The 68,878-nt window shown below is 34.8% G+C and overlaps 6 protein-coding genes, 1 non-coding gene and 1 pseudogene across 7 annotated transcripts; 3 read left to right on the top strand and 5 right to left on the bottom strand.

The window, feature by feature from the left end:
- The first annotated feature begins 17,030 nt into the window (after nt 1–17,030).
- On the top strand, nt 17,031–17,643 carry LOC108966151 (histidine-rich glycoprotein-like). Its single transcript, XM_018928911.1, has one exon. The coding sequence runs from the start codon at nt 17,133–17,135 to the stop codon at nt 17,442–17,444; it is 312 nt and encodes a 103-aa protein (XP_018784456.1). The 5' UTR covers nt 17,031–17,132; the 3' UTR covers nt 17,445–17,643.
- An 11,568-nt stretch (nt 17,644–29,211) lies between these two features.
- Nucleotides 29,212–29,676, bottom strand: LOC108966173 (annotated as a pseudogene).
- Nucleotides 29,677–31,519: 1,843 nt separating this feature from the next.
- LOC108966159 (general odorant-binding protein 56d-like) lies at nt 31,520–32,212 on the bottom strand. Its single transcript, XM_018928921.1, has 2 exons — nt 32,081–32,212; nt 31,520–32,005 (listed from the first exon to the last, which is right to left on the bottom strand). Exons 1-2 carry the CDS (start codon nt 32,138–32,140, stop codon nt 31,649–31,651), a joined length of 417 nt encoding a protein of 138 aa, XP_018784466.1. The 5' UTR covers nt 32,141–32,212; the 3' UTR covers nt 31,520–31,648.
- A 1,523-nt stretch (nt 32,213–33,735) lies between these two features.
- On the bottom strand, nt 33,736–34,449 carry LOC108966157 (general odorant-binding protein 56d-like). Its single transcript, XM_018928919.1, has 2 exons — nt 34,287–34,449; nt 33,736–34,208 (listed from the first exon to the last, which is right to left on the bottom strand). The coding sequence occupies exons 1-2, from the start codon at nt 34,344–34,346 to the stop codon at nt 33,852–33,854; spliced, it is 417 nt and encodes a 138-aa protein (XP_018784464.1). The 5' UTR covers nt 34,347–34,449; the 3' UTR covers nt 33,736–33,851.
- Nucleotides 34,450–41,321: 6,872 nt separating this feature from the next.
- LOC108966163 (general odorant-binding protein 56d-like) lies at nt 41,322–41,825 on the top strand. The gene is made up of 2 exons (XM_018928925.1): nt 41,322–41,401; nt 41,484–41,825. Exons 1-2 carry the CDS (start codon nt 41,342–41,344, stop codon nt 41,823–41,825), a joined length of 402 nt encoding a protein of 133 aa, XP_018784470.1. The 5' UTR covers nt 41,322–41,341.
- Nucleotides 41,826–42,017: 192 nt separating this feature from the next.
- On the bottom strand, nt 42,018–42,514 carry LOC108966165 (general odorant-binding protein 56a). The gene is made up of 2 exons (XM_018928926.1): nt 42,452–42,514; nt 42,018–42,371 (listed from the first exon to the last, which is right to left on the bottom strand). The coding sequence occupies exons 1-2, from the start codon at nt 42,512–42,514 to the stop codon at nt 42,018–42,020; spliced, it is 417 nt and encodes a 138-aa protein (XP_018784471.1).
- Nucleotides 42,515–44,589: 2,075 nt separating this feature from the next.
- LOC108966162 lies at nt 44,590–45,701 on the bottom strand. Its single transcript, XM_018928924.1, has 2 exons — nt 45,596–45,701; nt 44,590–45,529 (listed from the first exon to the last, which is right to left on the bottom strand). The coding sequence occupies exons 1-2, from the start codon at nt 45,653–45,655 to the stop codon at nt 44,642–44,644; spliced, it is 948 nt and encodes a 315-aa protein (XP_018784469.1). The 5' UTR covers nt 45,656–45,701; the 3' UTR covers nt 44,590–44,641.
- Nucleotides 45,702–68,274: 22,573 nt separating this feature from the next.
- On the top strand, nt 68,275–68,346 carry Trnae-uuc. Its single transcript has one exon. It is a non-coding gene; the product is annotated as a tRNA-Glu (tRNA).
- The last annotated feature ends 532 nt before the right edge of the window (nt 68,347–68,878 follow it).

The raw sequence follows: 68,878 nt of genomic DNA, 5'->3' as shown, positions 1-68,878 counted from the left end.
CATAGTGTAATTTTACTGTTGTATATAATATTATTGCCAATAATGAGTACTTATTCGTCACAATTCATAATTTTCCATGAACATCGTTAATGAGTCTATTGCCACATAATTGCATTTCATAGAGCAAAGCACTCTATCTCCAAGCAGCCGTGTCAGTATGTATGCGCTGAGTTATATTTGAGTGGGATACATAAAAATAAAATTACAAATTTTATTTACAAAACACTTTACTCTTAATAGGCACACGTAGGCGACGTAAATAGCAATAAACTCGTACGTACTGCGCGTGTATTACGCAGGCATAAAATGGCTTTCGAGACTACAAAATGCCATAAGCCAAGAAACAGTGAATGCAAACCTATGCGGAGCATTAGTTGAAAGCCGGCGGCGCGGCAAATCCATGTATTTATGCGAGTTTATTTAAATAAGCCAGAGTGGCGCTGATTGCACGCAGTAAGCGCAATAAAGTAAGCGGCGAACAACAAAAAAGCGCTACCAAAGCGCATAAAAACAATTTTATTAATTTAAATTTAGTAAAGTAATAAACATAAAAGGCAGGGACACTTAAATATAGAACTGCATATATACCTGTATAAAGTGGTAGATAGCGGCACGTGAAATGCAGCAGCACCTAGAAGAAGGTTCATTATCAGACGGAAACGGAAATGGCAACAAACAGTCAGCGAAGCGCGGCGACCGCAAATGGAAAACGGCGCCTAAAGCGGTCGCGTTGACGGTAAAATSGCACTCTGCGGTCGCCATTTACGCCGAGTGCCAACGTGCGTGCCAACTGATGGTAAAGTCGCGCGACAGAGCGCAAATAAAAAGCAACAARGTAAATTAAAAAAATGCATAAACGCGATAAACTAAGTGAAAACCCGAGTACTAGCTAAATTTGATAGCGAAGTAAAGTGTGCAAGAGCTGGCAGTGTGTTAGCAATTGCCGTCGACTACTCAGGTTTTTGTTGGCGACCGCAAGCAGGCGAGCGCGAACCGCAGGCGTCATAAAGCTTATCTGCACATTAGCAGTTGCGCTTCATTTCACTCGACAGCGCAGCTCAACCCATCACAACACGTCACTTCACATCAAACTCGCGCACACACGCACATCCAAACACCTACACAATTGTGCGCCTTGGCGTATGCCACATTTTAGGCCATTTCACTTGCTGCGGCTGAAAGATGAAACCTGGGTTTGCACAGTATATGCGCCACTCAGCTTGATTTTATATTCAGAAGCGACGTGTTCTTCAACTGGTAAACCACAAATGTATGCGTACTCATGCACTTAAGTGCTTATGTGTGTGTTTCCTCTTTTATTTGGGTTGCCTGATTGTGACCACATTCGTTTGTCTGCCGAACATTGTTTTACCTGAGTGCTTGCTGTACTSGAAGGTATATAGGATTGCAGTCGCTTTAAGCATAGCTCCTCATTTAATAAAAAATGGACGTGCTCAGCACTATCAGCACCTTTTTCAGGCGCCATAAAATTTTTTAGCTTCATAGCAGACTATTTTGGTTTACTCTGCTTACGCTTTGCGTAATTTGGCGCYCAGAAAGGCTGCGGGCTAATTGGCTTTTATAATTACGATTTTTAAGTGAGTCTTCGTAAATACCTCAATAAAGGGGGCGAAGGTGTTATTCATTAGTGATATAATATACTGTTAGGCTGACATTTTTTTCTTAAGAAGAGACCCAGTGTGCGTGCTAAATCCTTCGTGCTTTCAAATGTATAGAAAGTTAGTCTTTGGAATATATAGTCTATTTGTATAGGCACTAACGGTCTGATACAATAGCAGATTTGAATTTTATGGAATTGGAAGAGGTTATATTACGATGAGAAGTCGTTAAGTATGAATAGTAACGGATTTTTCAATATGGACGCTACAAAATTAAACCGATAAAGAGAGCTAAAAACGACATATTTTTCCCGCACTTTTGAAATTTCTCTTCARTAAAGTYTGCCATTTTAGCATGGAAAGATGTGCAATCTAACAACGAGTCAAAATTATAAAAATTTACTATCGAAAGTCAGTGGCCTCAACTTTAAAAGCGCTACATCCAATTTATGGTCGTCATAATCGTCTCGTCAGATTAACAGTTGAGCGAATAGTGGAAAAATTGGAATTCACAGATATAGTACAAAATGATCTCTGTGATCTGTGTGACGTCTCTGTGAAACAAAGAAATTCTGTATTTCCGAAAATATTGCTGCCGCTAGCCCATTAATTGAGGAAAGACCCAAATCAGTCTCCCACACTCTCTCACTCTCAAGCGTTGGGCATCTCTGTGACGTCGTTGTGGCGAATTTTGCGAAAAGATCTTGGCCGACATCCTTACAAGATCAAATTGACGCAAGAACTGAAGCCACTCGTATGTTTGAGAATTGAAAATTATCCGGATTTTCATCTAAAAATCTTCATCAGCGCTGAGGTCCATTTCTGGCTGAATGACAAGCGAAATATATGTTATTGGTCAGGCAGCAATCCACACGTACTCMATAAATTTGGTGCGGCTTATGCGCCGGCGGCCTCATTAAGCTTTACTTCTTCTACGAAGATCAAGACGATACTGTAAACGGGAATCGCTACCGCTCAATCATAATCGAATCTTTTTGGCCCGAATTGGAYGATATGGACTTGGACAATATGTGCTTCCAACAGGACGGCACTGCAAGCCGCACAGCGAATGTCGCAATTGAACACCAAGTATGGCGAAGGCGTTATCTAACGAAATGGCTCACTCAATTRGCCACCTCGGTCGAACGACTTGACGCCGTTAGGCTATTTCCTGTGAGGCTACGACAAGTCTGTAGTGTATGCTAACAAGATAGCGACGATTGATGAGCTTCGTACGAATATCGAACGTGAAATTRCAGCAGTATGGTCCGATTTATGAAACCCGAAGAAAATTACTATTATTATTATCAGAAAAAGATCGAAATTCGCTTGTGTCGATAGCTACGCTACTCGACCATTTAAATAGCAAACATTTCTCATCAAAGAAATTCATTATTTTCCAATAACCACATCTTCAACAACTACCACCGAYATTCGAATGTAAGAAATATGCACTTCTCCGCTGTCGAGCAAAATTGAGACACGCCAAGCAATTTAAGTGAAAAGTTTGCGCCATTAWAATTGAAGTTTAAGTTGACAGCACTCCTGGCGCGGCACAAAATGGGTGTRTGCCTGAAAGTATACTTCATTTGTTACTTAACAAATATTTCTTATTCAGCAATGCTTGTATTACACGCTTGTTTATCAAAACAGGAAGCGCGTTGGCATTTGTGCCTTTCTGGGTGTGTGTATGTATGTGTGTCGGCAAAGTTTTAGTGGGCGAAAAATGTCCGTTTTTCAGCATTGTTGAGCGTCGCATAAAGGTCGCCGATAGGTACTAAGTGGGTAGGCATGTAAAATGTGGGCTATAAATAATTTGAGCTCTCGGCTTTCTTATGTATGGCGTGTTGATTTTGGGGGGATGTGAAATCAAATGGCAGAAATTGCATTACAAAGAAATACAAATGTTAAACTTTTAAAGGGGAGTCTTTGCAGCGCCACCATAACCACGTAGTCGTCGTTTGCGCTGCCTGTTGATGCCGCTTTTTGYTGCTTTGCTTGTTTGTATGTGTGYTGTTAGGTGTAGTTGGGTATTTTTTGTGCAACTTTTTATGGACAAGCACTCTCTCCGTCTGGCTGCTTTGACATATTCCGTTAATTTTTGTGGCGCATTTAATGAGTATTTAGTACCTCATAAATTTATATTTACTTAAGAGAAATATGACTTATTAGCAAATGCCACTCAAGGTAAGTGACAGCAGGTTTATTGGTGTTTATGTTTTTGTTGAAGAATATATAAATAGTTGGGGACATGAAAGCAAATAAAAATTTTTTTAATATACCTTTGGAAGATTTTAAAAAGATATCTTTTCTTTTGAAGGGAAAAAACACAGTTGAAGTAAAAACTTGGCTTGCTGACGAGTTACCAGACACTGTCCCAGGAAATTTAACCATCAAGGACTGCAACTTCACTACTTCAAAATTCACCGTGTTTTCCAGATCTGAATCCCAACGACTATTTATGTTCTCAGATCTTAAAAGAAGAATGATATTCAAAAGTTGGAGGGGCGCTATAATCATGTTATCACCCTTGAAGGGAGTATTTACAAAAAAAAAAAAAGAAAAATATAAAAATGTTGTTATTAAAATAGTTATCTAGTCGTCGGGATCGGACCATGGGAAGACGATTGCCAGACGCGTAGTGTTAGATGGGTTAGTGTCATGCGGGAACTCGCTGCATGCTGAACATACATATATTTGACATGTCAGGATCGATTTTGAATAGGTAAGAGTTTAATTTGCTACAGTATCCAGAGCTAAACTGGGCTTATTTTATTGATATTCTGGAATTAAGCGGGCCTCACTGTGCAGATGTTCGACGGGAGACTTAATTAAGCGTTCCGTTATAGTCCGGAGTGCAGTGTTATGAGATGTCTATAGCCTCTTCGTGTGGGTTTCACTGCTTCCAGGCGACCAATTGGTACTACATAATTAAAGACCGGCCGGCCGATTGCCTTGTATGTTGCAAACAACGTTTTTCCCCATATGCTGCCGGCTAGCGACTTGTGAATTTTGTAGCGGCTTTGTACTTTGGCGATAATCACGGTCGTGTGATGCGTGAAGGAGAACAGGCTGTCGAATGTAAAAAAAAAAAATCTAAAATCTTAGGGTTGTTGACAGTTAGCATTTTAATGCCATCGACTGCACTTAGTGAATATGGTTGCTGGGAATTTAGTGCAAAAGAGTATTAGATTCTGTGCAGCGAGAAGGGTCGGAGAGATAGCCGTTTACTTTTGAGTAGTTGCCATAGATTCCATTGCCCGACTTMATTATTGTGCAATTATTAGCGTACAAGGTCCTAGAAATTCTCCGAAACAGTGCGGATGATTGTCGACCGTTTAGGTAGTTCACAGTCCACCTCTTCAACTCTAGAAGGARCGTATATTTTTCAATGTCCTCAAGAAGCGTTGTGTGGTTTGATGAACCACAATCCAACAAATCCATGAAAGTGAGAATGAAAATGTCTTATGTAAATCCCGCCTCAATCATAACACAACATACAGCACGATGCCATAAGTGACGCCATCAGTGAGTTGCCATACATGCCTCTTCCTCATCACAGTAAATCAAATCATACATATGTGATTATGAGTATGTGCGTGAGGCATATGAAAGACGAGCTAGCGTTGCGCCTTTGCGTGAAAGACGAAACATTTTGGCTGCCTATTCAATGACACACACAAAAATATATCAATGTATCTATACCTATAACTATATAGAAGTATATGACACATGATGAAAGCGTGTTTACTCTACGAGCATAATTTTGCAGGAATATTGAGGAATATTGCATATCATGTTTGGCTTGGCAGCACGAATATTAGCACGAAACAACTTAATCCGTCTGACACGTGCTTCAATCAGCAGCCACGGCGGCGGCTACGCCGACTGTGTCGAAAGTCAATGCATATATGGAGTACTCTTTTCGGGTATATGGCATATGCGCATCTTTCACGTGACAACAGGCGTACACGCTGCGGCAACATGCCCCAAAATAAATCGAATATGCCAACCTCTGTTTTATGTGACTCCCACCAGTAGTCGACAATGAATACCTCCAACAWCACACTTATGTAAATATGTGTGGGAAGAAAGCAGCGCACTGCACTATGCCCCCCTTTTTCCATTGTCATAGTTATTTACAGCTGATTTTCCAATTATAGCTTCAGCTTTTCCAGCTTTTCAGCCATCCATCCACCGCCGCGTGTCATGGCGAGCAGCTTTACKGTTTTTTGCTGCTATGWATTAGCGTGTGTGTGTATCTGTGGGTATATATATGCTTGGCTCGCATGTCAATCCACTGCTTGTCCTCGGTATTTCGTTTTGATGCGTTGCTTTGGTTGCAGTCCATTGCCCGTTCGTGTCGCTTGATCTTCGCTATAAGTCCTCGACGACGTGACAATTGCGCTTGCCGAGTTGTTGTATTTGTAGTGAATGGTTGAAAAGTACAACAACAATAAGAAACATTGATGTATGGCGGTATGATTTTGATGACTATTTGCAGGTTTCGGTTTAAAATTTAAAAATTGTATTAKATGCCCACGTTGTGTTTTGCGCTGGCTGAGCAAAGTTCCATATCTATAATTCACGAAAMTTTTTTTTAATTTTGAAGAAATTATTTAAAAATTATTTCAAATATTCTTTATTAATCAGTTGATCTTACAGAAAAGCATAAGCATCTCCAAATGCAGATACAAGTATTAAAATTATCCACGTAAGATCTCTAAGTAATTATATTGGGTAGTYGAAAAAGCMTTTTCGTATTTCTAATCAAATTGCAACTTATTTTTTACATAAATTTTTAAAATGAACTTTATTAAACCAAATATRTACCATTCTGGTCGACCACTTTTTGCCATTTTTCCCSARRAAMMWTWWTYCMWYMRSYTWAMAMYTTTYYKGGTTYYYSGSMAAAAAMYKSSGSMARKWAWYYTMMCMARSMMYTWAMCWWAMCYTTKRRRRMYKTTTYTAAATATTTTAAAACCGTTTGATGATGAATGKTAAGTTCCCTASYGATGTCATGGCTGCTTATGTGACGGTCCTGGTCAATGTTTTCCATAATTTCATCGACTTTTTCAATGATAAGTCGTCCAGAGCGAGGTATATTTTTCATATCGAAATTTCTAGAACCTGGCATGACGCATTCCTGGAAGTTATTGCCAATGCCACTCCTTACCCATTGCTTCATACTTGCTGAGTATATCCTTTATGTCATAGAAACCAATCGTAATGAAAAGTTTCGATCCATGTTTAACATCATTTAAAGTTACTAAATGAATGTCTTAATGATTTTTAAACTGCCTTTTTGGATTAAYTCGATTAGTAAGGGATCTGGAAAATCCGAAGGGAGTCCTATACTAAGGTACATAGGTAGGCCTGCCTTTGCTTAGAAATGTTTTTGAAACATCTCTTGCCTAGAGGCCTCAATGTGGTTTGACTAAATTGACATTTAAAAGTGGTAGATTTGCTAAAATTTTAGGAAATTGATTGGCCTGAGAAGATTAGAAAAATCTTTGGTTTAAAACACAAAGCTCTCTGGGATATCGGGCTTAGTATATTTACAAAATCTTGACCGATTATAAAAACGCTGTATCCACCATTTTTAGGAAGCTATTAAATAACTCAAGTATATCGTGCACACTATCATAATCCACAGAGYTCACCGGTTAAGTCATAAATAACAAAGTTTTCAAAACAAAATGCAATGCAATGGAAACATAACGATAATATTGGTAAGAATATACAATATTACAAAAGTAGCAAAAGTGTAGGCTCATAAATATTAGCACACCATTAAAKAACCAACAGGTATATGGCCCTAAATGTCCCAAATAAAACTTAACAACCGTTAATTTTATTACATTAATAAAGCAATTGTGTAATGGAACACTTTGTGGCAAATAAAATTACAAACGATGATAGAATTGTTGTGGTATATATGTAAACATAAAGGAATGGATAAGTAAGTATGTGTGTAAAATGTCAAGGTAGAGCTAGCAAAAGAGTAGATSTTGAACTTGCAGTTGGACAGCTATTATAGAAAATTTAAATGATATAAATTTTTTTTAAGCGAAAGAATTTATTAAAAAAAATATTTACACATGGATAACATAATAAATATATAATACTAAAACTTGAACTACAGAAATTATTAAAATAAATTAAAGAATTTATCAAATTAAAGGAACAGCCGAACCTCTCTCCAAGCATTTATAAATCCACAAAACCATTATTTCCCTACACTAATATACAAAACTTGTTATCATTGCATTATTGTAATGGATTTTCCCCTTTCCGCGCCTACTTCTATCTCAATAATGCTACCAGCCTTCTACCCCCTTATGGAGTTACAACCAATAAAGCTGTAATGGCGTGCTGCCGGCCTGTCCTATTATTGTAATAATTTTTATAGCCTTCCACCTCTGTCTCATTCCTACCAGCATGCCTTAATGAAGACTTATGTGTRTGTACGTGGTGCAAGACCCTACGTAACGAAAAATAAATAAACTTTATTTTATAGACTTATCAAGTTGATTTATGTTTATGGACCAAAAGGTATGCCGACGAATGAAATGTAGAAAATATGCCAGCAAATCGTTTATTGATTTGTGGCATGTAAGCCGCACTTCTGTGTGTGTAGGCTGTAAGCAGACAGAGAGTTAGACAACTGCTAAATTTGATACAAATGGTTGTAATTAATGTGCATTTGTAAAGCAAGTAATTACAAATGATAATTTATATGCAATGGCTGTTGGTGAGGCGTAAAAATAACAAATTTTTGTGAAAATTTTATAATGTTTGTTTTTGTAATATTTTCTATTTATTTACTATGAAAAAGTGTGGAATTCGTTATTAGTTGTTATACAAATGTTACGTATACGTCATGGTGAGCATGAATTTAAAATGAAAAGAAAAGCGAAATTGAGTAGGAATGCGTAAAAGATGGCAAACATGAATAAAGGTATGAGTATGGCTATGACTATGAATATGAGTATGGGTATGAATATGGATATAAATATAGATATAGGTATGAAGAAATATATGAATATGAATTTGAGTATGAGAATATTTATGAGTATGAGTATAAATATGTAAGTGCCTATAAAAAAAAAATATATATTTTAGACTACCAAATCACCAAAGTTCAACTCCAACAATTACACTTATTTAAGCCAAACTGAGTATACTCATAAGACACCAACAATATGGAGGCAATGTAAAATCTATTTAAGCAGTTGCTGGCCACTTTTAGCACAAACATGCMCTCATATGGAAAAGTAGACGCGCATATACACCAACCACCGCCAGCCATAATTGCATTCCATCGAAAGGAAGTGCAACACAATAGCGCTCATTGCRCGGCGCTTACCTTCTTGCGCTTGTTGATCGCATTCGGGCGCTAAATTGAAGGCGCGAAACGCTGCAACGTAGCAATAAAACCGCAAAATGAAACAAAAAGAAATTGCGCATAGCCTGTCAACGCGTCAGTACGTCAAATGCACTGTGAGTGTTGCCATCATTTCAATTTGCCAGCGGCATATTGCCACTTTCCGTTGGCGCTACCGCCACCGTCGCTGCTGCCATTGCCAYACAGCTGCTTGTGCTTGTGCTACTGTTGTCGRAGCGGAACTCTCATTTCCCGTTATGGCAAGGAAGCACCGAAAGCGCTCATCGTCATAACYGCATACTCTTACTCTTGCCTASTTATTGTTCTTCAGCGGCTCGGTTGCCGTTAGCTTGATTGACGCCATTGCTGATACGCGACGACAGTGAGTTGAGCACCAGCGGACGCTTAGAAGGCTCTTCCGTTCGGCGCATTTTTCATGGCTGCGAGTTTTTTTCCTTCGTAATTTACTTAATTGGTATAAAGTGTGAAAACGTGTGGTGGGCTTAAGGTTATTACGTAAAGGGTTTGAAACCGCTTTAAGTGGCATCCGATCAAATGATGTGGAGGGTTATTCTTAAATCAGTTGTTAGTGASATTTTTCAGTAAATAGTACGGTTGTCTGATTTTCTCAGTGATGCTTGGATATAATGGGAATTTCTAAAATGTGGGATATTTTGTTTCTCAATAATCTCAACTTTCATATTCTAGTCTAAATATTTAGCTTAATTTTACTGCTTTTATAACTAGTTTTTGAGTTTCGTCCTATTATATTATATTACTCAATATTAAATATTATTTTCTATTCTTAAAACTAAATTTTGGGATGTTAAGTACTAATATGCAGCTATTTATGTTGTTTTAAATAACGATAAAATATTTTTCAATAATTTTTCTATCTAAATTCCTTCTGCTAACATTAATGCGCCTAAAAAATTATAATTTAGTCATAAAGTACCCAAACATATGGCTTATAAATTGCAAATTTTAATAAAAGCGGTCTGCGCAAAAAGGTGCTTGAATTTATTACCAGCCTGCGCCTAACATTCCGAACTGTCACGCAAGCCAGTATTCTGCACAGATTTTTTCGCAAGTATCCATTTAACATAATAATATATTATGACCAAAAAAAAAAAAAACTACAATAACAAAAACATAAATTATATGTAAATTTGGARAAGGCACTCCGCAACACTTACGCTGCTACCCTAATAAACGCACGCAAGATTGTGAAAACTCAAAAAATAATATGAACTGCCCCTATTGCCAAGCTACCATAACCAATTATGTTTTGTCACCGCAGCAAAAAAGGCGAAAAAATTCCACATTATGGCATCTCAAATATGCCGCAAATAATATGCCTAAAATTATTATGACACCACACCCTAACGCTGGCAAACGCTCAAGCACTCAAATACTGCTAAAAAGCTATTATTTTTATATGATTTTCTATGCATATGAGAGTATGTGAATAAACTTATTTAAATAGGAGCCAAATCCCGACACTCATCCTCAGCATCACAACATTTTCTSTGTGTGTTTGCGTATTCCGGTCAACGCGTGGCGAAGTGTAAACACCGTGGAGGAGAATCTATAGAAATTGTATCATAAAAATGCAAATTATCTTTTTGGCAAAAGCTGCAAAGATTGCTTCTAATAAAGGAGCGAAGTTATTTTTATGGATTAGTGTTGAGCCAAATCTTTKTCCGCCGTATGTGAGGGTATATCATATGCTCGTATGTGTTTGGCACATCCTTCCACGCACATGTGTGCGGACTGAGTGTAGGAGTGTGTGTCGGCCTGTCAATTTAGTTGAGCTTTTATTTTATTTTCTTTCCGTTCAGTTTGATTGTTATCACACATTATTAAATCTATTATTATAAATATTTGTCATAAATTTCAGGATAATCGCATAAAGGAGAGCTCATTTTTTGCAATGAAGAATAGGATGAGGCGTATAGTGGTTTATAAATATCTGCGTACATTTATGGTTATGATTTAATGTAAGATATATATAGCTATGGGCAACCTCATTATAAAACAGTGTATAGTGCCATAATTAAACGGCATTAAATTAAAAGAATATATTATTTGACCTCATCAAGTTGGAAATTTACTTTCTTAAGCGCTTCCATCTCCTTCTTCACAAAAAAACTTTGACCAGATGATTTTTTTGTGTCATTTTTATATCGACAGCCATTARCGTGCAACTTCCCATGTATGTGTAGGCTTTTTTGATTAAGTAAGTCATTCTAAATCAAATAATTAATGATAAATATGATATACATATTTCAACTACCTTGGGCATTTAGAACCTCTCAGAAAAACCACTCGAACCAACTTATAATGGCTTCCTATGATAAATCATGCGAAAAATTACCGAGATGAATATTATARAGACATGCTAAATTGAATTCAAAACAAAAACAAAGGTTAACTTCGACTGCTCCAAAGCTATTATACCTTTCACAGCAACATTTTTTATAGCACAAGGCAATGCCTTGGATATTAATGTCTGTCAAATTTTTTCCAGATACCTCGAAAAGGTTTTCCATACATGCACTTCAGCTCAAACCTTTAGTTTGTATGGCAGCTAAATCAAATAAGCGGCTTTTTGATGAGCACAGGAAATCTGAGAGACTTGTTCGCATATAAAAGATGGACGGACGGACAGATGGACAGACATAGAAGACGGCTAAATCATTATATATATWTTTTYTTAAGGTCWCCGACGTTTCCTTTTAGGTGTTACAAACATCGTGGCAAACTTAATATAGGATTCGGGGTAAAAATATATACAATATATACATTAGGCCGTTTTTTCTGTGTGAACATAAAATTTTTTCTTAGGATATTTCCAAGGAAATTTCAGGATGGGACTGAAACAAATGAATAGCTCAAAAAAAAAAAATCCTAATATATTATGTATACATATTGGGTGGTCGAAAAAGTCTTTTCGTATTTTGACAATAGATGTCGTTGCAGTCGTATATCTACCAACTACATTGTGTCATATGATATAGTGTTGGAAAGGTGAGATTTTAAATTGGAGGAAGTTGAAAACAATTTACATTTATTCAAAAATGAGTGAAAAGAAGAAGAAATTCGCTATATTTTGAAATTTTTGTACAGAAAATGGAAGAATGCCACGCAAGCCATCAATAAAATGTGTTAAGTTTACGGAAACGATGCTGTATCAGTTCTTGTATCACAATAATAGTTCGCTCGCTTCCGTTCTGGAATTTTCGAAATTTCGATTTACACTGATGAAAGTTTTACACTGATGGAATAATTTCAAAAAAGGTCGATCAAAATGGTAACTTTTTGTTTATTTATTTATTATTATAAACATTAAAAAAATTAGTTTAATTAGAAATACGAAAAGACTTTTCGACTACCCAATATGTACTTAAATCTCAAATATGGCCATAAGTGTAGTGGCTATTATTTTGAATTTGAGTAAAGAAGACAAAAAGTGTTGTTTGTTCCAGGCTGCAAATACTTGTATGTAACATCTCGTATAAATTTTCTATTGAAATCGAAAGCATGCACATAATTTTTAATTACGCAAAAATGCCTTCTTACACAAAACAGGGTTGCTTATAGGCGTCTCCCTAATTTTCGGAGTATCGGTAACTCATACGCATTTCCTAATTAACGCAGATGTGCGTATATTCGAAAAATTTCAAGCCTATTCCGCAAATAATACAACGCATTTGATTGGCAGCAGCCTTTCAAGTGGCGCTGACAACACCCTCAGTCAATCCCATATAAGGACACACATACTAAAAGATTTCATGATTTCATTGCATACCCACATGCTCCAACACAAGTGTACACTTCCGCGCACAGCACTGTCAGGGAATACTTGTACATACGTGTTGCACTTCAGATATACCTGTGTCTTTTCAAAAAATATGAACCCTTTTGCAAATCAGTTTGGGGAGCAAATGTTGCAGAGTAGCAGTTGGCTTACATCAAAAAAAAAATTATAAAAAAAATTATAAAAAAAATATATTTTGTTTTTTCATGAGCACTGCTTTATAATAATTTAAATGTATGTATACACTTTTGCAAGTAAGTGTTTGCAGACTCCTCATGAAAAATAAACCGTACGCAGCATCCCTTGTGGCATGTACTATATATGCACTTCAGCTCACCATGCATTGTTATGCAAGCTCTTGCTTAAAAAAGTGCGTAGCATTGTGTTAGTATAGAAAATAAAAACAACAACGACAACCGCTRTGTTGACAAGTGCAAAGACTGCAACAGCGACGACACAGTAGCCCAATTCATTTGGGGTAGCAATGCAGCAGAATAATAGCAGTCACCAAGGCAACAACACACACATTTATGAAAGAATACATCTGTATTTGTATTTTAATATTGGTAAGCCGATTCTTTTGCTGTTCGCTGCATCTACGCCAAGTCTGAGTACAATTTATATAAAAATCCAAATTCCTCCTTCTTTTGTAGAACAATATTTATTTGCCTTCATCTTGATAATTTTTCCAGTTAAGTATGGATATTATGACTTATAGTATAATGCTCATAACGGGCATATCATAATTGATGGATTGGAAATCGCACCCGGCATCTTCTATCATGAAAATTAACCTCTTCTTGTCTTCACAAAACAAATTCAACAAGGAAATCTTAAAACAAAAAAGKCAAAAAATAGCTTCCTTCCTTAAGCAGATACCGATTCCCGATWGCCGAAATGAAGCTAAATATTTTTCTACTTGACACTTTCGTTTTTCCGGATCRCCCTTCAATCTTAAATCGAATCTTAATTCCTTAAATCTAGTTTTAGGGATTCAAAGCTATCTCAGAACCATTAATAAGAATTTCTTTTGTTCCTGGTTATGAGTTCCAAATAATTTTTGAACTAATCTTCATATTATATTTAACTTTACTACTGAGTTCCAGACCACAAATGCATAGCGAGCAATAAAATAGTGGAGGAGATAGACTGCAGAGCACCAACGAAACAATGTCACTTGTCCTGCTTTGCAAGATTACGCTGTAAGTACCTGGGAACTCCACACTGGAGGAGGTATCGAATGTAAGGCCGTAGAGTCTGTTAATATTCGCAACAAGCGTAGGCATTCTAACGATGACTACTTCTCTTGGACCATGTAACTGAACTCCATCTGATATCACAAAGTACTAAGCCTGTCTCTTATACACATCTAGATGTGTATAAGAGACAGGTAAGTACCTGGGAACTCAACACTGGAGGAGGTATCGAATGTAAGGCCGTAGAGTCTGTTAATATTCGCAACAAGCGTAGGCATTCTAACGATGACTACTTCTCTTGGACCATGTAACTGAACTCCATCTGATATCACAAAGTACTAAGCTGGTCTATGCGTAGCATATTGGCMTACCTGATTAACCTAACAGCATTATTTACAGTAAATAAGCCAAATACAATTCTGAGGCTGTTGAAATCTCTGACAAATGCTGGCTGATGTGATAARGGTCTGTAAGCTCAATGATTCTCGAAATACGTAGACAATCAAAACGAATATGAATTTATGAATCCTATGAGTTTCTTAAGTGATTTCATAGTCCAAGTTCTCATTTGATTGCAGTTGTTGTGTGATTGTTGGTACAATTGGACCATAAATATCTTAAAATCTTTAATTTTTATTTAAGAAATGACAAAATTTTATATAGAGGCAGTTAAAATGAAAATATTTAAAGCATAGAATGAATTACCGGCTAAAAATGTTCCATCATATAAATTTTAAAGAAAATATGACTTGTAAATATTTTACTTCAAGCCTAACTTAAGCAAAATACTACTTTCTCTACAATCACGATGGAAGCCAATGTGGCCTCTTTCAGTTCAGCTTCTTGCTCAAACAACTTGAGACACTAAATGTATACTTTTTTCATTGTTTTACTAGAAGTTTGCATTAATAGAATCACCGTCCATCATATAAATTTCCAAGTATTCGGAATGATGCACATTAGTTACTTTACCAAGGCAAAACTTTGCGCGCTTTAAAACTGAYATAGTGACTTCAATTTCGCTATTTAGCAGTGGTACTGCCACCCTCGACACATTTCGAATTTTATCTAAAGTAATTGTGGTCATAAAAACTTGTGAAAAGTGCACTAAAACCATTTGCCATTTCACTTAAATGCTTTTTTGTTCCGAGGCATCATAAAAACTTAGAAAAATTCACTAATACAGAGGAAGAAACGGGCACGAAAATCAATTTTCATTTCATTTCCTACTTTGTCGCCACAACGCCATGCCAAGCAACACATACATACACGARAACACATTGACATAAAAAAATGCATGTGTGTGTATGTGTGCGTGCGTTGGCGCTTGTTGTTGGCGTCGCAAAATTATTATCACCTTAGTTGGTCGGACTATTCATTGCATGATTCCATGCATACTCGTCTACTATATTAAAATGATTGGACATTAGGACAAGTGGATTTTCATGTTTTTCCACTGCCACAGGTATGCACACACACACACACACACACACTCGAGTATAAGACCACGTAACTTGACCGGGGCATTCGCCGGCCAACCGCTCATTCACATGACCATATTTCATTAGTTTTTATGAGTTTTTGGTACGATGGCGAACGCTTGGAAATTGCTTCATTCACGAAAGTGTAAAATATAACTTTTAGATTTGCTCCACTTGCGCAAAATTTCGGTGTATGCGTGTTAGTGTTACAGGTGCGACAGTTAGCGCCATTGGCCTATCTAAATTTCTAGGCCACCGACAAGCAMGACGAMAATTGCGTTAGGCGYGCAGGTCACYGCTTGGYTGGTTGGCTGGTTTGCGGCAAAGTCGCTAAGTTGAGGCGAAGGCACGTAGCAAAGTTCTTTAATTTTATGTCCCCAAGAAATTGTGCCAGGCACTTTAACCGACTGTTATGACTAAATATTTAAAGAGACTTATTGCCTTTGAAGACATAGCTTAAATAATAAAAAAAAAAAACACCGGTTTTAGTTGAAGGAGGTTTCAGAGCCGATGATAGGAGAAGGAGTTTTAAGTTGGATACAAGAATAATAARCAGGGAAAAGCATGAATAATGGGTGCATGATATCGATCAGGAAATGTTAACATCGTTGTCAGTAGGAAGAGGTAACAAAGCGCAGGAACACGCTTTGTAGATTTTCAGAGAACCCACACTTCGAACTYCTCATTAGTTGACCATTTGACTATTCGATTCATGCTGAATTTTAGAAATTTTAAGTAAAATTTATCGATAAATATCGAATTTTTTTTAAGATTTTTTGATAAAACTGAAGTAAAAAAWATGAATTATATGTATAGATTGACCTTTATATTTAATTAGAAATTCGAGGTATTTATGTAGTACTTCTATTAAAATCTTAATACAGTATATTAATACTATTCAAAATATTATAAACCTGTTAAGAACTTCMGTTCATCATATCGATTAAATGAAAWGACGAAAATTTTGTTTCGATTCTTCAAATAAATGTCGATAGTAAAGTGTTAACAATCATTTAAGTGCACTAACCTCAKAAAACTAAGATTACCTTGATTACCAGATACCTACAAGCTGAAGTAGACCCTGCATTACTAATATACAAACAATGTACCAATAGTTACTAAGTCGCGTACAAAGAATTTYCGTTTCAACAGTTTCGTGCTAGTTCGTAAAAATTACCGCAATTTCGCACTTTAATCGACGTTGATTACTCACTTCCACAACGAGATTAGTCACAGAACAAATGGTAAACCAACATTTATTAGATTATTCATACTTTTAGTTATGTCAGCGTCAATTAACCTYTCCAAATCGAACTAATGAAATTGTATTCCACCCTTTCTAAAGCACGTTACTCACTTTAASTAGATTAGATAATGTTGATAAAAGTAAATAAACAATAAATGATTGATAATAAACTACAGCAATATCAACAAGAAATGTGCGAAAAATGTGTTTAAGCTCTCATAAACATAACATTGATAACATTTGTTTGAAGGAGACTCTCATAATGCAGTCAAACTTGTCGAGAGCGCGTATTACGAATTAGTTCAATAGCTGGCGTGAAGAGCTAAGCATCTGTTTCTAGTTTTAACAAGTATAGAAATCTTTACTTTTTATTTTCTACAAAAATGCCACCACATGATCATCATGGACCACATCATCACTGCGGACCACCGCACCACCATGGACCACCGCACCACCATGGACCACCTCACCACCACGGACCACCGCACCACCATGGACCACCGCACCACCAYGGACCACCTCACCACCACGGACCMCCGCACCACCATGGACCACCGCACCACCATGGACCACCTCACCACCACGGACCGCCGCACCACCATGGACCACCTCACCACCACGGACCGCCGCATCACGGTGGACCACCACCGCCACCTTGCTGCTGTCCGCGAGTCATTTGCTGTAATATACTGTAGTTGACATCGGATTTATTAGATTGTCAAAGAAGTCTTGCGGTATTTTCGCTAGTTGGCGCTGAGAGCGCGYAGTTCTAGTTTTATTCGTCGCATCGGGTCATGCGACTACACGTTTCACACGCAAACACGTGTTTGATTGATTGTCGTTTCTTTTAAGTCGTTCGTGAGTTATAGCGTCGCAAACATTCAGCAAAATAAAGAGAAAATTCGGCATATATTACAGTACTACTACGATAAAGGCAAAAATTCATCTCAAGCCGCCAATAAAATTTGTGCAGTTTATGGACCCGATACAGTTTCCATTTCCACCGCACAACTATGGTTTGAACGTTTTCATTCTGGTGTAGAGGTGTTCGAAGATGCGCTAAACTCCGGAAGGCCTGTCGTCGAAAATTGCGATAAAATCGCTGAATTGGTCGAAGGAGACCGGCATAGTAGCAGCCGTAGCATCGGTGAAGAGCTAGGCATGAGTCATCAAAAAAAATTTTATGAACAATTGAAAATTCAATAAAAATACCGCAAGACTTTTTTGACAACCTAATATTTGATAAATGTGTTAATTAGTTAAACTATATAAAAAATACTTTTTATAATACAAGATACATAAATAAAATATTTTTTACTATTACTAAAGTGCGTTTTACTATACCTAAAGTGTATAAAACTATGTGAGTTTAAACAAAAAAGATTTCCTTTTGAAAAGAAAAATAGTTTTTCCAACTATTTTGTACCAGTTYTCCGAATAAATATGGATTTTTATAAAATTTGTTTACTCATTATTATTAGTTAATAGAAATAAAATAAAAAAATAAAAAAAGTGTGTTTCAATAATTTGTAGAATCATACTACCAAAATAAATACCAGAATGTGTCTAGTTAAGTTTTTCATTTGTATGAGATAAAAATGATCAGATAACACGAGTTAGAGTTGAAGAGCATACATTTTGGCGCATTGCATTTCAAAGAAGTTTTCAATGAAAACTGATATATTTCTTATGTTTTAATTTTTATCAATTTTTTTTAATTTAAATTCGATATTTATCGATAAATTTTATCGATTTTTCAGTAAGCAAATCAATATTTTTCGCTAAATTTTTTTGATAATTTTTATTAATCGACACTATTTAAATCGATCACCTGAATTATTTTTTTTACTTATGAATGAGTTGAAAATCATTGCAAACAAACTASTGATGATAATCGATATTTGATATATTATCGAATTTATAATTACATTYCAAGACCAATTCATACGAAAAATAAGAATTTAGAAATAATAAATTTCTTTTGATACAATTTTATATTTATCGATAACTTTTATGAATTATTGATAAAGTTAATTAGCCGAAAATTTTCAATTCGATTGCCTGAACTATTTTTGCTTACTTTTGAATGAGTACAACATTATTGCAACTACTGATGGTTATCGATATTTACAATAATATCGAAAACTAGTTCAAGTCCAATTTATGTATGTATACGGAAAATAAGATTTTCTAAATTCATTGAATACGGTACATAGCGTGAACTTTAGTCTTATCTAAATTTCTTTTCATAAAATTGTATGTCTATCGATAAATTTTATTAATTTTTAATTAGATGTCGTGAGTTTTTTTTTGTAGTTATTAATAAGTGCGTAATAGTTGCAACTATAATTACTGATAATTATTGAATCTCTAGTTCTATTTCAAGATCAATGTACACATACTTGTATAAAACATATTTCTTACTTGAGGAATATCAAAATTTTTCTTAACAAAATTCGATACTTATCGATAAATTTAATTAACGGAGAATTTTCMGTTGCCTACTTACTAAAGAGTAATTTAAAAAAATATATTATAATAAAAATCGATAATTATCGATAAATTTTATTAATCGGAAATATATAGCTATAATTATTGATCGTCATTATTCTAAAAACTAATGATAGTTATCGATAATGATAGTAATTCGTGTATACAATTACATTTAAAAATTATATTATGTTGTCTACTTATCCATGAGTATACAACAATTGTATCTATACTTATTGTTAGTTATCGATATTTACAATATTATCGAACTTAAAAATGCAATTCAATAATATCGTACAGCAAAAGTACAAAAATTCAGTTTTATATATATTTTAATTCATATTTTATTATTTTTCTAAATTTCTTTCATGCCACAAATCACGCGGTATTTCTCTGAATAAACATACAGCACTCCCATTGTAATAGCGCCCTGAAATATGTGACAGCACACGAACAGCGTGTTAAGTGTTGGCAGGTTGGCATTATTTCTTGCAACAATCGTAACAGCTTAATTGCGCCAACAAAAGCAACATACACAGTAAACCGAAATATATGCTTTTGTTTGTATGTAATGCGCAGTAAAAAAGCAAACGCCAAACACTTGAGGCACTCTAGCAAATCACATGAAAATCACTTGACTATTAAATGCGGATAATCCAACAAAAGTAAAGTTCCACACGACAGTGAAAAATTCGCATAAATTTTGGGCGCAAAATTATATATGTAAGTATGCGCCGACATACGAATGTAAATAATGCAAGCACGCCTCTAAAAAGTAGTCACGGCATCTCAGGTAAATGCTGAAAGCAAATAAATTCCATTATGTGCACTTGTTTGTGTGTGTTGGCGGTGGCTTGTATTCACTTTTGTTTGTAGTGTGTGAATTTAAGTGAGGTTTTTGGTCTTGAATTTCACTGTTTAGAGTGTTTGTTGTTTTTTTTCAACCAGAGTGTTTGTGTGGGCGTGTGCACATATATTATAGATATTTGRCTTGGCACGCAAACATGTCAACTGGTCCTCGACGACTCAACGCGGCCATAAATCTAAGCAATAATAATATAAAAATTATACCTGCGTTGCTAACAAAGGTGAAGGAGAAATATTTTGTGACGACTCTTGCTTATTTTAGTAAAAGAAATACCTAATTTTATTTACTACTAGAAAAAATTACAAAAAATTATTCAGATAATTCACGGATTGCAAGTTTTTCGGCCAGACATGCTGATTCTATATGTCAAATAAGAGTTGCTTATCAGCGGCGAAGGCCACTCATAACCAAACTTAACCGACTTTTATTTTATTTATTTCCTTTCAATATTRTTGACAATTATTATATATACTTACTCGCTTTTAAGATAACGGTTTTTACTATTTGTCTACACATTTTTAAGAGTATTAATCAGTTTACAACACATTATTATCTATCACTTCAAATATTGCAGTATCAGAAAAACAAAAAAATKTTAGGAAAAACCCGTACGCTCGAGTCATAATATGTGTGTTGATAAGAAATTCATATAAGTCTASGTATATGGAATTTTAGCTACAGTTTACTTGTACCGTTTAGTGAAGACAATTGTTTCCGCAATAATCCATTCTATTATTGGCACATATTTAAACGTTTGTGTAAAGTTCGGTAAATAACTTTAAAATGCCACCACCACCACCACCACATCATCACCATGGCTCACCACACCATGTGCCACCACAACACTGTCCACCACACCTCGGCCCACCACACCATGTTCCGCCACACTTCGGACCTCCACATCATGGCCCACCACACCATGGACCTCCATATCACGGACCTCCTCATCACGGACCTCCACATCACGGACCCCCGCATCACGGACCTTCACATCATGGACCACCACATCGTGTACCGCCACATCACTATTAATGCGGATAATATTTTATAAAATAATTATGAACTAAACGTTTTTTATTTAAATTAAGTGGTGTAAATTATGTAGAAAAAAAAACAAAAAAGTATATATTAAACGAATTTTTTAGAAAATAAAAAAATACTAAAAGTACAAAAAAATGTTCTATAATTATCAAAAAACTCAGATTTCAGTGGCGAAGATTTTTTGAAGACATTTTAGTTCGATATGCCTACTACTCGTCAGACCTGTGCTTAGTTTATTCAAAAACTTTACGAGTTTTGTTTATAGGAAAGAACCAGCAAAAAAAAAAAAAGGAAATGGCGAAAATAAAGTATACCTGAACTCAGAAAAAATATAAAAAATGAACATTTGGTGTATACACATTGAGAGGAGTGGATTGGATTMAAATTTAGGGGAGAATTTATGTTTAAAGTGAAAATGTTTTCAAAATATTTCTTAAATTGGATACAATGAAGAAAGATATACAAAAGAGGTCAGTAGATGAGATAATAAATTCAGGATTTTTTTAAAGAAAAATTCTCGCTAAACTAATCAAATATTTTTCATAAAGAAGTTCTCAACTTTGTTTTTGTCTTAGCCATATTTTTTCATGACACTAGCACATATTTTTCCAGAAGACCATTTTTACTCCAAAAAATATTGGAATTTATTATATAATACTTAAAATTTTTTTTTTGTTATATCCACTCTTAAATGTAAATCCATTTATTAAATTAAATTTAAATACGCAATCCATCGTCAACATCCTTTTAATCGWATTAAAATGATAAATGATATTGTCAACAAAAATATTAACTAGAGTATGTGTATTTTCCACCAATACCACTCACTAATGTTCCCCGCATTTTGAGTGAAACCGAACTCTACAAACTGCTGAGCGTATGCTTACCATTAACTGAGCAGTCGACGGTGAATAGCAGCGCCATTTCAGACACAAGCGGCAGAAGTTTGCAACTAGCAATATTATGCTTGCGTAGGAGAGAGCAGAGAATGCACATTTAATGTAGTGGTGAGCGAGTAAAAGAGAGAGCGTAGCTACAAACAGTTAACTATTATATTTGCTCAAAGAGTCTACACAGTTTTGAGTGTTGAGTTTGAAGACACTATCATTTACACTCATCAAAAATGTTGTTAGCAAGTTTTTTAAATTTTGGTTGACTTATAGTAATACTGACAGAAACAGAAGGTATGTAATGTGGGAAAGTGATACCCGAAGTATCGAAATTGCTTATGATATGTACGGGTATTTCAAAGACCATATAAAAATTTTTAAAAATTATTCTTAAATAATAATTCTTTTAATAATTAATTTTTAATGATTTTTAATGATAATAATTACGAGCAATACTATTATAAATATGAAATAGCGAACACAACGGCGTATACAGTAGAACTTTTATTGATCAAAATTTACAAAATATTTTCSGAAATTTTTAATAAAGAAAAAACGTATCCCACGGGGCTGTGCTAACCAGGAACGAAGGGTTCATTTAATAAAAAAATCAAATTTCATTGGTTAGTAGAAGAATATTAGTTGTGGTTAATCAAAGCATTTGGAAAACAATGATTTTTTGGCAAAGTTGCAAGCATACATATATCATAATGTTCAGATCTAACTTTTATCGCAAATTACCTTGAAAAATTAGTAGTAAACGAAAAAAAAAATCATTTGATCTATCACGATGTCATCCTATTTGGAAGAACTGTGAAAATTTTAATAAGACCGCAGCACTAATTTCTAAAAAATCGTGACCAGCGACTTTGAAAACGATGTTTCGAAAAAACATGACCAAAAGTTGAGGTAGCCAACCGGACTAGCCTGCTGAACTGCTTCCACAAAGGTTCTATATCCTACACTTTTATTGCGATTGTTTTATAACTTTAAGAAAATATTCTAGACATATTGTAATATTAAAAAAAAAAATTATTTTTGAAAATTCAAAACTCACGTAATGCCTCAAAGTAAAGCAATGGAAAACTGCTTTCACATTTAGACAAGAAATTCGTTTCTTTTTTAATATACTGAAATCAAAAATTTTCCGAATGTTCTATTATATTCGGTAGTCGAAAAAGACTTTTCGTATTTTGTCAAGAGAAGTTATTGCAGTCGTATATCTCCAGTACTACCAATTACATTGTGTCATACCAAATAGCGTTGGAAAGGTGTGATTTTAAGCTTCATTCAACCAAAAAAAAAAAAAAAATCATATTCGGGGAAGTTCAAAAAACGGTTACAACTGTGCAAAAATTAGTGAAAATAATACGGAATTCGCAATATTTTAAAATTTTTGTATCAAAAAGGGAAGAATACCAATGAAGATCCTAAACAGCCAAGYAGAACAATGTCTAAGAAAACTTATATTGTTATTTTTAAAACGAAAATATTATGGGATGTTTCTGTAGCATTTAGTTAAGCCAATTTTGTTGGAAAGTGGACCACCATTTAAAAGATAAGTTAAGATGCTCATTTATTTTTATCACATTATACGATATTTTTTCGTTTTAGTTATATGTTCAAAACCTCGAGATAACTATGAGTGTAAATGCTGCTGAAGCTTATTTCCAAATGTGTAGTTGTAAGTTCGAAACGCACTGAGCAAAGTGTTTTACATACAGGTGGAGAAATCTTATGTCAGGGAGTATATACATATGTATTTATAAATACACATAAACCAACATTTTTCAGTGGTATGAAGAGCTAAGCCTTAGCTGTTGTTGCTTTTGTTTTGGCTTGGCTTCGTACTTACTTTGGGATATGGATTTTGCGTTACAGTAAATTTGAAAATTCAATAAACATAAATTTATGTAAAATATACGCAAATTTCATATGAAATCAAAATATTTCTTTGGGTGTGAGTATATATATATATGTACATATGTATGTGTACCTTCTTAACCATCAATACTGCCAAAGCGCAGAGCAAAATATTCATACGAATGCATAAATATTTTGGCAAACTATGCGCAAAATATAAAGATAATAGTGTGTGTTCTATACCAAAAACAAAAACAATGAGTAACGGAAGAATGCTGGGCRGCTGGGCAGTCCCGCGACTAGGCGGCGCTGCTTTCACGGCTATCCGCTATTTATCACAAATAAATGCAATTGAATTGATTTTTTATTATTTGCATTTTCTAGACAACCAACACACACGCACACACACTAAAACGCATGTGTTTGTGCGTGCATGCTTGCCGCYTTACAACGCTGAGATTCGCTTTGCTGCCAAATATGAAAATAACAATCCTTTAATATCCTTTTTATTTATTCTTATTCCGCTTTTGTGTGTGTTTAYCTCGCTTTCAGGAGATTTGCAGGTGCAAATCTGTTTGTACGCTAGAGGCGAAAACATWATTTAATAGCTGCTGCCCTAAAATGCAAATCGGAAGCATGTGAGTCGAACATGTTGTTGTTATTGTTGTACAATATAATAGTATTTTTTCAAGCGAAGAACGCTTTTTTACGTTGCTTGCGGTGAGTGTCTGCCGATTTGCATATTTTATGCTGTTGGTGTATTTATGAATATAGGAATACCTAAAATAACTTGGTAATGTAAGTGAATAAGACAATAGGAAGACAGCTAGAAGAAAAGTGGCGTGATAAGGCTGGGATGTCAGTATGTAAAAACATATTTAGGTCTGGTTGTGGTCATATGCATGAATAATATGGGTGTATCAACAGAAATGGATATTATTGACTATAGATTTTTTAAATAAAATAAATAGAAAAAAATGTAAATACCAGTATGTGTATTACCAGCAAACGTTGTCCTAAAATTCATACATGTAACGAAAAACATTGCCCTAAATTAGAATTTGAATCCAATGAACTTATCTAAGACACATACCTGACCCTCCGCACAGGCATAGTTGTTACAGAGATTAAATCTTTTAACCAAAGCAATACTCTTCGGAAAGCTATTTTGCATGTTTCTAAACATCTTAAAGTCGTTGTCTTTGCCTTGAAAGGAAAACATTGCCTACAATTAAGTTGGTAAATTTATCTAAGACAAACACCACATACTACGCATAGCCTTAGTTGTTCGTGAGACCTTGATTTTTCTTTAAACAGAAATTCTTATGAAATCAATTTTTTCATGTTTCGAAGTATCTTGAAGTTATTGATATTTCCTCCAAAATAGTGGGCTTGTTTCCCGTTAGTTAAATAATACAGAATTATTGTTTATCTAGTTTAGTAGTTTCAACAGCCGTAAGTTTAATAATATTAAATATATTACTGTGTAATAGTATTTAGAAGCTTGATTTTGTTAACTGTTCCGGCTTTTCGAATTTAATTATTTGGATTATAGATATAACTATATGGGAGTTTTTTAATGATGCGCAGGTATACCTTTAGTGAACCAAGGGGTGAACTCCATCTTAAGGATCAGTCTTAATATGCTATCAAAGACAAATTTCAACTGAAATATTGGGTAGTCTAAAAGGTCTTTTCGTATTTCTAACCAACTTATTCAACTTATTTTTTATATTTATAATGAGCTTTAATTATGTGTACCATTTTGGTCGACCACTTTTTGCTATTTTTCCGCTAGAGACATTTTTCCATCAGTTTCGCGGCGAAAAACTGCGACAAGTAATTTTCACAGGCTTCTATTGAAGCCAATTTTACTCCATTAAGGGAGTTTTGCATTGATCGAAATACATGGTAATCCGACAGTGCAAGGTCAGGGCTATATGGTGGATGCATCAAGACTTCCCAGCCAAGCTCTGCAAGGTTTTTCCGAGTCATCAAAGATCTGTGTGGTCTAGCGTTGTCYTGATGGARGACGATCAGTTCTGGCTGCTTTTTTCGATTGCTCGCTTTTATCTTATAAGTTATTGATAGTAAAATGYAGAGTCAATCGTTCAACCAGGATGGAACAGCTCATAGTGTATCAATGTGTGTAAGTTACTCATTCCAAAATATTAAGCTCACCACAGAACAATTGTGGCGCTGTAAACCTTAAAAGGTGTCAGCATTGGAAAGAAACAATGTCATTAGTGAAAAGAAGACTTGTCGCCTTTTAAACGACGCCTATAGATTTATTTGCAAATATWTGTACATGGGTGTTTATAGAAAATAGATAGGCTTCAACTGGGACTTCCTTTCGATATTTGYCAATGTATTTCGCGTTCTTGCAAGTACTTTGTAATCAAATTCTTGGCAATAACTAACTTAACAAATATAGTAATATATACCATACATCTTTTATTGCCACATACGTCTTCTCACATGTAAGGCCCACCAAATAAGTGACATTTCTATATTTATATCCATGCACTTCAGTTTATAAAAATCCGCCCCCAGCACCGCCTTTTTAAAGGCATTGTGGTCATGTGTCAATGGCGTCAATACGACTGACTGCCATGCAGTCTTGTGTGCTCTATGCTGACTCCTACACACCACACAATCACCAACATTTTGCGCTTGGCGTCAGTCGTTTTCTTTATTCAATTGTGCACACCCTACGCTGWCAGCTGATTAGAATTTCTGCAATTGAAAACTCGTTTGAATGCTTTCGAGAAAGTCTCCGCCGCGTCTTGCAGGAAGTTCGCTTTGTTCGTACCGCTAACTCGCCTGTATTTGTCATGCAGTTACTGCTTTCGGCTTTCACACAAAGTTTTCGTAGAATATACGTAAGTCAGTAAGTTCCTTAAGGAGTTGAGCCCGCATGGYCGCCAACACCTTGACCACATGCATGCAATCGCAGCGTGCAAGTGCGCAACGTGTGCCCGCAAGGTTTGCCAACGAAATTGAATTTCAAAGTTTTTGATTTAGGGGTGGCTATGAAAACTACATAAGTTTGTTTTGCTGGCTTTTTATTTCTCGCTCGTTCTTCATGCTCCTGCTTTTGCTTGTCAACGAGTSAGACGAAAGTTTTGTTTGTTGTAAGAACTTTGGTGTAGTTGCTCATAGCTTTGAGCCGTTCAGGTAGAGCTGGAGGTACTAAAGTTCACTAATAAAAATTTTGTGTTTKGTAGGGTTCTGTGGTTATGTTTTGTCAGTAGTCCTTCAGCATTCGCAATCGTTATTATCTACAAATATCTACAAATATAATATTTGTTATCTAACTAATCAGGGTCTATATAAAGTGTTGAAATTCTAAATACCATCACACACGAAAGTTTTGCCAGCCTCAAGAACTAGTTCCACCGGGTCTTATAATAACCGGTGAATCAAGTAGAGGTACATTTTTCAGTAGCTTTCGCGCTTCGCTCAACTTATGGTCAACTTAATCGGCGTACTGAGCGTCCTATTTGCAAAACCATCACCATCTTGAGACCCAAAATTCATTATTGGGCAATATTCGACCGAAGGGACTATATCCAAGCAAAAATGCCGCATTTGGGACGAAAAGCAATCCGAAGAGATTCAAGAGTTGGCATGCGGATTTGTAAAGTCAGAATGTGGACAATCCCGCTTTGATTCAGGTTACCAGTCGAAATGCTCGWACGAGTCATCGAAAATTTGACTCATTGGATTGATGGACCATCGAGACGTAGCCTCGGCCAGCGAAAGAGATATTCATGATAAAATAAACGCCAAAGAATGGTCTTTAGAATGATTATAAACATTCTCCATTAAATTTGAAATTTCTATATTTTTTGAAGTAGGAAACCTAGAAATGGTCACCTTTTGCATATATAAGAGTGATTTCTAAGCTAAGTAAGTCCACAAGATGGTGCTGAGATCAAGTTTTGGAAAGACTTAGTGAGTTACGATCAATTCGATCGCATAAATAACAATAAATATGAAAATGATTTTTTACACTTTTATTAATTTTGTTAAAAAATTCAATTACAACAATSGCAAACTATTACAATTGAAGCCCAATTGCGCACTCTAATGCATGAATWAACAATTAACTGAACTAGAAAGCCAAATCGTAAACAAATTTTCTCATTTTTCTATATATAAAAAGCTTAATGATGTCATAATGTCAAATTAATGAACAAATAGCAAGTCATTACTCAACAGACAACCAGCATTGCGAATGCGAATTAGATAAAACGGTGGCTTGTCAGTTCAACAAAAAAAAAAAAAAAAAAAAAAAACAAAAAAAAAAAATCTTAAGTATGAAATAATTTTTTTATAGTTTTAGAAATTTTATTGTATTTCAATTTGTTTCAGCAAAACTGTTATATCATTACCWATTCATATTCCCCGACAAAGTGTGTGAATTTCATTTCATGCTCAATTATATATACTAAAGGTAGTTATGCAAACACATCTATGTATACATGTAAATCAGTGGCGAAAATTGTCAACATCATTAATCAACCTGAAAAATATTCACCGAAAAGGTGGCAGTTCTAACAAAATGCTACATTTCAAGCGCAATTTATTTCCTTTAAGATGTTTAATGATATACTTTTCAAAATGTGTGTTGGTTTACTGAAAAGGAGTTGAGAGAAATTGAATACACTCACAGCTCTGCCGTATTGTGGCCTAAAAATAATGTTCCTTAGCTTAAAAAGTGACAGATGTGCGGTAATGTGGATATTAATGCATTTACAGAGGAATGTTTTAGGTATAAAATTTACTGATTGCTAGCAAAATTTAGATATTTTTTTAATGMAAATATATTTCAAGCAATATGTTTTTCGTAAATTTTCAAAAGCTTTATCAAAATTCGATTTTTAATTGATTTGAAAATCGTAATTTTGTCAAAAAACTGTATTTGGCTTATTCTTACGATTTTACTATACTATATTTACTATAATTAACCTTACTTTAACGAAATCTGTTTGGATTTTTAATATCAGAGGATCCAGTTCTGTAATAGTGGTTACCACATACCATAATATGCATACAAAAATGGATCGATGAATGGAATTTAAGAGTTTCCTTGGGAAAAAATTCTGAAAATTCGTTTTTTTCAGCCTTCTAACTATATATAGCCCCTTAAGCCGATTCATTAACCTATTTTGACTTAGAAAATRAACTCAAAGTTTACTTTTAAAACACATGAACAGTAAGTGAATTTTATTTGCAATATAAAGAGGTGCCTTAAGAATATCAATTTTAATATTTTCATCTTATAGCTACTCTTCTTGACCGTGTTTAAAAATCGAAGCCAGTGTGTCCAGCTATATAACATTGGCGCAATTGGAAGGCGGTGTCACAATCGTTGGTACCCTTCAAACCATTGTACTTAGCTTGAATAGTCTTAGCTTTCTCCTCACCGATCAATTTGGCCAAAATGTTCTGTACGTTCTCCTCATTGATCTTACCATTCTAGCGTAGCATTTGACTTTGCCATCGACTTGGCTGTCGTCGCCTCTGARGAGAGCGCAAATCGCCACTTCGGAAGCACCGGTTTCCTTTAAGCAYTCAGTGCCTAAAGCATGTACCTTATGTTTCTGCTCCTCAGCCGACTTGCCAAAGCCCTGAATAATTGAAGTATTTATGATATGGCGTCAGAAGGGATGCAAAGCAATTTTTATAAATTCAGCAGTAATCGCTTACCTCTTGCGCAGCAGCGACGGCAACGAAGACCAGTAAAACAGCAACAGCGTAGAATTTCATGTTTGTTGATTTCGTATTCTTTTAAGTAGTTGGTGTGAAAAACGAGTTCTAGTTCTCACCAATATCGGATGTGTAATTTTATTTACTATTTTCTATAATTTCTGTTATGTTTTGTTTGTTATCTTCGTTTTGTTAAGTGAATATTACGCGAAGCTTTAATTGTAAGTATTTTTTGTTTTTACTTTATTTACTTRATTTTGAKTTATTTATTTTTGTTTGAAGYTTTTCGCAATTAAAAAGCCGCCKAATTCAAAATTGAAGAAGAAAAAACGTTAACTTCGGTTGCAACGAAGCTATAATACTTGTCACATACAGGGTTTGTTCGGAAGGTAAAGGGACAGATTTTCTTCCGCCGCGACTGTATGAAACYCGATAAATTKGCGACAGAAACGTTTGATATGATCAAGCAAGYTCACTCAGATGCTGCTTTAACAAGAAGKTGTGTGTTTCGGTGGCACCARGCATTTTTGGRGGGCCGGAAARAGGTTTCTGAAGCTGACRAAATTAWGAAGGTATAATTTCCTGTTCCCAAGAAAATCCTTGCCGTCGAATAACCAATATGTATAATGGTAAAAAAGTGATCGTGGCCCATTCGTGGCCGTCACCTAACAATTTAAAGCTCCCCAACAGACTCTGTAAAAATGGATGAACTCGGATTATAACGGTTCGGTTAAAAACTACAGAGACTTTTCATTTTAGAGATGATACAAAAGGACTTTATGAGAGCCTGTCTCTTATACACATCTTCGGTTAAAAACTACAGAGACTTTTCATTTTAGAGATGATACAAAAGGACTTTATGAGAGCCGAGTTCAAAAATGGACAATGGAGCTGACACCGCCTACGTTTCGTGGAAAGCGATATCTCAGGACCGACATTTTTAATATAAAGTTACCCGAACATTCCTATGTTCCAGTACGAATACAAACGAAATCGGACTACAACCACGCCTACTTTCCATTTAAACCAATTTTAAAYTCCAACTCATGCTTTCGCTTTCTAGTAAGCTAATCAAGTACCATTGAATGTGTCGATATAAAACTTTGCCCGTATAGTGCGCTTAAAACAGGCAATTTTATTTACCCAAATTGCCCAAATCAAACCAAAATGATTTAAGTCCAGATACCGAATATGTGGATCTAAGTTGGAATTGTGAACTTTTCATCGAAAATATCGGTCAATCTGTGAGATATAGTAATGTAATTCGGAAATAATCATTTTCTTGTAACAAGATAGCCGTSTGACAAAAATGGGTAGAATTGGATCAAAATTTCTTCAGGCATCAKTATACCTTATAGAAAGATTTCGAACTTCCATTTGACTTTATACCACTTATAACGTCGAAAATCGGCTAAAAACTTACCCTCGATCTCATATAACTTACAAATCTTTGCACCGCAGGCCCTTTGTTTTGATTCTGTCAAAATGCAAGAATATGCAATGTTCGGTTTCGGCAAATAAACTTAGTTTGTAATTTCGATATGTTTCGAGCTCGCATGTGTATCAGGTTTTTTTTATTAAGGGTAAGTGATCACTTAACCCGTTTTGTAGGAGATTGAGACATGGAGGGGTGAAAGCCTAAAGATATAACATTCGAACAAAAACTATTTATTGCGATACCTTACAGACATAGCGCATACATATGAATGTATACTTTTTTTTAAGTAGCATTACATATACGCAACAAATCAAATAGGTTGAGCATTTAGTGGTTTCTTTAGCTATCATATATAAAAAAATTCACTTAAGAGCTTTAAAGTATTATGGAGATTCATAAAGCGTATACTTAAAAAAGCACAATCATAAACCTATTTTGATTTCGTAAAAAAATTCAAATTCAATATTTAACTTTTAAAAAACAAGAAAAGTGTGCAGATTTTATTTGCAACTTATAACAGTTTGTTAAGAGTATTAATCTTAGTATGTTTTTTAAGCTTGGTACATTTTTTTTTTTAATAATAATCTAGGGTATTTAAAAGGCGAAACCGCTGTATCCAGATGAATAACATTGGCGAATTTGGTAGGCRAAGTCACATTCGTCGGTACCCTTTAAGCCATTGCACTTATCTTGAGTGGCCTTAGCTTTCTCCTCGCCGATCAATTTGCCCAAGAAGTTTTGTACCTTTTCCTCATTGACCTTACTATTCTCTATAAAGCCCAATTTCTCTAGCATGCACWTGGTGAAGCATTTGACTTTGCTATCAACTTGACTGTCATCGCCTTTRATGAGAGCATGAATCGCCTCTTCGGAAGCACCGGTTTCCTTCAAGCAATCAGTGCCCACAGCATGTGCCTTTTGTTTCTGTTCCTCGGTCAACTTGCCGACACCCTGAAGGATTTATATTTAAGACGGTGTCAGAACGGGATCTAAACAGTATTCGTAAATTCATGAGTAATCGCTTACCTCTTGCGCAGCAGAGATGGCAACGACGGCCAGTAAAATAGCAACAGCGAAGAATTTCATGTTTGTTGATTTTGTATTATTTTAGGTAGTTGGTGTGAAAATCGGGTTCTAGTTCTCACTTTGAGCGTTGGCTRTGAACTGATTGCCGGTYGCTGCGCGAGCTGTCTTTTTATATACGCTTCTAAGCCGACAGCTCACCAATATCGCCTGAGGATGAGAGATTTTGTTTACTAATTTCTAAAATTTTATTTATGTTTTGTTAGTTATTTTCGTTTTGTTATAAACACATTAAGCGAGTATTAAGCAGGGCTTTAATTGTAAGTATTTTTTGTTTTTACTTTATTCACTTGCTTTTGATTTATTTGTTTTTTCTCAATTAAACAGCCGGCGAATTCAAACYAAAACAAGAWAAAACGTTAACTTCAGTTGTATCGAAGCTATAATGTACATCACATATAGTATATAAAAAAACGGATGACAATAMATTTATTCCGATTATTTAGTTGTATGGTAGTTGCATACATCCATAAGTAATCAGATCAGAACAATTTCTTTGAAGATTGCATTATTGCTTTAACAATAAGTCTTGCCAAATTTCAAAAAGATTTCTTATCAACTGAACATTTTTTCGTACAAGCACTTGATTCCAAACGTTCAGTTTGTATCATAGCTATGTATATGCAATAGTGGTCCGATATCGGCGGTTACCACAAATGAGCCGCTGTACAACTTAAACAGGGACTAGTTCGCCCTCATAGACCGGCAGACAGACATCAGAGGAATTGAATCAGCGCGTCACGTTGGTAATTAAGATATATATTTTATATTTATATATAAATGTAAATATGTCAAACTATTTATATATGTGTAGTTTAGAGAGTGCATACCTGTTTATGTATTTGTATGATTTGAAAGTCATTTTAGGCTTATCAGTAATCWAAATCGAAGCTATTTGAAATTATATATACGAATTTTATATGCCGTAAGTGTTGGTAAGATATCTCAATGAAATTAAGTAGTAGGCGAGGAGAGAGGTATGGAGATCCTGATCCCARCCAATATTCTAGTCGTCGTGTAAGCAATATGTATAAAGAGTTTCGTTATTAAGATATGTATAGGGTGATCAATTTTAGCCCACTCACACCGCTCACAAGAGAGTAACCTGCAAGCCACTGCCAAATTGCTATAGTATGAAATGTTCGGTTACACCTGAACTTACTGCTTTCTTACTTGTTATATTTCTTTTTAGTTTATAATTGCGATATGTTTCGAACTCAAAAGTATCAGGTTTTTTTTTTTTTCATTAAGGGTAAGTGATCCACATATTAAATCGTTTAATATGTAGCTGTTTGAGATGAAGAGGGGTGAAAACCTAAGGATACCTGTATAACTTCCGAACACAAAAGAAAGTATTGTAATACCTCACACACTCGGTGCATACGAGTATTATTTATTGAAAGGAGCGTTGTGTATACGCAACGGAAGAAGCAAATAGGTTAAGTGATTTGTTGATTCTTTTTTCTGCAAGTTTTACTGTTGATATCAGACATAAACGACTTTATGGAAGAGCTTTAAAGTTTTAAGGCGATTCATAAAGCGCATACTTGAAAGAGCATACTTATAAACCATATTTTAAGAAAAAATAAAGACTCAAATTTAACTTTTAAACAAACAAGAAAAGTGCGTAGATTTTATTCGCAACTTATGAAAGTGTCTTAAGGGTATTAATCCTAGTACATTTTGTTTTATAAATAATAATTATCTATGCTATTTAAAAAACGAAACCGTTGTAYCCAGCTGAATAACATTTGCGAATTTGGTAGGCGGTGTCACATTCGTCGGCGCCCTTTAAGCCATTGCACTTAGCTTGAGTGGCCTTAGCTTTCTCCATGCCGATCAATTTGCCCAAAATGTTCTGTACCTTTTCCTCATTAACCTTACCATTCTCCACATAGCCTAATTTATCTAGCATGCACTTGGTGAAGCATTTGACTTTGCCATCAACTTGACTGTCATCGCCTTTGATGAGAGCACGAATCGCCTCTTCGGAAGCCCCGGTTTCCTTTAAGCACTCAGTGCTCAAAGTATGTACCTTTTGTATCTGTTCCTGGGTCAACATGCCGGCGCCCTAAAGGAGTGATGTATGTGTGATGCGGTGTTAGAAAGGATGCAAAATATATTTAAAACTGTATCATTAATCGCTTACCTCCTGCGCTGCAGCGACGGCGACGAATGCAAGTAAAACAGCAACAGCGAAGAATTTCATGTTTGTAGGTTTTGTATTGTTTGTTGTTGTTGGGGTGAAAAATGTGTTCTAGTTCTCACTTTGAGCTTTTGCTGTGAACTGATTGCCGGTTGCTGGGCCAATTGTCTTTTTATATTCACTTCCAAGTCGGGAGCTCACCGATATCGGATGTCTGATTTTGTTTACAATGTTCTAAAATKTCTATTGTTTTTTTGTGTTATTTTCCTTATATTATAAACACATTAGCGAATATTTAACGAGGCTCTGAATTCTAAGTACTTTTCTAAATATATTGTTTAAATGTTTTTGTATGAAATTGCAAGGTTTCGCAATTAAACAGCCGGTAAGTTCTAAATAAAAAAAATATAAATGTGTCTAACCTTATTTATGTAGCGTATAGAGTCTAACTATGTATATGCCTGTGTGTGGTTTAGGATTGAACTAGTGTTTCTCAGTAAACAAAACTGAAACTATATTCTTTAAACTTGTGAAGAAAATACATATATGAAAATCGAATTAAGAAATTTTATACCCGGCACGTGTTGGTAAGATATCCCAATGAAAGCTAATTTTCTAACTGTCAAATAACCAATATCTACAATGAGTTTTATTATTAAAATTTATTGACGGGCACCCATACYCCAATCAGACTAGAGTATTTAAGTACAARTTGGAGTTTGGGTCGTTTGAGGTCAACTTTGCCATGTCGAAAAAAAATATTGAGTAGTAGAAAAAGTATTTTCGTATATTGTATATCGAAGAATTCGCTATATTTTGATATTTTGGTATAAAACAAAAGGGAAAAATGCCCCGCAGGCCACCAATGCAATTTGTGAAGCTTGCGGAGACAATGCTGTATCGGTTCGTGTAGCACCATAATGGTTCGCTTACTACTTTTTTTAATTTTATCTACACAAATCAGTTTCGGAAATATTTCAATTTAAATTTTTATGTTCAATCTAACTAAGAAAGAAATAAATAAATTCAATCTAAAAGCGCTTACTTAGAAACTGTTGGTTAAATTTTTCTCGCAACTGAATGATTCAATAAAAATAGTTCGAATAATATTTAATTTTTCCTATTTTCAAAATTTTAATTACTTTGAATAAAGAAGATAATATAACAGTGACAATTAATTTTCTTTTTATATTTYATTTGMAAAATCGATATATTTCAGACTCAAAACTCTGGGTACTTTTCCATTAAGGTTAAGTGGTACATTAAATCGTTGTTTTCTTTTCATTTAAATTCGTAATGTACATACATACATACAGTTGAAGCCAGGTAATTGTACAAGATAGTTCTGAGACATGTTAATGTTTTCTTTATATAATTTTTTTATTTTCATGTAGACTTGTATAACTTTATTTTTTATTTTATCTATTTCACACATTTCTATCACCAGCTGGGCATTGCGCTAAAACCGGCAAATAATTATCCAAGAAAAAGTACCAACTCAGCGTTAGGCATTGCTATAAATTTTTTTTTTATTATTACATTTTATCATTTTCTATAGCAGGCGTGAGCACAATTGAAATCAATCTTCTCGACTTCACTTAATTCAATTGTTTTATTTGTTGCGTTCCGTACTTTTTTCTAATAAGCTTTTGTAGAAAAATRGTAGCTTTTAGAAGAACATGACAATCTCCCTTTTTTTTTAAGTAAACTAGTATCTACAGCCATTGTTTACCCGTGTATACCTGAGCCCGCTGCTCTCAAGCGGTCAACGTAGTTGACAATAAAAAGATATAAGCCGTGTGCCATGCACTGAAGCAGAAACGCGCTAGAAAACAGAAGTGAGAAAAAGTTCAAAGTCTATTCAAAACAAAAAAAAACACAAACACGATTATGAATTTATTTTGCCTGAACGGTTTTTTAACGATTCCGCTGAGAAATTTACATTTTTAAATAAAAAGCTAAGAATTATATTATGCATATACTTAAGCAAAAAACCWTACACAAAGTTAATTGCCTTAAAAAGCATGTGAGTATGAGCTTTTGCTGCAGCTCTATTTTTTTTCTGATTTTGTATGCATTTTATGCCTTTTAGTCTACTTAATTCCCTGCAGTATCATTAAATACTCGTTAAGTTTTGCATGAAATGTCAACAACGTCTCTGAGTCAGCTTCCGCTTTTGCTTGCAACGGAAATCGAAGGGCACACCATATAAGCGTTGTCATCACATGTTTGGTATGTGCGTATGCTTATTCATACATGTTAGTAGTTTAAGTTAGTTGATACTTATTTACGGCAAAAGTAAAGACATTGGATTATCTAGAGACGCGGGTATCAAATAACATCCGTACTAATAATCAATAAAACTGGGCAAAGGCTTTCCACAACTGAAAATCCTTCAAACGTTTCAAAATTTCAACAAAGTTTGAAGAAATATGAGATTTTAAGTACATGGAGAAGGATTGTTAAGACGATAAGACAGTTGCGAAATAAAGCAACTCTTAACAAGAACAATTTTTTATACGTTTAATGAAACTCAACCAAAGTAAATCTTCTAGTGTCTTCAGCAAACACGAAATGCTCAAAGAAAGCAATTTCTTAAATGGTTCTATAAAGAATAAAGATAACTCCTTGTAACAAGACAATTGAACRGTCCCCAGACTACCAAGTAAAATACTTTTTTTTTGGCAAAATTCGACTTTTCGCGTCGATTTTTATTCAACATAGTTTCCTTCAAGGGTGAGGCACTGATTATAACGACCCTAGAAATTTTCGATACGATTTCTGTAGTACGATTTATCCTTTGCTTCAMAATAGTTTCCTCTTCATTCAAAGAAAATGTGTTTCCAGCGATCGTTATTTTGAGATCTGAGAAYAAGAATTAGTCGCTTAGGGCCGAATCTGAAGAACACTGTGGATGCGGAAGCAATTCGAAGTCGAATTYATGAATTTCTGCCGTCGTTTTTCACAGACTTGTGACAGATGTGACAATTTCGATTTCAACGTTCAAACGGTCCAATAACACTATGTAATTATCGCTGTTGATGGTACTTCCAATTTCAAGGTAATCAACAAAAACTACGTGTTCCATACGCATCCCACAACATAGACGCAGTAACYTTGCCTGTCGACTATTGCGTTTTTTCACGCTTTGGAGCAGGTTCATCGTGTACAGTTTATTCAGATGACTTTAGATTGGACTTCGGATTGAAATGATGGAGCTATATTTCATCCTCTTTGACATAGAGATGCAAAAGCTCGGGTTTCTTATGCTTGAACAAATCCAAACACTGCTCCGAATCATCAATTCGTGGTTGTTTTTGGTCAAAAATGAGTTCACGCGGAATCCACTTCGCTTAAAGCTTTCTTATACCCAAATATTTGTGAATAATAAGATGTACAGATTCAGTTGATATCTTTAGAGTACCTGCTATTTCGTACAACTTCCCTTTACGGCCGTCCAAAATTATTTTTGATGTTTTCGTCGATAATGTTGATCAATTCAAATATTGGGTTCAACACCGTTTTTAATTCAAAAAGCAACATTTTTACACGCGGAATTCCTTTTTATCTCTTTTTAGTTTTCAAAATAACAAAAGCTGCTTAACTTAAAATGATATAMTTCACAAACTAATGATCCGACAGCTGTCAAATTTATACACGCGTCTTTTGAAGGTTAGGTTAGGTGACGGTTAACTAAAAATCATACGGATTTAATACTATCAGCGTCATCTATGTGTCAGACCGAGGACTTTTCAGTTGACCTGTTATATCATGGACTTTATATAATACAGAACCTTCCATCCCTCGTAGCAGCATGATCATATAATTGTTGTAGACTGTTAAGATAAGAAATATTTGCCTCTCTCTTAACCTTTCTTACAAGGAWATCGGAAATGGGAGTAAAAGTACCGAACAACTACTTTACAAGACACGTAGGTAATTCGCTATAGCTGCAATCATCATGTTAAAATTTATATTTAAGAGACAAGTCGCCAAGTAAAAGGCATACTCTCTCTAAACCAGCAGATGGACTGGACCCATTTTATTCATATTTGCCTCATTATTCTTAAAAAATATATTGCCATATAGTACAAAATTATCTCCAAGCTCTATCTGTTGTTGATTGTTTGCCAATTTCAGAGCTTTCAATTCATAGAAAATATTCAGAACGAAGTTCGGAAGTTTTCAGAAATGATCGTAAATTTAAGCTGATGTTCGAATGATAAATTCAGMTATTAACGCTTCACAACTAATTTGCCTTTTACAGACATTAACAGTTTAAACTACTATATATATATATTTTTTTTTTTTTTTTTGTAAGTTAACAAGACTAAATTTTCCATATTTTTGCTGACCCTTAGTGAAATTTGAATAAAGTAGTTAGTAAATTTATATAAATTACTTAATTAATCAATTAATTGGTTTAAAAACAATACGAACAATACGAGATTCCCATATTTTTTACGAAGCGCATTATTCAAATTAATTGGAAGCGTGATCTCTGTAATAGCAATATTCAAAGTGAGGTTGAACATTTATAGATGTTCTTTTGCTGATTGCATATACGAGTAATCTGGTTATATTTTTATAAACTAGTTAAACTAGTCCAATATTCTTTTCACTTAAGCAAGATATATGCCGTACTAATCTATTCTGCTTCCCTATATATAATATAATTAAATGACTAAGCAGTTTTATATTATATATTGTCATTTACATATTGTTCATGCTTATCGCACATTAATCGCGYAATTAAATCATTATTAAACAACGACGAACGCAACAAAATTGATAGCATCACAGCCACGTAGGGAAATGATCGTTAAAATAAATTCACTATCCCTTGACTACTTATACAGCAACAAATAGACGCCAGAAATAAATACCCATAAAAATGTATTTAATTTGCACATCGATTGCTAATTAAGTATGTAGATGAGTGGTGACTGAAAAGCAACAAGCATACCGTATTTTGCTTGGCTAACTAAATGACGAAGGAAGATTGATTCGAAATTAAGTCTGCGTCAGCGTTAAACATTTGCATAGAGATGGCCACCATAATATACTCGTTCACCTAAATATGTCTCATTTGTGAAATTTTATTGAATTTTGTACCACATTAATAACAACCAGCTGCATAAATAGTACAATATACACAGGCATATTTATATTTGAATTCATAAACATTTACTTTAATTGAATAAGTATTCTAGTTAACCTGTGAATAGTTTTAACAGATGACTAAGCGTTAAATGAGGCTTTAGATTTAGAAAAATAACGCCTCTACAAAAAAAAGGTCAGCCATAAAGAAGTTGAAATAAAACTTACTTAGCACAAATAATACTGTTGGTGTGTCTGGAGTTTGGTCCAAATGCACGAAATAGTTCTATAAATGTTGTCATAACGCAAATATGGCAGTACACCCTTTCTAAAAGAACTTTGGTCCCAAATGCACGAAATTGGTATATACATTTTGCCATTTAATGCTGAATATAATATGTGCTTGTGCTTAATATGGATGATACATGCACCCAATTTTACGATTTTCGTCATTAGAGGTGATTTTATTCCACATGAGCATATTTTTTTAAGAATGCCATAATGAGGCAAGTGTGAATAAAATCGGTCCAGGYCATCTTTTTGAAATTATGCAATCATGTTGGATAATTTCTAAGTGTTGTACCAAAATGTAATGTGAAATAAAAAATGTCAAACCTTAATGAACATACCCAAAATTTGACAAAAATCCGTAAACAAATATGACCGCCATCTACTGTCGCGTCATCCCTATTTGTAGACATTGTAGTTAATTGAAGAATTTTATAATCAGTAGAATATTTTTCAAATAGCCATCAGCTGTGAGGTGATTACAGTTAGTAACCTTATGGTAGTTTCTATGAAAGGATTTAGAGCACAAAAATTATTTGGCTAATAAGCATGATTATTTTCGTTTACTTTCAGATATTCAGAACCAATATTTGAAAAAAATATATGTAACAGGTCAATTGAAAAGTACCCGGCCTACCATAGTAAAACCCATTTTTGATAAATTTAATTTTTTTTTTTATTCCATATAGTCCTCCTCAAGGGCGATACACTGATTATATCGATCCACCAACTTCTCGATATCATTTTCGTAGCATGATTTGTATGAAACTAGGTCTTAGTTTCAGTGATAACCTCTTCTTCAGTGGTCGAAATATTTCCCTTCAAAACGCAATATGTTAACAACACAAGAAATTCCTTTTTATCCATTGTTTTCACATAAACAAAAGTTGATTTAATCAATATGAAAAAAATTCACAAACTAATGATCCGCCAGCTATCAAATTTACACACGCGCCTTTTGAAGATTAGGACTAGCTTAAAATCATATTTATTAAATTCAGGTAGCGCGATTTATGTGYCAGGCCGAGACTTTTCAATTGATCTGTTTTTATACAATATACATATGTATATTATATATGTATCGATAACAATTTTGTTCAAAGTCTGAAAGGTTTTTCAACCTTTAAGGTAATTTTAAGTCTCGTCAGTATAATTGGTTAGTAAACAATGCGCTATTCACCTTTTCGTAGTTATACGAATACTAATTATTTGTTTTATCAGCAATCGCTAATGTATATGCCAAGCTTAATCTGGTATTTTTGATTTTAATGTATTTTGAACAAAATAAAACAAAAATTAACTTAATCATTAAATCAGATTAATCAATTGTATTCACACTAGTCCAGATGAGTAAATTACGTGTATGGAAAAAACAAAATAACTATAGATAAATATTCTCGAATTCATTACTTTAATTTATATTTGATAATTAACTTAATTTAAGAGTATAAATGACACTTGTCAGCAATAAAAATTAAACGAAAAATTTCTTGAGAAAATACAAAATTTTTTAGCTAAATTCTATACTTAATACTGGTGCACTATAGAAAATCAAACCATTTCCAAACTGTCTATATAAAGTGCAACAGTTGTGAGCTGCAAGCTAGAGCAACTTCTCATCTGCGGGAAACCGTAAAATAATCCCCATAATCCACTACAACTTCGAGAAAATGAAATCGTTTATTTTGGTAGCCGCTTTAATTGCACTCAGCACTGTAGCGGCTCATGAGGTAAGAGGCAGCACAGACATATCATCCGAACAAAATTGTATTATCTACACAAAACTCTTATTTTATATTACTAATTTCTCAGTTGAAGTCGAATAAGTCCACTCAAGTCCATCAATTCTACGACGATTGCCTGAAACAATCTGGTGCAAGCGCAGCGCAATTGGACGCTTTGAAGAAGGGTGATTTCAACGCTGTCGACGATAAAGTGAAATGTTTTCTAAAATGTGTTCAGAATAAGAAAGGAATTTTAGCAAATGGCATTCCAAATGAAATTGCCATCCATAAGGTACTGAAGCCAGCGGTTGGTAATAGTGCACCAAAAGATATTCTAGCTAAATGTAATGGCTTGAATGGGGCCAACGAGTGTGATACCGCCTTTCAGATATATAAGTGTTATTGGCAAGAACATGTTATCTTGATTTGAATTTTTATTATCAATATAATAGGGTAAACAAAACTTATGAATATTCCAAATAAAATGCATTCAACAAAGTGTTCAAACTCTCAATTGTTGGTCATAATTCTAAGATTGGTTAGCTACTGAAATAGTTTTCACGAAATCATTGCACTTCATAATAAATTTTTTAAAAATATTTTCTGCTAGAAAATAACAACTTTAAACGCCCAATTTGGCCAGAGCGCACTTTTCAAATTGATATAGCCTATCACATCCGCTACTACCTTTGACCGACTCGCAGGTACCCAGAGCAGTAGCTAACTTATTTGTATCCGAAATACCGCTAACCTGCGACATATAAGCGAGTGTGTTAGCCGCATTTGTTTTGCCAGCAGAGTCGATGAGACCAAGTTTTTTGTAGTAGCAAAGCTGGAAACATTTCAGCGCCTCRGAATCGTTCTGAATGAGTTTACTAATGACAGCAGCGCCTCTAACTTGATTAGCATCGGTGGCTGTTAGTTTGGCCTCCACGATGCATGCTTCACGAGCAGCTTTATCATCGGCAGCGTGGAGCTAGGGTTTGAGATTTGAGAAGTAATATGAATTTTAGTATAATTTGAACATAAAATTTCGAGTAAATTTTTCAGACTTACCTGTGTTATAGTACTGCAAATGAACACCGCAAAGAGCAGTTGGTATAAACCGTGGGATTTCATTGTGTTGCGTTTTCAAAATCAAGTGATAAATTTCGCGCTGAAATATGAGCTTTAAATAGTGGAAAGTTTAGCGTCAAAAAACTTTATTTAACCTTCCTTGTTTTTATAGCAAAAAATTGTGCTTTTAATTTATTCAATTATTGTTGTGGTAATTTAATTAAAATAAAGCATTTTCATTTAATACCGAAAAAAATTAATTGCCTAAAAACGTCCGAGAAAAGCATGTAAATTTTTTATACTAACCAGTTAACTGACTTTGATTGAGTAATTATGAGCTGTAGCACCCACAACCACGCGGTGTTGAGTTCAACCATACAACAATGCGTGACAATGGTGCAGACCATTTCGGGACTCAAAGCGGGCACAACTTCGACTCACTTCGAAAGTGATCTAAAATGCTAATACTTGCGTGGGAAATGGGCATATTCAATTAATTAAGGTTTTACATGGAAGTTTAAATCTGAAAGTTATTGTAATTAGTATCGAACTGATGGAGTTTCTTAGAACGCGCCTCAACAAATACTTTACCGGATGAAGTATCCTCAGCTCATAAYAATTGAGATTTTTAGGTGAATGTAAAAATCTAGTAAAATTTTTTACACAAAAAAATAAAAAAAAACACTGCAAATCGTCTTTCCTTTTCGATAGATTTTGCGAATAACGATCAAGAAAAGTTGGAAAGCAACTTATTACCTAGTCGAAATTAGTAACGGGTAGACCGATAGGGACAGCAAACGACGCCATATTTTTTCCCGCACTTTTTTTTTAGTAAGGTTTATCAGTTCATCATGGAAAGATAAACGATCCAACAACGAGTCGAAATTATTAAAATTTACTAMAAAAATTCGGAGTCAGAAGTCTCAACTTTAAGAGCGCTACGTCCAATTTATGGTCGTCAGATCAACAATTCAGCATCTAGTGGAAAAATTTTMATCCACAAGCACAGTACAAAATGTTTCCGTGCCAGTGGGATAAAGAAGTGCCCGTAGTTTCGAGAATATAGCTACCGCTCGCGCATCAATTGAGGAAGTGCCAAGTCAGTCTCTCACACGTCGTTCGCAAGCGTTGGGCTTCTTGGCCTACATCCTGACAAGATAAAATTGATGCAGGAATTGAAGTCGCTTGACCACCAGAATCSTYATACCATATGTTCGTGAATGAWGCTRAGCAACAACTTGAAAATAATCCACACACATTCACACGTTCTCCATGAGTCACCATTGCCTTACGAAAAAATTACGTTATGGTGTGGTTTATGGGCCATTGCCATTGTCATTGGACCGTACATTTTCCGTGATAACCAACACGGACACGTTATCGTGATTGGCAGTCGCTACCGCTCAATGATAACTGAATATTTTTGGCCCAAATTAGATTTCTGCGTCTGGACTTCTGCAAGCGTGCCCGTGGTGGCTATGCAAAAGAAATCGAGTTCCATACATTATGGCATCGATGGAATGAAATGGGTTTTGATTGATATYCCAAGAACTTTTGTATCGCTCTTATGAAAAACGCATTATGTTATAGAAAATGTTGTGGTTAGTGTATTAGAGAGACTTTCAAGCACTTGCTGTGGCCGCTTAAAAGCGAAAGGAAATTTTATGTTAGTTTGAATGAGAAAGTAACCACTTGAGTTAAAAAAAAATTATATAGCAAAAGCTCTTAAGCGAGCTTTTCGGTTAGTGAAATCTGGTTTTATGAAGGCGGATTGAATAAAATATATCTGATTCTTCCCAAAAAATAATGAAGACACTGTGGTGCTATGAAAAGTGCTAAATTATGCAACATTCTTAAACCAGCGAGCATATTACTTGAGATTGTTTGATCTACTTCGGAAAAAGATTTCAATTTTGCAAGAGTTCATATTTCAAAATCAACTACATAGTATCAGAAAGCCTATAAGACTTCAAGCCACACATAAAAACGAAGATAAATTTGTTTGAGTGTCCAAATATTGAAAAAATCATTTAAGCAATTACGAAGCTCCTATTCTAATACACAATAGCTGAATTTTATTTAAAATATACAAGTATATTTATTAGTATTACGTACACAACAGCCTTTTATCTAATCATTTTGCTATTACTATTACTTACTACCAAATTACTGCTTCCAAGCAATGCTCTACTAAGCCTCATTCCAATCTTGCAAAAAYTCTCTGAGCTGCTCATCTGATTCAATCAGCTTCAACTTCTTTCTAAGCTGTTTCATCAACTTTTTGACTCCAAACTTTTCAGTTTTGGCATTTTCCGCATCAGCATATGTTGACTGCGTTGTTTCTGTTTCCTCCACAGCGTACGTTTCCTGTGTAGTTTCTGCTTCCGGCATATCTTCCCCTCCCGCTTCATCCCTTTCGCCAGGATATGCGCTCCCTAGCACTTTGCGTATACGAGCCTCCTCTTCAAGTGTCTTCAAACGTACGTAGCATAAATGCATTTTATATAGAGATTCACATTTATTATTTGTATTTAGATTCATGCACTCCTTCACCAAATGGCGTTCTCGACCGACAATCGCACACAGCTTCGCGAAAAGCTCCTCACCCATATAAACACCTTTCGAGATTAAACCTAATTGTTCGTAGAGACAGTAGGCAAAGCATTGCAATGATTCGTCAGATTTCCCATCACTTCTGATTGTCAGCGGATCTTCGTAATCCAGTGCATTATTACTGGCTTCATTTATACCTAGTTGAGGTTCATAAAGATTACCACCTAATTTGGTTTCTTCAGAGGCTAAATCATCCTCCTCCATGTCATATAAATTCGGTAACTCCGTACTCGGATCATCGGTGCTGCTTAGTTCAGGATCGCGTGTGAGTAAACTCAGTCGAAAACGATGCAATTCCGCTATGGAGAGTTCGGTTTCTCTCATACACGAACGCAGTACAGCAGCGTTGAGTCCGGGTCGTGCCTGCTCTTGCTGCAGTTTTGGCTGGTAGGTCTCCAAAAGCTCCCTTTGTCGTTCCACGTACATTGTTAGCGACATGTTTATGGAGATCGTGATTGTGCGTGACTGTTGATGAAGTCAATATTGTTACTTGGCATTGAGGCGAGTGTTAAGTTAGCTCACAATGCTTACCTTTGCATGTTGCACTGTAGCGCAGAGCAAGACAGCGAGTAGGCTTAGCGTATAATACATAGAAAATTCGGTGCTTTATTTCTGCCTGAAAGTCTTCCCAAATGCATTTATGCCTTTTAAGAATTTAATACAAAAATGTACATCATGGCGTTTAGGCGGCAGCTTTTATAGGCGYAGCAAAATACCCATAAAAGTTAGCGAACAAAATCGTATTGATTTGCTTATAATTATCGTAATTATAATCATAGACAATTACCTTTGTTTTATGGTGTATTGGACAATTTTACGCTTCAATGGAAAGGTTTATGTCTATTATTTTGTCATTATAGCTCGGTTATTAACTTTAGTTTGGTATCACACTTTAACCCAAGTGTAGATTGTGAATTTCAGAAACAGTCGAGTAGGTATTTGAAGTCCCCGCTCGACAAATTTTTGATAATAACCAAGTTTCATTTCACAGAATTACTAAAAACTTTTCTCCATTGAGCTTAATGAAAGTGGCAAGAAGACTGGAGCAAAATAAAATTCTATACACTGCAAGTTAATATGGAAATATGATTTCTTCCAAATACAGGACATTATATATTTTTAAGGAAAGCTTTAAAAGCTAATAAAAAAGCTTTCACAAAAACTTTCATATAAAACCCTAATGAGTATATAAGCTTTCATTAAAAACTATGTGAAAGCTTTACAGGTATATACGTTTTCACAAAAACTTTGTAAGCTTTTTGAATTCAGGACCCTATATATTTTTAGAGAAAACTTTTTAAAGCTTTCATGTTTTACCTAAAATGTGAATATTTTTGTTCGCACAARTATTTAGGTCTTTTATGTAAATAATTTAAAAAACAAGCTTTCAAAAGCTGTATAGGTATATAAACTTTCACAAAAAATGGTTAAACTTTCATCTAAAAGCTTTATGGGTATATAAGCTTTCACAAAATCTATGTAAGCTTTCATGTAAAATACTTATGGGTATAAGCTTTCACTTTTGAAATTCGAAATGAATATCATAACAGAAAGTTAGATATTCCTTAAACACCTCACAAAGATATCTTAAGAGATCTCCGATAAGCAAATAAGACATTGTGAAAGCTTTTGTCAGCCTACAAAGAAATTCAAGGCCAACCAACGCGCACTTTGCTTAGTTTTGTTTTCATTTGCTTGTCAATAATTTCTACAGCCACTCTTGATTTGTTGTTGTTAGCTTTGATGTACGCGGATTTGTTTACTTTTGCAGCTAAATTGCCAACAACAACAACTGCAACAGACCCTTCCAATACGCCAGCAGTTAGCTCGATCGTTGTGCAAAGCTAATACTTTATCGCTAGTCATGTTATACACATACATATATATACACTTTCATACATACACTTTCACACATACGCACGGACACACCAACACTCATGCAAGCGCATAAAGCAAAGCCTTGTGCATTTTTAAGTGCGTTTTGATTGAGTTTTGTTGACATTTCGTTTCATTAATTGTTTGCTTTCCATTTTCGACGACATTACGTGGCATGCCGTCAGCATACCATCGCCACCACCACCACTACTGTTTCAACGGCCACGCGCATTCTGCTGCAGTGCGGCTCTGTGTGTATTTACCACTTCACAGCAAACAAGTTTTTGCCATCGCTTTCACCGCCAATTTTGCTTTTCTTCTCGCTTTTTCAAAAGTGGAAGTTTACAATTTCTTTATTTTCTTATACCTTTGCATTGACGTCGTGCAAGTGCTTACAAAAGCTTTGCGGGCGGTTTGCCATGTAGCGSTTATTGTTTGTTGGAGTTTATTTTCGAGTTTATTGAGTGGAAACAAGCGATTAATCGAATTTTTAATGAGCATGCAAAAGTTTATGAAAAATTTATGTCAATTTAAGCACCACCTTCTCCTTGCTTGTTGACCAGCATATGCTGCCTCCTTTTCGTGTCGAACTTCATTGTTAGCTTTTTTATTGTATTGAAGAACAAACTCGAGTTCCCAAGCGGTTTGTTTCTGCTGCGTAGTTTATATTTCAAAGTATGTGAGGGTTTTTATATATTGGAAAACTGAGGGGAATCTTTTAAGGGCAATATCTGATATATATTTTAAACTTATATAATATATTTTATAATCTAATAATACACAACAATTTGTATTTTAACCAACAAACAATTATTTTTACTTTGCTATCAAAGTTTGAAGCTTTCAAACGCATTATTTAGACATCCGAGTGTCCATTGTTCATAAAAACTCCACTCTAAATGAATCTTATGATTACAATTGTTTCGGTTTCCCGTCAGCAATGGGTTTTATTTGTTTTTAATTTGCCTGTAGATACATATAGACTAGTATGTYTACAAACTCGAAGAACGTAGCCTGCAAAAACAAATTGGAAACGCAATGCGTGTGCTTGAAAAGAAGAACGGTTGTGAAAACTTGCCTCAATAGGCAGCCAATATACAGGGTAAGTTTAGGTAAAATAAGCTGCAGTTGGTTTTACTAAACTAAATATTCCGAAAAATTCGTTGCCTACATTTTGGCGCAATGTTAACATTTAACTGATTATTATCTTTATAACATAAAAATCGAATCATTTGCAGTCATACAAAGTAAGGAAGTTTGTTCTTACTGCAACCTTCTCATGGCCGTTTCTTATCCTATACCCTTTCTTATTCAAAAGTTTTTAACAGGGCATTCTAGTCTAGTTTTTTCTATATTTCCTAAGTTTAACCATTAAAGAACATTTTGAATATATTTAACAAAGAAATTTTCAAAGTTCAAATTATTTTCCGAGATGTGGGTATTTTGTTGACCTGTCTTCCAAACTCTTTCGACAAGTTAAAATTATATTAGAAAACACGTTCTTCACGAAACCATTTAGCTGAAATTTTTAGAGAGTCTTAATTATAAACTCATCTATACTTGGAAATAGAAAAATTCTCAATTTTAAAATTTTCGTATTTACAAAAAAAAAAATCGACATAGTAAAAAAACTCAATTTTGAATATTTTTGTAACTTTAAAAAACTCGAAAAAGTCAGAAAACTCGCTTTTCAATATTTTTTACATTTCTAAAAAATTTGAAACAGTCAGAAAAACTCAAATTTCAAAATTTTTCTGTTTTTAAAAAATTCGAAAAAGTAAAAAAATCTAAATTTTCAATTTGTTTGCATTTCAAAAAAAATCGAAAAAGTCACAAAACTCGCTTTTCAATATTTTTGTATTTTAAACAAATTTTAAACAGTAAAAAAAAAAATAAATTTACAATATTTTTGTATTTTTTTTTTTGTTTGAATTTTAAACAGTCAATTAAAGAAGTACAAAAATAGTTTTTGAAGGCAGTTGCCACTTCGTAAAAAATGTTTTTCGAACTTTTCCATGAAGACGTGGGTATAGTTACGAGCCCTTTTCATTTTTAGATCTTTTTTGATTTAATGACACTCCAAAAAGGACCTTAAATTCATGCCTCTAAACTAGCAGGGTCTACGAGCTCGTATATAAACTATTGTCTAAGTATGAGCACTGTCCTGGAAGTGCTTGATATTTGATACTCATTTTGGAAATGAAATATTGAACTCAGCGCTACTGCAAGGCTTTAGTTAAATTGAGTAGAATGCAACCATACCCACACTGAGAAATCAGAACTGTAATTCTAAGACGATTCATTCCAATATTTGATATTTTCCTGCTTGGAGCTGAAGTTATATTTCTTTCCTCATATTTCCACTCTTTAGGGAATGCCCCCGAAAACTGCAACTCTCTTTTCCACTCACCAGCACCAGCACCCAGAAGACGTAGAAAGAGTTAATTGCGRCAGTGTTTATTTAGATGCGACGTGTTCATCCCGTCAAATCAGAGGCAAGGGTACATCACGCACACGCACACTTAAGCGAGTTACACTCTTTAGTCTTATAAAAACGTCTACRCATCAGTGAGGAGTTAGTAAGTTTTCTCTGTAAATCATTTCGCTTCACYTTCAGTGTGTTTGCCTTCACTTTTATAATTAAAATGTTTGTTTGATTAGTTTACGCGTTACTCTAAAATTCATGCTATAGATAACAGGTTTCAAACAAATATTTGCCGAGCACATATGCTCACACTTTCTGTCACAGCGTTGTATTGAGGAATAGGAAAGGAATATCTAAAAGAAATACCCTTTGAAGTGTGGCACGTTTGGTCAGGCAGCGAGCTTAGTTTTCAGTATATTTCCGCTATTAGTGAAATTGAACTTGGTTGTGGTTGGAAAATTGTAAAGATYTTAATCAAATATAATTAATTTAATCGATTTCGAAAGGACACAATGGTTAACTTTTTCAGTGATAAATGTGTATGGAACCACAGTAACTATCAAAGCTGAAAGAGACACCGCAATTATGTATATGTATAAATGGAAAATGGACCAACATGTGAAAGCAATTGATAATTTGTCGTTTTCTTAGTATGTTTGTGAGTTCTTACTAACGGTTTGTTATGGTACAGAACTAAGAGAAAAAGATTCTGTTTAAATATATAATTTTTGTTTGAAATATGTGTATTCTAAAGAAGTATTGCCCAAGGATCATATTTTTACTCAGATATACAAATAAACAAAGAACTTCCAAGAATTTACTTCTGGGTCGCCGACTGAAAGGAGTCATAATTTTTTTGCAGACAGTGCACTGAAAACATGTCAACCTGCCAAACTTTATCATTATGCAGTCATAACGTAATCACTGGAAACTGTAAACCCACCGAGCCTCCCTTAATGAAATTTCATAAGTTTACCAACGAGCGAGTACTCTGCTCCCTTGCGCTCCAGCTTTGAATCTATGGACCTCGCGCGAACTAGCAAGCGCTGACAAACAACCAAAACTTCTGTATATACGAGATTCAAAGCTGAACGCAGGAGGTTCTCAGAACTATTTGCTCATATGCAATGATCATCTCGACGTCATGATAGGCYTTTTTGTTGTTATTGTTTTTGTAGTGTAAAAAAAGATTCGTGAAAAATTTCTAGGAATGGTGCCGAGTTGGCAGTCCTTGGGTTGGTAATAATCCGGGACCGGTTCGGATTACTTATATCCGACTGTCTTAGGAACGGATTAAAGGCCTTCTAACAGTACACTGCCCAATACGCCCACATGCTGTGAGATTACACATCTTGTCGGACGCAAAAATCAGTAAGGAAGAAGGCGCGGATTCATTTGCACACTTTCTTCTCAACTAACCAACTTTTTTAAGGCCGTGGCTAAAACATCTTGGCATACAAACTTTCAACGAACCTTGCGAATTTGCCAACTTAGAAAATGTTTGGTAGAGTCAAAGAGATCGTCGATCTATTAGCGTCTGGAAATCCATATCTAAGAGTTTTGGCAATCACACAGCGTTCAAAGCTATCTAGGACTGTGTCGATTTAAAAATAAATCAATCGTTACAATTCTTTAAAAACTTTCAAAATAGRCTCCTTCTGCGTTGATGCAGAAGCGCTTCCAACGCGATTTCCAGGCATGGAAGGTGGCACGGAACGCATTCATCTGGGCTGTAGAGCGGCTGCGAAAGCGTTGGGATGCCGGCCCTGGTTAGGTAGCTGTTCTCAAGAAAGGCRGTGTGAGCCGGGGGGTTGTCGTGGGGCAACTTCTAATCGGCTGCGRTGTCTTGTCGGACCCGTTTGATTTTTCGTTAGAGTCTCTTGAGGACTTGAGGAGAGTTCCTCACCATCACCTTTGGTGCGAAGATCAGTGCGACCTAACATTGTATAGTACGAGTCTAAATGCCATAAATAATAACCATTTTGAACGAACTTTCGAGAATGAGTACTCAAAATAATGTTCTACAAGACTTTCAGGACTTTTTTATTTCAAGAAATATTTTTACACACAAAACTTCTAATGAATACTAAATTCCACGCCCAAACAATGCTAAGCCCACGCCCTTAACCCATGAAGGACTCACCTATTGCATGGTACACCACCGTGCATAGATAATACGTATTGTTTTATTGCTATTAAGACATCATATAAATATAGAATTAAAGGCAATAAATTTATAATGCCAACTGTCAACAGGAAACACCACACACACACATGCATGACAGTTTGTGCCAAATTTATGACTCAACAGTTAAACTACAMAACGAAATCGCACAGGAGCCCGACAAATGGAGTAATGCATGCAAACAAAGTAAATAAATAGTACCAACTATAATAATAACAAAAACAACACAAAGTGGCTCACTGTATAGGCACGACATTTACAAGGTTAATAAGCAGTAAAAACGACCAACAAAAAGTAAAGAAAAGGAATATGCGCCTAAGGACCATAAGGATAAATGGCATAAAAGTAGCTGAAAAGCAGAAAAATCGAATAAAAAAGTTGAAAATTAACTCAAGTTTCGATGAGTTTATTATAAGTCATAAAATTATTTCATTGTTTTTCATGATGCCACATGTTTTTGTAAGCGCTTGTGTATATGTATGTACATTTATCAAACATATATGTATATGGCTACGGTATGTGTTTGTAGACTTGCTAATGTGTGTGGGTAGGGGTATGCACATATTTCACTTGTTTATTACTGTTGATTTCTGCGCTTTTTACGACTATTTTATATTATTACCAACAAGGAATGCATATGTGTGTGAGTGTGGAGCGGAAGGGTCCGTCTGATAAAATAAATAGCTAAATAGTTATGTATTTTGGGCAAATTATTCAATATTTTCKTATATTTTGCGTAATTTCGCTAAGTTCCAGACGCATAAAAGTTTAATAAAGCGGACATTAGGTTGCTTCAACAATTATTTCATAGAAAGAAAAAAASGACTCCCTTCTCTTAGCTAACAATATGCAAAATCGCCCAATCTACATTCTTGTCACCTCGCTTCAAACACACGACAAAAGAACATAAGAACCAACAATATTAATTAGCAAGATACATAACAATATTGCTGCTTATCGTGCGGTGAATAATAGTTTTATGTCAGGCCTGCATATTTTTTTTCGCCAACCTAGTGTTTAAAACTACTTATTGTCACAACACAGACAGCGCTGAGCACGCGAAAGCATGGCACAAGGGCCGAAATTTATTCATGCCGTCATATACCCGCTTATATAACGGTGTTTCGGCAAAACTTAATATAGAAATGCATATGATTATGTTATTCTAGAAAGTATTTTTGACGACAATTCGTTGACGTGTCATTACTCTAATCATAACAAGATATCAACAAGAGAAAATGGGGCCTACATATATTTCGTTACAAAAAAAAATAATAAATTATCATATAATTCAGTAAACAAAATAAAAAACGAAAAGTGTTGAAAGATAAAATTATACACAAGCGCAAGTGAAGGAAGAAATAATAACGACAAATTATTGCAAACAAATAATAACAATAATGATGTCAGACATGTGAGCGCACGATAATGCCTTGGAGAAGTTATACGAACAACCAGAAAGTGTTGAAAAATAAAGTCTACAACAAAAGCTAATAGTAAAGCCAACACTTTGTTATTAATAGAGATAAGTTTGTAAGTTATTTGGAAGTAAATATTAATTTAGATCCTTCAAGATTCTTCTTCTTCGTCTATAGTCCGAGTCTGTTATTTGCTTCTCATTGGAACGTTTTTAACGTGACGGGTCCTAAAACCAGCACACAGCCCGTTGAAATTATCACCTTCGCTCGCTTTCAAACGGATGTTCAGAGGTCTACGACCGCAAGTCGTGAGCTGCTAGAGCTATATGTAAAGGATTCGTTTTGCTTGAACTTTTACACATTACTCTATCCTCTCGTTCTAGATTATCGTCTATAAACTGTCCTGCAGTTGTCTTAAAACCTCAGCCAGACCTTGGATAACCAAATTTTGTGCTTATTTGAGGTATATCTAATATCTAAAATAATTTCTTTCTGTCAGTGATTAAACATATATGAACATTAGAGCGGATCGATTTTTTTCCTATACAATCACGTGTGCCGGGAATGTTCTACGGACAACTTTGCCTAAAAGACTCAAGCCCGTGACTTTTAAGGGAAAACCTGAATAATCAGTTGTATGGGAGATATCTGCTATTGTCATCCGATCTGACCGTTTCCGAAAAATTATWAATAGAATATCAAAATGCAGATATGTATTAAATCACATTCGGAAATCTCAAAAACTGACGAAMAAATTTTTACGATCTCTAAAACTCAAAACCGGTTTTGATCCCATAGTCTCTTTTTCAGTCTAGTCAAAGTTGTTCAGAATAATCCGTAGGATACTTCTATGATCCACAATTTTTTCGTTTTCTGGCTTTTTGCCAGACCCGCTCTAATATACATATTTATAGTAAAWCTTCCTATAAAGTTGTTCAGAATGACCCCTAGAACACTTTCCTCAATCACATTTCATATATTTTTGACTGCTTATAAATCGACAATAAAATTTTCYATCTGATAATAAGAAAAAAATTGAAAACTGTAAGACGAAGGTCTTTCCCCTTTCAATTAAAAGCTTATAATTGGACAGATTTTCGCAGAGCAGAACCAATTTTTCAGGGTACAAACTAAAAAGAATTGTTTTACCTACCCTAATATACATATATGAATATATAAATATATTGTATAAAATATTAGGTAGTCGAAAAAATCTTTTCTAATATGTCAATAGACCTCTAAATACATATTACTATACTTTTTTAGACATTTCATAAAAGCCACACCYTATTTAAAACTTAGAAAAATAAGCTATTTTTTCTTTACCTCCTCAATAGCATTTTCTCTACTTTCTAGAAAAATAAACTATTTTTTTTCTTTACTTCCTCAATGGCATTTTCTSCACTTTTTCTTACTGAACGCAGTCCATGAATGAGTAACTTCAGATTTGTTGACTCAGCAGTTTTCATTTTATGCCATAAATAAACTGTCTTTCACCCACACTACGCCTAAAATGCCTCCACTATCTGTGTTTATACTATCTTACGGACTTTGCTACTGGCGTTTTATTTCGCATTGCTTATGTGATTTCTCTGCGTTTCGAGTGCAGAAAGTTTTATTTTATGTTATGATTATTATTATTTGTTATTTTATTGTTTCACATATTGTTTAGCAAGCGATTGATTTTCACTGAACGCATTTCGCACGTTTATATGTATATGTGTATCTAGAATGTGTCTGTGTATGTGTGATGAAATAGTATATACGCTACATTTTCAATAAACCTAATGTTGTGGAAAAATATATTTATGCGCTGCGTTATAATGCTATGCTGTGCTATATAATGCAACAACTACACAGACATTCATATGCTTGTGTTGAAATTTATGTAAAACGAGATTTTTGAGTACGATAATGKTATATTGGTCTAGACACATATCATTTATTAAAGTGCTGCACTTAACACGTGACCCCATTTTGTTGTCGAAGTAGGRGTTATTAGTAGGTAGTTATTTCGAAACAAAAGTTTTAGTTTATGTTAAATTTTAAGTATATTTTTTAGCGGATTTAAGCACCCAACATACTGTTTTCACCAAAGCTTAAGGTTTTCCACCACTTCTGATATTGTAGTATCTTATACTATCTCAAACTTTGGAGCTAAATACCATGTTTATATTCTTAGAATTCGTAGCAAATCAAATTTTCTCACTAAGTGGAGATCAAAACCGAATTATAAATGGCTAAGACCCAAACCACAAAATATATACTTTATGTGATGTAATTGATTTATTAATGMTAATTGCCTTTAGTGCTTAACCTTTGATGCGAAAATTTCCAAATTATCATTGCTCTATTGAGGCCAACAAAATTGAATAGAATAGCACCATATTAATCCTCAGGATAGTCCTAAAATAATTATGACAATTTCACGATTAATTAACGCTCTATTTGTCAGCCATAAGTAATCACTTCTAATATCTACAACACCGCCATTACAGAAGATATCAATATTCGATAAAAAAATGGGAGAAACCAAAAAAAAAAAAATTCAGAAACACAAAAGTATTATTGGCAAATATCCTTTAGCAATTTCCGTCGCCAACAAGACCCTTTGGGCCAAAAACTCATTTCAAATTCAATTGGGCTTATCCCCTGCAATATCTGGGAAATTAATTAGAATTTGCTCATTAGGCGAGTTGGAGAGATGTGGGCGAGTAATAATCAAAAGCGGAAGCAAAAGAGTAAATGAAGAAAAAAGCAATGTAAAAACTGAATGAATTACTACGGAAAGTGTAATTATTGGCTATGAATACTAAAAATTTGGAAAATATTAAGTAAATGAGATAAGGTGAAAGGTCAAATAATATTTCATCAAATGAGCGTTTGAGAGGAAACTAATTAAGGATTAATAAGRGTAACAGACAATACAGGTAATTTTCTGTTATAATAAGAGTAATAAGAATGTTGTGAGGAAAAAGTATATTATCCTATCCCCAAGCCAAAGAAAATTTTGATCAACATGTGTAAAGACTGAGGTAATATGACCGCATAAGGCAGCTTCTTACTAACTTACTACCATTCAGTATTTCAGGCCGAAATAGAATTAAATGAGAAGGCAGACTCCGCTTGGGACAGCTGAGGACTAATTTACCCTAAGCTGCGCCAGGCCATTTTTTGTCTGGCAAAAGGGCACTTAGTAACATTGTTTGTTAGTTGACTCATCACAGGACATCTATCTTTAAGATCTCACCTTCAGAAAATGAGGAAAGTGGATTCGACGGAATGCAGAGAATACAGAGAATGCACGGAAGATGATGAGGCGATGGAACATTGCTGGAACATCCTTAGTAACACTGTAGTGRTCATCAMAGGACATCTACCSTTAAGATTCTAAATTCAAAACATGGGAAAATCGAATTCAACGGAATGCAMAGCATGCGCGAAGTATGATGAGATGGTGGAGCATTATCTATGCCAATGTCTAGCCTTCAGGTGAACGAAAAGAAACATATTTCACGACTTAAAAGACATTGGGTAGTTAAGGTGGATAGAACCAGATATTTCATAAAATCATTGGAATTGCTGGAAAAGCTTAAAATTGTTTCCATCCGGGATCACGACGGGTGTACTAATAGCCTAAGTGCGGTCGTTTACGTTCCGAGGCTCATGCGCCTTCTATTTCAAATAACTAACCAATATATTGGAACATTTTTGGAATATTTCTTACTACTTTTTTTTGTCAAAATTAAACACTATACRAAAATGGAGAAAAAATTAGTTGCAGATATTAAACAATCAGATCAAACAAAGAGTGTCTTCAGACTATCAAACCATATAGCAAATATTGTGTACAAGATTTCTTTTCACAAATTGAACAAGCTTACGAATTACCTCGCAAAACCAATCGCTAATTGCAAAGTGCTTAGCTTAGCAGCACTTCAGCAGCGGCAAAGTGCACAAATATCTTATTAACTTTAATTAGCCGCAACTCACGGTTCACGGTTTGACCAATGCACTCGGCATAATTTAATACATGCTATAAGTACCTSTCAGTTGTGGCAGCGATACGAGCAGCCGCTACATAACTGCGCAGCCACATGAGGCATAGCGGAGTTAAGTGGCAACAAAACCGCAAAAGATGCCACCAGCYATGGCAAGTAGATTACATTTGCGCGCATAACTGYGCGCAYATACATATGTAGATATGTACATGGGTTTGTATAGGCATGTGCCGCAGATATGAGGGGGCATACGGCTAAATGCACAATCCATTAAGTACCATCTACACCGTTAAATATTTTGTGGTTGCCACTGAACAGTTGGTCGAAAATTCGCAAGACCCATGAGGCATTTATTGTTTTTGTTGTGCGCACGCAACCAGCTATTRCTGCATGCGGCTTTTAATGACAAAATAAAGATGTTCTTGCTGCAYGAAATGAGCCCTTGATGCTCGCTTTCCCCATGCAGCGCTTTAATATGGCAGCACAGCTGCTTGCATAACTGTATTCGTACGCATGTTTTCTCATATTTTAAGTAAATATGCGCATAGGCGGCGAGTTGCGCCGACAAACTTTGCCTGCGAAATTTACAACTTTGAGGGCGTATAACAGCAACCGCACTGCTAATTAATGCTTAACCATAAGTTATGTATACGCCATGTGGGCGCAAGTGCCCATRTAGTGAGCAGCAGTAATATTAACACGCATTGCAGTTGCAGTTTTAACTGCAGCAACGTTTAATTACAAGTCTTTAACTCGACTTTACAATATTTGTTGTTGGTAGTGTTGTTACATTCATTGTAATCTCTGCAAACAGAGAAACGGAAGTGTATATTTTTCTTGAAATCAGTTGCATAAAACTATATAGTACGCAATAGTATATGCCGCAGATGTTTAAAATATTTTCTAGAATTAAATAGTTGGAAACTCGGTTCGAATGACTTCTGACGGTGCGACAATAGTGTTCATGGAATGCACTCTTCAGGCTTCTGTCTTTATTTTATTAATTTTTATGCATTTATTTTCTAAATTGTCTCATTGGCCCCCGCACCATATTAACTGTTATATTAGTCTCGAGGTAAGCACTCTTTTTGCTCTATGTTGAAATTATTCGAAAATTGGCAACTCTATGCATAATATTTTTTTATACAAAATTTAAATGCGGATTTTAATCTTACATTTTTTTAACAAATTTCTGCGAAACAATTCGATGGTACTGCGTTATGGTAATCCGTGATGGTGGCAACCCTTTCCGTAARCGTCCGATCTTTAGCATCTTTTTTTTCAAATGCATTGCTCATAAAAAAAAATTTTTGTATACTTGATTTTTAATGTACTTAATTAATGCAAGTTAATGAAATTTTTAGGGTTGCCAATTTTTTTAAAAAAAATTCCGTTTTGAAATTTAATTGCGTTAAGTTTCTTATATATTTCGAGTTGTATTGCATATTTCTATAACTAAGCTATATTTTTGTAATTTATGTGCTAATTTTCAGTTAGGTGGCAACACCGGAAATTTTATAAAATAGAAAAGTAAAAAAACAATCATTGYGTCTCCTAACGGTGTTATTAAATATATGCCTATGCCTAGTGTTTGCGATTATTAAGAAGAGCAAGCTGGCAACACTTTCCCTAAGTGTTCGAACTTCAAAACTTTTGTTTTTTCAAATGCATTGCTCTTAAAAGTAAAATTCTTTCATATAAGATTTTAGTATATGTATTTAATATTACTTAATGGTATGTTTGAAATGTTGTATAAAAGTGGCAACCCTAAAACATTGTACTTTTTAAAATTTGGTGTTATCTTCTTCAACCGTTTTAAAATTTATTGCATGTTATGTGTACTAAGATATAATTTCGTAATTTATGTACTAATTTTCAGTTAGGTGGCAACCKACGATAATTTTATTAAGCAAAAATTTTTTAAAAATGTCATCGTTTGTCTCAAAAGTGTTATTAATTATATGCTTTATGTGTTCAATTGTAATTTATGTGCTAATTTTYAGTTAGGTGGTAACCCCGAATAATTTTATAAAGCAGAAAATTTCATTGTTTCTTTTAATAGTGTTATTCATAATACGCCTAATGTGCTCAATTGTTAAAAAAGCAATCTGGCAACCCTAATAATAAAAATCTAGCGAAATGGTGKTACAAAAAATTATACTATTATATTTCAGATTTAGTTAACATAAATTGTAAAAAAATATAAATAATAGAAATTCTTCATGTAAATTAAAATACATAAGTCGAAAATCACATTGCATTCGTTATTGTTTGAATATATTTTATTGCTGCATTTCATTTTAATTTCATTTTAATTTTTCTCTTTGCGGCCATTTAAATTTACAATATACAATAAATTTTAACATTTCATGCAGACTCGTTGTCAAATAATACCCTCAATGACCCAMAAACATAGAAGAGCTAAAACTCACTGCCATGCATTCGAGAGCGTGCGCATTCCAGTTGCGCCCTTCAACACATTATTTTGCATTTCGATATATGTCAAAATATTCACTTTGCTTTATTTTTAAATTAAATGTTACATGTGTAATGGCTGTGTGCACATTCACTAATTTTCGGACGCTTGCCTCGTTACACAACATACATGTACATAGTTGGTTAGCTGCTGGTAATTCGTGTTGACGTGAGCATTTGTGACGTTTGCATGTCAACAAGCAGGTCAACCAGCCAAATGCCAAATAGTCAGTGAAGCGTGTCCTTCSATACACTCACCCCTCACCCTCCCACTCCGCTGGCTGTTAATATTTCTCTCATTGTGTCTGGTTTTATGTTTTTTCGCCATTACTCTGTAGTTCAACGAAAATGCCACCTTAGCTTATGATTAGCTAAATAAATGGATTCGTTATTATTTGAATGTTTTCACGCACGCTTTTTCGCATTTGCACAAAAAAAAAAAAAACAAAAAACACAATACAAAACTTGACTTTAATTCCTTTCATTTATTTAATAAGTGCGCGTTGTAGCATGCTTTTAGGCGGTTTATCATAAAATATGAGCAGTAATGAATAACGAAAAATTCACTTTGATATGCCGTTGAGTTGTAAAGTGGTGAAGTTGAAAAATGTTAGAACGATTCTTTTGTTGTTTATTAAATGCTATTTTTGGCTGTTGGTTTTTTTTTCCACTTGTCAAGTGTAGCACAAAATGTTTGGAATTGCGTTTGGTGTGCCGAGATTGCTGTTAGTATTCTAGTTTGTGTGTTCAAAGTGTGGAATTATTTTATAAAGCAGCTGCTTCGCATATTTATGAGCCTTATGCTTTAGTTCAAAGTATTTGAGTTGTATGTAACGATACAACGATTTTTTTTATAAAACCTCTTTGCAGTTTTAAACTTTCAAATTGATCTGCATCAATGATGCTTTCAAATGTTTCTTCATTCTAAAATATTTCAAAAATTTTGCAGTTTTCTCTGACCTTTTTTATTTTACTTCCTCCAAAATGTTTACATGTCTACATTCTTTCAAAGATACAATAGATAAAAGTATCGAACAAAAATTGATGATGATTTGATTCTATCAAAAACCTAAGCCTAAGGGTAATATAAAGCCTTCAAAGATGGTCGAGAGATCGTTGAAGACATGCGTTGTTCTGGCCGAAACCAAAAAGACTGCGCCAAACGCGCAAAAGTCAAGGTGATGCKTATCGTTTTTTCTCGATATTCGTGGTTTAGTGCATCATGACTTTGTTGCGAATGGACAGACGGTCTTATTGAGGCGTTTGCGTGAGAACATCGATCCAAAAGACCGGAATTGTGGAAAAAACACTCATGGATTTTATACGGTGATAATCGAAGTATAGGAGGTGCATTAGCATAGCTCTCATGCCTACTTCACCGCACTTTCTGTATGTATGGGCTTGGCGATCGCTCCTCACCTGAAGGTCTTTTGGATCGATGTCTTCACGCACTGATCCACCTGTCAGCCCTTTCGGAAATTTCATTATATATCGCCTTTAATGTCTTCCGTATTTTCTGTACTAATGCTTCGTTAACCAAACTTAACCTTTAGATATATTCATAGATATATTCATAGATAAATTCATAGATATATTCATAGTATTTCTAAATAGTACTACTATTGTAATACCCATCTAGTTTAATTCATAGTTTACTACACAACAGAGATTATTAATGGTTATAATTAAGCTCCAACAATACGAGGTGCCTAATGTGGCATTAAAACGAAATTGTTCAACTTGTGRCGCTATAAAATGAATAAGAGACGCTTGTAGCGATATTTACCACAAACACGCTTAACAGCAACCAACAAAAAATATGTGAGGTTATGTGTACATTTAAGCCAACAATGGCRAGTGGGCAATATGAAATGTCAGCTAGGTCATTTGCATTACCATTTCCATTAACATAACTCAGTATTTTCTTTCATTTTCACATTTTTATCAGACGGTAAATGTCTAAGGAACGCTAGACGAGATTTTGGCATGTTTTTCATATTTCTCTTTGCCGTTTTTTTTTTTATTTTTTGGGGGGTTTAAGTTAAGTTGAGAGTTGACTGACCGTGTTGACATGTCGGCGGGCAATTCACACTCTTGCTAGAAAAACAAGAAAAAACCGCACTCACTTAAAAACTTGCGCAATCAGACGAAATTATAGCAAATATGAAAAATAAAGTATAAATTTAGATTACTTTGGCATTTGACTGCAAAAGTCTGTCGCTTTTTAGGAAAGTTTTCACAACTACACTTAGCGCTAACTCAACGYAGACTTATATACTTAAATTATTTTACAAACTTATTTGCACTAAATAAATTTCCATAACTTATACACATGCATCATTTAGCATTCTTTACAGCCAGCTAGACAGCCCTTTCCAGCTGAAGTCCGCGAATTTCAATTAGATACGCGCCCAAAAGCGCACAATTTTTGACAGTTTCATTGAATTTCTTACCATTAATATAATGTAAAGCTGACAATTGAAGTTGATTTAAACGCCAACACATACAGATYCAAATATACACGCTCACACACACACACTAACGTGCATATTTAAACTTAGCGTTTCTTTATTGTAGCTGTCACTTAACAAAACTTGCTGTCGCAACCACAAAGCGCAGTTTGCCGTTTTTTTCATAGCTTTTCCTTGCTCTGGTGAAAAATGCAGCTATAGAAGATAGCAGCTGAAAAGTGTCAACACGCAGCCCCGCTTTGAAAGCGGCATTGTCGTACGCACGGAAAGTGATTGGAGTTCAGGATTTGCTGATATGCAAAGCCGCTGAAGTCGCACGGAATTTCGACTTATTARTATTACAGGGACGAAAAAAAATTTCTAATATTATTTTTCATGTAGTCAAGCTGCAGATTTTTATGATTGTATGTATGTGTGTTTTAATAATACCACTGTCTTTCAAGCACAATTTCTCTTCCTTCCGCCAATCGCTACAATCCTCTTTCTCTGATTTACAACGATTTTTTTGGTCACAAAACTAAGCAGATTTATAAATTTGGAGGATTTGAGTGAAGAGCTCATTAAATTTCTGGCAAGTTTTAATAAGTGTCCGGGTTTAAATATGAAAGATTGATTGGGTATTTAAGCTTRTCGAGAAGTCATTGCAGCTTGAGAATTCGGAGTACTTTACTATTTATATATTTACATAACTTTGACTTACAGAAGTGATTGCTTTCATGGTATTGCAGTTGAAGAGATATCGTTCGATTTTTGGTATACATCCGCTTGGTTAATGTCTGTACTCATTTCATCGATATGTTCTATATCAACATCTCATATTCCATTTTTTGAAACATCTCAATCGAAAACTGTAATGGTACGTCACTTGAATTGCAGCTATATTCCTCCCTTGTTGTCACTCTTTTGCGTTTTTATTTGCTTCCTAAACCGTTCCTTCGTTTGCGTGGCTCTTTGCTCTTTTTGCTTTCGTTTCGTGGTCCCACTGTTTTTTAAGACTCGGCTATGCTTTTTGCGCACCACTTTGAAGTTATTAACTCGGCAGTCGTGATGTGTCTGTCCCCGTCTTTTCTCATTTTCTGCGATGAGCCAATTTCTACTAAACTTCTTAATACGTCCAAGAGTTTGATTAGCTGTGCCGTTTCATTTTTGACTTCCATGCTAACGTTCWTCTGTCTTGCCATCGCCTTTTTCGTAATTTATACGATATCCTTGCATTTTTCTATGGTCTCCACTTCTTCCCATCTCATTTTGACAATGTACTCTTGTTTCAGTCAGTTTTCAGACCCTTCTGCGGTGGCAATGCTTGTGTTACCGGAATTTCACTAGATACTGAATGAGAATGAGAATGAKAATGGAGAAAACTCCAGTTTTTCGGGTTATTTTGGAGTGACGGTGGGGATGGGATCTAAGTATCCTACCACTTCTACGGAAGACAGTCCCGTATTCCTCGTCTTGGCCATCTTTGCTTTCCTTTTCTTTTTGTTGGTGGTTTTGTTGTTATTGCGGTGTATTTATTTTGTTCCTGAGGGTATCCGCTTCATACCGCCATCTCCGCACGTTATAGCAGTTGCCCTTTACGAACCCCGTCTTTATCTATGCAATCAGGGAGGCCATGCGAGAGTTGACACAAGTACTTATGGGAGCTTATGTTCAGAACTAGGCTCGGACACGAATTAGGAGCTCGTCTCAACTGAACCCGTACGACCAAAGAAATATGACGATGTGCATTGAACGTACCTGAAACCCTGGCAGGGTTTTAATGAGATGTGAGAAAAGCATTTACCTGGCAGCCATTTCGGAAAGATGTCACTCTTACCTACTGAGGTGGCAGACCCTCACCAGCCTTTTGTCAAACTGATCCGTTTTTGAWCTACCCTGAATGTGTTATACCATGATAGTCCGGGAACTTTTCAATCATCCTGTTGGTCATGTAACTCCAGTGTTTTTTAAGCCAATCAGGCAAATAGTTTATAAGTTATGAAATGTGTTTCTGAAGTAAACGAAACCACGACTTTTATCCGATTTTTGAACTATTCCACATAAATGCCTGTTTTAATTTCTGTGGATAAAGTTACCATAACTGATGTTGTGCTTTTTATGTTAAGTCCTCCTCTCATTAAATGCCACTCTATTAGCGGCTAAAACAGTTAAAATTGCATAAATATTCATAACGAATTGCAAGMAACTATTTCGAATGATTATTTGAGTTAACTCTACCCTTTCGCATTGCCTTATACGTATTTCTACTAAAATCTTGCGAAAGTGAAACTTCTTTCATTTCCCTCGTACCTCCCCTTTTTCGTTTGCCTTTTGAAGTTCTAGCATATTTTACACATCCCAAAAAGTTCTGAAGCTTCCTTTACATTATCTACACAGTTATTTGTTTCTTTCCCTTGTTGTTTTTGCTTTCTTGCATTACTCCGCCACAAGCTCTTTCCACTTGTCATTTCACGCTTGTTTCGCATTATTTTCACATTTCTTTGTGAATCGTTTAAAGCATTGCCTTCACTTCACCATCCATCCAGCTGAAATTTATGTGCGCTATGTATATATGTGTGAGGGCAAGCGTGTAAAAATACAATAACTGACACTTGTTTGAAACAAAGAATGAACATTTCACAAAATGAATGTTCGGTAAATTTTTCATTTCAATTTTTGCTTCGGTGCGTTTCTTTACACGCCGCACACCCTTCACTGCGCAACCGTCAGTTCTTTCACTTGTTAGCTGCGTTATTATGTACGAGTAATATTATTGGCTTTTGTGTAACTGTTGCTATTGAAWTTGCAGCTTGGCTGCTGCTGATGCTGTTGGCGTTGTTGTTGTTCTTTTTCTATTGCCACTGGCAACAAGAGATTTTTTCCCTCTTAAGCAATATSATGCAAATAGAAATTCTTTAACTCTGTTAACTTCTATGACACTATGTTCGTGTTAATGAAAGCCAGTCAGTCAGTCTATTTTCATTTTTATTGGAATGTAGCACGTTGTAAATAGCTCGGAGCACGGAGGAGCAACAAGCGTCATTGCCATATCTGAAGTACCTTTGACAAAAATGTCATGTTAATTGAAAATGATTTTGAAATAACTGTTTTCGGTAAAACTATCTTAGAAGAAAAGAAATACGTTTTTTCTACTCCTTCTGCACCCTCCTCTTCAAATTATTGCAAGTATTAATAGGTTATATAACGATTAAGGAAAAAATAGTTCATGTAAGGGATCCAAGGGGAGTCAGAAAATGTCTTTAAATTACTTTTAAATCAAGACAGCAGAGCCGAAGTTCCAATTAAAAAGCTATAAATCCMTTTTTGTTTTATAAAAAATAGTAAGTTTAAAAAGCTTTTGAGCCGACAAAATGAACAGTACGGCGAAGTTTGCCGCGAAGTCGGTAAGATAACTTTATGTTAATATACCTTGAGGGAATACTTGAGTTTAAGGATTCCAAAAAAACCTATTTTTTATTGTTTTAATAAATATTACAATACCTCTAGAATAGTATCCTAAGTTTTYAAGTTGATCTGAGTAATAGTTTCGGAGATACAGCGTTGAGAACTTGKGCGCTCGAGSCCAGCTAGGCTAAGWGCGTCATCTTTAAGCGAGTTTTTCTCGAAACTGTATTTTTGAAGTCGGTTGGCAAGATTTCTCGAGAKCTACTCAACCAATCTTCACGTAATTTTACACAGGTCTTTGAGATACAATTCTTAAAGACTTGTACGAAGAATTTTTTTTTTTCGATTACAGCTATTTGAAAAAAAAAATGTCTTGAAATTTTCACTGAAGTTTTGTAAAAATGTCTTCCAAAAATTCCAATTTTTTTTCCTTCGACCAAGTTCTTAGTTAAGGTTTTAAATAAAACACGTATTTTTCACTTTAGATCATCCTGTAACCCGGGCGCATTTTTTTCGAGGGTTCACCGGAAATGACGTCGCAATGGCCGATTTTAAAATATTTTTTCCGAAAATTTCAGAATTTCTTTGTTAATAGTGTTTGTTTGTAACAAAGAAAAAAATCTAAAAAATATTTTATTTTTTATGTGAGAAAAAAATGTTTGAAAACGACTTTTTTTATCTAAGGAAACCCATGGAACTCCTTAATATGTAGAACTACCTGTCTTAAACAACCGGAATGGCCTCAGATCTTTGTACAGCCAGAAACTGCTACCAAGGCGCTTATCACCTTTCGGATATCAACCTTTTGGACGAAGATGTTTTACGCTCGTGGTGGAACTACAGAAGAAAGCATCTGTAAACAGCTGGATACCGTCTGCTGACAATAATTCTGAAAGAGATTCTTACAGTTTTATTTAGCGAGGCTGAAAAACGACACTTGAAAGACTAGTTAMATAAAGTTCAATCTCAGCTGCATAGTAATATCGAAAGTTATTATGTGTTTACTTACTCGGAACTTTAGTTCCGAAAACCCAAAAACAAAAAAAAAAAAAAAACAATTATTTTACCTCTAATCAAGTTTCTATATAAACCTTTAAGTACATAGAAAATTTTTTTCACGCTGTCTCCAAGCGCTTCCCTACTCACTCGGCCTGCAGTCGCGCAGTCAAACTGTCAATTATTTCCAGTATTATCCATAGCAAAGCATTTTCAAAATGAAAAATTCTTCAAATGACAATTATAAGAAGCGGCATTACAACAACTGTAACAAATGTAGCAAAAAGCTTGTGTTGCCAACAAAGTAAATTGCAGTAAAAATTTGGTTTACGGTTGGCCACTGCTTGCGGCAAACAATGATACAATAATTGTTATACTCAGTCATACTAGCTKCTTGGCTTTCGCGCTTGTTGCTGTAGGAGAGTGTGAGTGTGTGTGAAAAAAGCATGAAAGTATATATTTTTTGCAGACAACAACTTCAGCAGCATTCTTTGCATAGTTGCGCGTACAGCAACAATTTGCTATGCTATATGAAGTATCCGCTCGTGTGCATGCGTATGCTTGTGTACGTATGATGCATGCAGTAGTTAAAAATGAATGTACATGTTTACAAGAATTTAGATGAAGAATATATGTATATATGTATGGGAGTATAAATGGAAAAAGAGCGCAACAATGCGCCGAGGGAGTAAGCATGTCGTTAGGGTCTGTTGAATATAATGAAAATTCTTCAAGCAGCAACTTTTACACTTTAGTGCGTCGGCTGAAGGCAACTATTGTATGAAGCTACAAAACTAACAATAGCAACAATATGACAACAACACTGGCAGTAAAATCCTTAAGCGTCGTCAAAACGAAGATAAGTTTGCAGGCATAACAAGGGATCAGCTGAGCGGCGAAGGCGTGGTGTTCTTACAAACCAGCCAAATGCCAAAAAACATAAAAAGAAACATGAAACATGAAAACGTCTTGTAASTTTTTTGTTATGGCTGCTGTTGCGTGCCTCAAACCACCTACACGGCTCAAGCTACTCGCAACCACAACTTCCGCTTTCTAAGCTGCCTTTGTTGCGTAACACTCAAGTGAGGAAATTTCGGAAACTTAAACAAAAAAAAAACTAATGTCTGGCTTTCGGAAAAAGCGCAACAATAACAACAAGTATGATTGGGCAAAAATGAAGTTCGTARAAGTTGTAACAAAAAGCCTGCGTTTGCTTCGTTGCTTGGCAGTACAGGGTGTTCGCTGCCGTCACATGGCTGACAATGACAGAACGCGCTAAACAGTCAACAGACGCGTTGCAATGACAACAAACAACGCCTAACAAAAACAACAAATAACAATGGCAACAGCCGCTRCTACTACGTCAAACAATGCTTGCCACACTACAAATGTTGCTAGTATGAGAGAAACACAATTGTAGCAAAACCTTGGCAGACAGTGTTGTATTTTCGTTAAAGTCTTAAAATTACTTTAATATATCAAAAATATTAATATTTGCTAGCTGCAGCGGTGATGAGATACTCTTTTGCAGATGATGTGATATTTAATTGATCATGTGATCATATTAAAGYACAAAGCGATCGTTCAATAAACAAGATCAAATGATAATATTAAGCTACAAAGGCAATCATCAAATATGCAAGATAACAAAATCATATGTATTAGACTACAAAAGAGATCATTGAATATAAAAGATCACATGATCATAATAAACTACAAAAGGGATCGTCGAATAAGCAATATTATATTAGGTTTGTGTCTCGACTGAGAGTCATCTATTGAAGTCAACAACCAATTCTTATGTGGTGTATAATTCTATTAATAGCAATGTAAAGTCTGTTTAGAGATGATGATTATATAGCTCTCAATTAAGATTTCGTAAAATGTTTTGTTGTTTACTCTCTGTGCTCTCTCGARAGTAATGATCGCATTAGCTGGTGCCTACATTCTAATATAGCGTTTGGCATAGTGAATAATATGTCCCATATGGTCTAGTGGCTAGGATATCTGGCTTTCACCCAGAAGGCCCGGGTTCGATTCCCGGTATGGGAAGATTCTTTTATATATTTTCAATTTTCTATATATGTATATATTTTTTTTAATTTTTATAATTGTTATATTTTATGACAAATCTTTTACAGAATGGTTTTAGTTAAAATTTTTTCTAATTATTATTATAATTTATTTTTTTAATTTTTTGGAACTTAATTTTTTACAAGTTTTCGCTTAGTTATACTTTTACCTTATGTTATAGTCCTTTATTTTGACTATTTTAAATTTTTTTATTTAATTTTTTTTTCCATTTTACATTTTTTAAGATTTTTTTCTTTCAAATAGAAAGTTTTTAATTTTATATTTACCTACTAATTTTCAATGTATGGGAGATTTTTTATAAATTTATTTTGTTTTACTTTGATTTTTTAAAGAAAAATTTTAAGTTTTTTTTTCGTAAATACAATTTTTATAAGTTTCATATATGTTTAGTTTCAGCGTTGTTATACTTCCACTTTATTCTCTCTGTCCTTCATTTTGATTACTTTAAACTTTTTCCTTTCAAAATTTTTATGCTTTATATTATTTATGC

This window comes from Bactrocera latifrons, unplaced genomic scaffold, assembly GCF_001853355.1.
Source record: "Bactrocera latifrons isolate USDA-ARS-PBARC rearing strain unplaced genomic scaffold, ASM185335v1 scaffold_157, whole genome shotgun sequence".
Classification (NCBI taxonomy): domain Eukaryota; kingdom Metazoa; phylum Arthropoda; class Insecta; order Diptera; family Tephritidae; genus Bactrocera; species Bactrocera latifrons.
This window is presented reverse-complemented; position numbering and strand designations above follow the sequence as displayed.

What these genes read in the sequence shown, in the direction of transcription:
- LOC108966163 (XM_018928925.1), top strand. Translation starts at nt 41,342, where the DNA reads ATGAAATCGTTTATTTTGGTAGCCGCTTTAATTGCACTCAGCACTGTA. An exon ending in GCACTGTAGCGGCTCATGAG is followed by an intron (nt 41,402 to 41,483) that starts GTAAGAGGCAGC and finishes CTAATTTCTCAG; the next exon opens with TTGAAGTCGAATAAGTCCAC.